The sequence below is a fragment of the Sciurus carolinensis genome, chromosome 4 (genome assembly GCF_902686445.1).
Source record: "Sciurus carolinensis chromosome 4, mSciCar1.2, whole genome shotgun sequence".
NCBI classification, from domain to species: domain Eukaryota; kingdom Metazoa; phylum Chordata; class Mammalia; order Rodentia; family Sciuridae; genus Sciurus; species Sciurus carolinensis.
Window position 1 is genome coordinate 74,958,730 of NC_062216.1, and position 55,434 is coordinate 75,014,163.

The 55,434-nt window shown below is 36.5% G+C and overlaps 1 protein-coding gene and 1 pseudogene across 1 annotated transcript; one reads left to right on the forward strand and one right to left on the reverse strand.

Moving 5' to 3' along the window:
- The first annotated feature begins 327 nt into the window (after positions 1-327).
- Positions 328-1,088, forward strand: LOC124982765 (phosphoglycerate mutase 1-like; annotated as a pseudogene).
- Positions 1,089-3,622: 2,534 nt separating this feature from the next.
- Positions 3,623-13,941, reverse strand: Clec6a (C-type lectin domain containing 6A). Its single transcript, XM_047551728.1, has 6 exons — positions 13,804-13,941; positions 13,335-13,424; positions 11,758-11,859; positions 6,997-7,148; positions 6,270-6,385; positions 3,623-5,237 (listed from the first exon to the last, which is right to left on the reverse strand). Exons 1-6 carry the CDS (start codon positions 13,832-13,834, stop codon positions 5,093-5,095), a joined length of 636 nt encoding a protein of 211 aa, XP_047407684.1. The 5' UTR covers positions 13,835-13,941; the 3' UTR covers positions 3,623-5,092.
- Between the last annotated feature and the right edge of the window lie 41,493 nt (positions 13,942-55,434).

Sequence of the window (55,434 nt, forward strand, 5' to 3'; positions counted from 1 at the left end):
ATAGATTCACATCAATTCATGGCCAGTGCCTGATGAGTTAACTGGGTGGTCGGGGACCTGGGAGGAGTAAGCTGGTAGAATTGATATCAGGGAAGTTTATGGAAGACATATAAGATTATGTCTCTCAGAATAGACTCAGTGCAAGGATGCTTGTTATGTTAATTCTCTCCACTGAAGAGCAAATGGTTTCTGGTTGTATAAAAAAAAACCAGAATGTAAGTTTTACACAAGACTAATGTATTATTATCCTCTCCAAATGTCTAACACGGTTTAGTTTTTTGTCTGGACTAATGCAAAGAAAATGTAATAAACTTGGAGAAATATGACATGGAGACCAGGTGCGGAGACAAGTGCCTGGTAAAGTAGGGCAGGAGACCAGCGGGGGCAGGTAGGGGTCAAGCAAGGGTCGGGGGGAGGCTGAGACTCCTGGAATCTCTGCAAGCACCTGTTGTGGCATCCTCACTTCACTGCCATGGCCGCCTGCAGGCTGGCGCTGATTCCCTGTTAGTGAGAGCACCTGGAACCTGGAGAACCCTTCAGTGGCTGGCACGACTGCAGACCTCAGCCCAGTTGGCCATGAGGATGCTGACCAGGCAGGCACTGAGAGATGCTAGTAGGCCATGAGTTCAACATCTGCTTTACCTGGGTGCAGAAAAGGGCACTCTGAACCCTCTGGACAGTGCTGGATGCCATTGACTAGATGTGGTTGCCAGCTGCGGGTGGTAAGGACTTGGCACCTCAACGAGTGGCACTATGGGGGTCTGAGTGACCTCAATAAAGCAGAAGCTACTGCCAACAAGGTGAGGCCCACCTCCAATGGAGCCTGATCATTCCTGCTATAGAAATTTCAATAAGTATTACAGATATGCAGGCCTTACTGAGAATCAGCTGCCTTCCTGTGAGAATCTGAAGAACGATATTGCCTGAGCTCTGCCCTCTGGAATGAAGAAATCACCCCCCTAATCAAGGAAGGGAAATGGGTTTTGGTTGCCTTCCATGGCAACAGCCTTAGGGGAATCATCAAGTATGTGGAGTGTCTCTCTGAAAAGGTCAGTATGGAGCTGAACTTGCCCATCAATCCCATGTAGTTCCTGGGGGATGAAGAGACCACTGTAGGAGCTGTGGCTGCTCAGAACAAAGTCTAGAAACAAAGGCAGAACAGTAGAATTTTGTACCAAGGAATGCCCTACCCATCCATTTTTTTGCACCTTTCTCCTACACCTGTCACACTGACCACATCTGTAGGCATCTTAAGTTGAAGCTGCTGATGGGAAATGTCAGCTCCCATTTTAATTTTAACATTTAGTCTCCCATACCCACTTCCTTCATAGAATGTAGTCAGAATAGCACCACTGGGGCACAGATTGTCAGTTCAAGCCCAGGGAGGTCTTGTCTTATCTGGGAGAGCTGAGGTAGTAATTCTGGCTTTTTCTTGTGGCCATTTAAAGATGTCTTGAGAAGGGAATAGAGAGAAAGTAATGAGAAGAAGCCAGAGAAAGAGCCGATCTGTGTTCCTAAGAGCCAGTTCTGCACTATTCTGCAGTCAGGTCATGGGGTTGGGACAAGAGGGGAGCCTCTAGTTATTACAGTGAAATATAAATGTAACCTACCTGGCAGTTGTTTTAATTAGCTTTTTCACTGCTGTGACTAAAAGATCTGAACAGAACAATTTTAAAGGAGGAAAAGTTTATTTGAGGGCTCACTATTTCAGAGGTCCTAGTCCACAGAAGGCTGGCTACATTTCTCAGAGTTCAAGGTGAGACTGAACATCATGTGGGAGAGTGTGGCAGAGGGAAGCTGCTCACAACATGGTGATCAGGAAGCAGAAAGAGACTCCACTCATCGGATACAAATATATATACCCCAAAGCCACGTCCCAATTTCCACCTCCTCCAGCCACACCCTACCTGCCTCCAGTTACCACTCTGTTAATCCTATCAGGGATTAATTCACTGATTAGGTTATAACTCTCAAAACCCAATCCTTTCTCCTCTGATCCTTCTTGCATTGTCTCACACGTGAACTTTTGACATAACAACCATTTTAAAAAAAAAAGTTATTTTCTCCCTGACCCCAGAGGAGCTGGCTCAGAAAGTAGATATCAATACTGAATTAAGATTGTGTTACATTTAATTTCATGAAAAGAAAAAAAAAGAAAGAAAAACATAAGCTTATACATAATACCACCCTTCTGGGCTTTCTGGTGGTGATTAAATAGTCCCACTTGTGGTCACCAGAAAGTAAGTCACCACTCCTCACATATATGATAAGCTCCTTGATCTCTAAGGTGTATATGAATTTCTACATATCTTAGAATTCCTCCTCTGCCTCGTTTTGTGGTAGTGAAATGCCTCTTGATCATGTCTAAGTGTGTCTTTCACGTGTCTGATTTCTGAATCAAGTTCCAGTTGCTTGGCCCTGCCACAAGGGGCCAGTACTCATTTTAAGTATAACAGTACTAAATCGTTTTTCCAGATCAGTATACTAAAGGAGTGATGTGCAATTAAAAAAAAAAGTAATTAAACTCTTAAAGTAGTATAGAATGCATGTCGCATTCCTTTTATTTTTACAAATACACATGCATTTTATTAATTACAGTCACCCATCAATATTCAAAGATCAACAGCTCACATGGGTTAGGAGGAGGTGGTGTTTCTTTTTTTTAATTTTTAATAATTTGTTCTAATTAGTTATACATGACTTTAGAATGCATTTATGCATTTTGTTAATCATCCATAAATGGAGGATAATTTCTCATTTTTCTAATTGTACATATATGATTGGTCATGCAATCATATATGAACATGAGGTAATAATATCTGTTTCACCCTACTATCCTTTCTACCCCCATACCCCTTCCCCCACTTCACTACCTTCTACCTAAAATAACTCTATTCTTCCCTAATGGTCACCCCCCACATTATTGTGAATTAGCATCTGCATATTAGAGAAAGCATTCCGCCTTTGGATTTTTGGGGTTTGACTTATTTAACTTAGCATAATATTCTCCAACTCCATCCATGTACCAGCAAATGCCATAATTTCATTCTTCTGTAAAGCTAAGTAACATCCCATTGTATATGTATGCCACATTTTCTTTATACATTCCTGTTGAATGACACCTATGTTGGTTCCATAGTTTAGCTATTGTGAGTTGAGCTGCTATAAACATTGATGTGGCTGCATCACTGTAGTATGCTGATTTTAAGTCCTTTGAGTATAAACCAAGGAGTGGGATAGCTGAGTCAAGTGGTGGTTCCATTCCACGTTTTCTGAGAAATTTCCATACTGCTTTCTGTAATGGTTGCACCAATTTGCAGTAAATGGGATGGATTCAAATTAAAAAGCTTCTTCTCAGCAAAAGGAACAATAACATGAAGAGAGCCTAAAGATTGAGAGAAAATCTTTTCCACATGCACCTCAGATGAAGCATTAATCTAGAGGATAAAGAACTCAAAAAACTTAACACCGAAAAAAAAAAAAAAAAAAACAAATAACCCAATCAATAAGTGGGCTAAGGAACTGAACAGACACTTCACAGAAGATATGCAATTGATCAGGAAATACATGAAAAAATGCTCAACATCTCTAGCATTTAAAGAAATGCAAATAAAAAATACTGTAAGATTTCATCTCACTCCAATCAGAATGGCAGTTATGAAGAATACAAGCATATGTCACATTCTTTAAATGAAATTAAATATGAAATTTTCAAAATAATAACCAACAAATCTAGACTATTAAAAAAACTCCTAGACTGAAAAGAAAATATTCATGCCATTACCACCATGTAAAAGGAAAAATAATGAGATTATCAAATTTTATAACCTGTTGGATTTAGCCATAATGATAACTAAAGTAAAGGTATAGCCTCTAATGTTTTGCTAATAACTAAAAAAAGGTCTAAAAAACTATGGGATTCTTTTATAGCTATTTATTTTAAGAAGCTAGAAAAATAAGATAAAAATACAAAAGAAAAATTAATAGAAGAAGGAAAGATGGTGGAATAGAGGAAGAGTATATTTTTGAGCAGCCTATGATTCAATTCAGGAGTACGGCTTCTCAGTGAAGTGGGGGAGGGAGGGGATTCGCTGAAATTCAATATTGGACAGTGAGACAATCTTAGAGACACAGAAACTCAGGTGCATTGAACATAGGACAAGAAAGAGTACTTTGAAGCCAGACTGGTTGCACCAGCAGTACCAGTTTATCTCAGAGGAGAGAAGTGATATAGGCAGGAAGAGAGAAAAACACAATGAATCAATTTGGCACAAAAGAACCTGTGTAACAGAGAGACAGTCTGATTTTAACTAAACCAGAGGCTGCATGGTAAGCTGTTGTTTGAAAAGTAATTCTTAGAGAGCTAAAGCAAAGGACCATCTTGAAACAGCCACATTGTGGTTTTCCGCTGCAGAGCCAAGGAGATCAAAGCAGACTGCTGTGTTTTTCTCACCTAACCAATGGAGTACAGCTGAAGTTATGGCATGTAACTGCTAAGGCTAGATGATTAACGACATTGCTGCTTTCATTTGTTTTGGGTCACTTGCTCTAGAGGAAGGTGGCTGCTGTCTGTGAGAACATGCAAGTAGCTTGAGAGAGATTTCCATGTGCTGAGGAGCTGAGGCCTCCTAATGGCCAAGCCAAGTTACCAGCCAAGTGAGTGAGCAATCTAAAGTAGATTCCTCAGCTCTTGTCAGGCCTTCAGAGGACTACAATTCTAATCACAATCTTCATTACAGGAATTTCTCCATGGCATTTTGAGGAATAGAGGTATAATTTTCAAATAATGCTGTCTTATAAATTTTCTAGCAGACAAAATAGTACAACCTCTGGAACAAGGAATGTATGTGGAAATAGGTATAATGAAAGGGGAAAAAAGAATAAATAGTAGATGAAAAAACAGAACAAAGGGAGGAAAGACTTATTCGATCATTGGTGGAAACTGAGAAACTAGAAGAAGATCAATTAAAGGGAAAAAGCCATCTGAATATGTCCATGAATCTCTGTGACACAAGAATTACATGTGCATTACAAGTAATTATCATTTCATGATGGGTCTGAATTTTCAAGGTGTCAATGAATACATTTCTACTCATAGGTAAATCTTTTTCATCTCACATATTGAATTTCTTTTAGTATCACAGAAAACATCATTCCAGCCCCATCCTCCAGATTTCCAGAAAACTACTGAAGCACACTGCTCTGCAGAAAAATTGGGCTCATTTTGGTGCCAGAATCTAAGGAGAAACAAAGGATAGATAGAATTTCTTCAATGAATGCATAGTGACTAATCAGAAAGTATGTAAGTTTGATGTTGAGCAGAACTGGGTTGAGAGTGAGAGGACATTCTAACAATTGCTACCTTTTCTCATACCACCCTTCCCCCAAACCTCAAGTAAGGAAGCACATGTTTCACGTGTTTCTCTAACATTCTCCATGATGTGGTGTATACTTGGACCTCAACATACAATCTAATGTTTATTTACCAGCACGTCATAGAAGCTGCCTCTTTATATTCGTTTATAAAGAGGCATTTATATGCCTCTTCCTAAGCTTCCCTGTTCTCAAAGAGTTGTCTTAAATGAACATCAGGTACCTGAGTCTAAACATTAAGATATTTCCCTGACTCCGAGGAATACACTATGGAGCAGGGCTTGGTCAATTCTTTTGTAATTAAGAGACTTGGTTTTAATTAAAAGACTTTTGTAATTAAAAGACTTGGTTTTACTGCTAATTTATCTTGATCTTAATCTTCTCAGGATTAGATTCCTCATCTATGAAAATAGATCACAATAAAAGTGTCTAACACACAGATTGTGTGAGACTAAAATAAGGTAGTACACAATTAAATTCCTTTTTAAATACTACAAAAGTACTATTATATAATTATTAAAATTACACATAGCTCTAACCCAGATGTTTTAAATATTACTTATTAGAGATTAATTTAAGTGGCTACTTATGTTTAGAGGTAGAAAATAATATAATGACTAAAAGCACCGTCTTTGGATAGACATGGGATTGAAACAGAGTTTCTCATTATATCCATTCAATAGTATTAAGCAAGCTTTTCAATTTTTCCTTTATAGAGTTTAAAACAGAGAAGTTTTCATAAAATTTAAGTGTGTTTACTTGTAAGAACTTAATGATTATTAGATTCTATTATAATCATAAAAATTATTAATATTAATAATCACTGCTAACAAAATTCCCTAGATTTTTATATGTATACAAAGTCCTAAGGTTCATTAATCTAGGTTTGCACTCACCTGACATTTTTCTCAAAAGGTGTATGATCAATCCACTGCCAATTATTATTACCTTGTGGATCAGAGAGCCCCAGAAAATAAGAAAAAGACTCATTCAGCTGCTGGACAATGAAATTCTGCTTGAAAAAAATAGGAGGAATTAGCAGAGTTTGGAATTTCCTTACTAAACAGAATAACTGTTCTTAATAACTTTAAAGTATACTAAGAAAAATCAAGATGCAAGAAACAGTTACATGATGACATGCTAACCAAAAAAAGGAAATCAAAACAAAAAAGAAAATATGAGCTATATATCTATCTACATATATATATATGTATAAATAGATATATATTATATATATAATTTTACCTTAAGAAGGAAAAAAATGTTGTCACAAGCAACAACATGGATGAAACTTTCAGACATCATGCTAAATGAAATAAGTCAGTCACAAAAAGAGAAATATGATATGATTCCAATTACACAAGGAATCTAAAGTAGTCAAACTACAGAAGCAAAAGATGGAAGAGTGATTGCCATGGACTTTGTAGAGTGAGAAATGGGTCGTTGTTCAGTGGGTACAGAGTTTCAGTTTTGCAAGATGAAAAATTCTAGAGATCAGATGAAGTACAATGTGAACATAATAAACATTACTAAACAATGCATTTGAAATGGCTAAGAGTAAATTTTGCTCTATATTTACCTACAATTTAAAAATGCTTGATAAAAATAAAGATGAAAAAGTACCTGCTCTGCTTCTGTATTGATCACCACCAAATGTGCCCCCATTTCAACACATTTCTGTTCACATGTACTCCAAACTTGGAATTCAGTAGAAATGAAGTAGCAGCTTGAACCAAATGACTTCCAAGTACTTGGGCAACATCCCCAGACTTTTTCTGTGTTACATGAAAGAGAGTGCAATATGAGACAAATAAGATGAAAGAGATATGCTCTATACACATAATACTTCCAGGATCTGTGGTTGTTTTGTAGAGTTGTTTTCTTAATTCAGGTATTTATTTTTTTCTGAATTATATAATTTGGGGCCATAGAATTGATGTTAAGTAAACATTATTAAATATTAAGTCCTAAATATTTACTAAGTTAGCCTACAAAATTCCTCTGGATTTTTTTTTCAAAAATTGACTACTAAGTTGTTGCTTTATATTTTTTTATAGTCCTGTTGTTCCATATCCCTTATACATTAAAAGTACAAATTGTCTTGGAGTTTGAAGTGACTAACGCAGATGAATCTGGAAATCCAGTTCTACTCAATGATTTTGAACAGCCACCAAGCTTTAGGTTTTCAAAATGGAAATTGTAACTATTAGAATTTTACCTCATTATATTTCTGGCTCTACCATTTATTTCATATATCTTTAAGCTAGTTACACTACCTCCTCCCCCTCCCTCACTCCCCCTTTTTTATTTTTTCACTTTTTGACATTGGGTATCCAACCTTGGACCTCAAACATGCCTAGGCAAGGTCTCTACTACTGAGCAACTCCAACAGCCCAACATAACCTCCTTGAGTCTTATTTCATCTGAAAAATAGAAATAATAAAAATCACAACTTTATGGGGGATTTAATTACACGAAAAGCACTATAAAAGATGCTTAACTCAGATTACTCAATAAATGTTACTTATTGCTAATTTTCACACAGTATTAAGCAATTTAAACAGTTTTAATGATCAGTTCTCTCCCTTTTCCCCTTAGAAGTACCAGTTTGCCACTTTCCTAGGATTGAAGAAATCTATAGCTAGCCGTATATAAATTCACTGCCATATTTTTGTTATACATATACTCAGCATGATTTATACTATATATATAATTTAAGCATAATATATATGTATGTTTAAATAGTGAGTTCTTTAGATTTGTTGAATTTTGAATTTTTACCAAGGTATTATAATACACGGCTGGAAATGTGACTCAGTAGAGCACCAGCAAAGCATGACAAGACACTGGGTTCAATGTTATGCACGGTAGAAAAGAAAATATAATATATGCAGTCTTCTCAAGATTTTTTTTATTCCACATTATGATTCATTCATATTATTTTACATAGACTTATTTTAATCATTTTTGTTGTTACATATTGTGATGAAAATCTATAGACTTATTATTCCTTCTATGATGCTATAAAACGAATAAAACAGACCACATCTTTATCAGTTTATTATTGTCAGCTTTTAGAATACTAATTATGCATCCCATTCACTAATAATTACTGTTTTTTATAATGTTCCTCAAAGTGTGTATTAATAAATTATTTGAAATTTAAGGATTTAATTATCTGTTTCGATGTGAGTTTTGACTTTGTCAATTAAGTTAGATATTGAAAACATATTTTGTATGTCAAATATACCAAATCTCAAGCTCCAAAGTTGATAAAAAAAAAAAAGTTGTGAGGCTAAGAGTGTAGCTCAGAGGCAGTGGTTGCCTAGAATTTTGAAGTCCTGGGTGTAATCTCCAACTGCAACAACAAAATAAATATCTATTTGTAACATTTATAAAATAAATATTTAAATTGATAAAAAAATTATAACTATATATATTTCTATATATAATACTGATTTTAAATCTTTTGTATGTATGCCAACAAGTAGGATAACTGCGCCAAATGGTGGTTTCATTTCTCATTTTATGAGGAATCTTCATTCTGCTTTCCAAAGTGGTTGTACCAATTTGCAGTCCCACCAACAATGTATGAGTGTACCTTTCTCCCCACATCCTCTCCAACATTTATTGTTGCTTGTATTCATGATAACTGCCATTCTGACTGTAATTTTAATTTTTGTTTCTTTAATTGCTAGAGATATTGAACATTTTTCATATATTTGTTAACCATTCTATTTTTAAATATATATTTATATGTACTTATATATTTATACATTTATAAATATATGTTTATATATAAATGTATATATTTATTCATAAATATATAAATATAAAATTTATAAAATAAATTTATAAAATATTTAATAAGTTGAAGGCTATTATCAAAAAAGTATTTGTCAAAAAATCATATAGGCATTAACAATATTTTATTTTCCCAAACTATTCTGAGACTAATGGGCTGATCAAAGTGCATTTTAAGTATAAAAATAACAGGTTTAATTAATAACTACTCAATAAGAATGATTAATTTTTTTTCTGATATATTCCCCAAGAACTGAGAAAGCAAATGACTGAGAAATAATGAAACTTTTGCAAGTTGTTCTATTTTTTTAATTTATTTTAAACATTAAAGAATAATTATCAAATTTTCAGTTAACAGTCTATTACAATTAATTTTTAATACTTCACTATATGATTTTAGACAGATAACTAAAAGAATTTTAAAAATTGGTTGACATTCTATCAAAGCTCTTTTCATTCCTATCTACTTATTTCAGTGACCAAGATTTGTCTGATTGTGTCATTAAATTGAAAAGCAGAAAAAGAATTGATGTGGAAACCAATCTCATTCTAGCAATAATATCATTCAATCATCAGTACATTGGACTGCATTTTTAAAGGTCCCATTCATCTTATTAAGAGATGGACTTTCAATTGAGTTTTACTTTATTGGTTAATAATTTTGAACATTTATACTAAATTTGTGATGTGATGTGTTCAGATAATAACTCTAACAATAAATCAATCATTTCTAAAAGAAATTTTATAACTCTTTAAACCTAATGGTTCACAGAAAATAAAAATATTATTTAAAATATCCTTACATATATATTTTGGTAGATGGGAAAGGTAAATAGGAATTCAAGGGTAAAAGAATGAGATAGATTGGAGTGCACTTCAGTAGTAGAGCACTCATCTAGCATGCACAAGGCTGTAGTTCAATCCCCAGTACAACTAATAATACACATTTAATTTTTAATAGATGACAGATAACACTTTGTTAATTTTTTTAGACATCAGCAGGTATATTTTAAAAGAAATATGAGCTTTTTAATGTCACTGTTCTATGTATCACATTCTATTTTAATGTCACTATTCTATATGTCACATTCTATTCTACAATGTTCTAGAAATTAAATATTTGCTTCTCAAATGGGACGAAAAGTTTAGATGTCAAATTAAATACTAGAGGATCATACATATTTTTTCAAAGTCCTTTTTAGGGATTGACAAGCTAAGCAATTCAAAGACCCTGATCGAGGCAGAGTGCAGGACTATTTATTGAAGATGCTCCAATTCTACAGATAAATCTGAACATCTCAGCTCTCTGAGACTAAGTGGGAAACAAATTGGAGAAGATACGATGTAGTTTTTTATTATCTTTTTAACTTTGGTCAAAATGAAAATTTTGTTTGGACTTTTACTTTTCTTTTTCATTGTAATAATTTGAAAGGACAATGTTAAAATTTTAGAATTTTTATTTGCTGATGTGGTATTATATTAAATAATTTTATCATGTAAGTTTATCTATAACTGGAATTAGTTGTATTGAACAATATAATTGTCCAAAATTTGAAGTTGAATATGTTTAGGGAATAAATTTATAGATGAATGAGGAACTCATTTAATTTATATTTATCTCTGTTTCATATCAGAGTCTTCTGAAGGCAAAGTCAAGATTGTCTATTTCTGCTTTTCAGAGAAATGTTCTTTAAAATTCTCTTTGTTATTGCAGGAGTGCCTCCAAAAGGTGGGAAGAAGACTGTTCTTCCAGAATTATCTTTTCCTCACCAAGAGTCAGCTCCACAGTTGTTTGACCAAAGAAATCCAATGTGCTAAGAAAACCATAAGTCAGGGAAAGCAAAGAAACCATACTTTGGATTCCCACGCAGCATATTCTTGCCAAATACCAAAAACAAGAAAATTACAACATCTCATAGAAATGCAAAGAAACTTATGCCTTCTCTTGATCTTTCAAAGGTTTTGCCATAGCAATAGGGTATTCATTACTCCTTGAATAACAAGAATCTGACACCTGCATAGATTTCTTTACTTGGAAGCATTAGGACCATAGACTTTCGCTTTGCCTCTCTTTGGTATTTTGCACTATAGTGTAAAGCAGACAATGATCCTGAATGCAATTTGCCAATATTTGATGGTACTAGGAGTTTAGTGTGATGATCTAAGCCTGAAACAATGTGACCAGTAATAAAGTTAGTGATAAAGATGAAGAAGGACATTATTAATTGGGAAATTTACATATCAAAAATAGGAATTTATTTCAATAAAGGGTGAAGATAATGTGGAAATTGTGAGAATTATTTCCAGAGTTGACTTGAGCAAACGTTTGTGGATGTTGACAGCATTTATCAAGAATCTGAATATATTTGGAGATACGTAACTAAAACCTGATATGAGCATACAAGTTTAGAGAAAACTTGAAGATATCAAAGCAGAAACCATTCCCCTCTCTCTCTCTCTCTCTCTCTCTCTCTCTCACACACACACACACACACACACACATGAATACATCAATCTTGAGCTCAACCCAGAGTTCTCTCTGAGAAAAGAAAAATATAGGTAAGTATTGTAAATCTTTACCTGTCACCCTTGTCCCTTCACTGAAGCAGGTTAGATTTGAATGATATATCTGTAGTTCAGACAGTCTTTTGTTGGATTTGTCACTTGCAAAATGGTAAGTCACTGTGAAGGAAGGAAAAGGATGAGAATCCACCCATTCTTTTGCTGTTGAGCCTTATGCCTCCTATCTGCACCAAGTCAGCTTACCTCCCACCCCACCACCCTCCTTCCCTATGCAAGCCCGTGAAGACCAGCCTGAATTATGCTTGCTTATATTCATTTATCTTACTTGTTTGTTTGTCTGCCAATTTATTTTTGTCTCTTCCCCCATTATAATTTAAACTCTACATTCTAGGGCAGAGACTCTATCTGTTTTCAGCATCACTTACTTGCAAACAAGTGATAATGAAATGACTGTCAAAAAACCATCCATAGATATTTATTGACTCCCTGGATGTCTGGTGTCCTTTATTTTAATAACCTTGAAGAAGTTGAATAGGTTATATGAATATTTTCTAAATACTTCTGATTGCATATAGCTATAGATAATGTGGCATAAATAACAACCAAAGGGATACTTTAAACATTCAGAAATCTTCTAAATATCTAAATGTCTCAAATAAAAACTACCTTTCTTGTTCATGGGTATGCTTGTTAAACTACATTAAACAAAACCTATTATCTCTCAGTCCTGATTTGACTTTTCAATATTATTTCTCTTCTTTCACATTTGCCTACTAGTAAAGCTCAATACTTTCACACCTTTCTACCTTTCATGGCCCAAGTTTGGCATCCTGAATCTCTTTTTCTTGACTAATGAAATAACTACTATTAACCCTCTTCTCTCTTGCACTTCACCAGGAGAATTAAATAGACTCTAACTTTGGTGATAATGATTTGTGTTTTACTAAATACTGATAGATTTATTTACTACTCAAAAAGAACTGCAGATATAGCGAGACTCTCTGACATAGCAAGTACCTTTCACTCCCTCCCAGACTATTCAAGAACTATTTGTATTCACTATCAGTGAAGAGAAAATCAAATTATAGTTTGGACAGAAAAAGACATCTTTGAGTTTTCTCACACAATGAACTTGAGATATGTATTAAGAGGCAAATGTAACAGGGAAAGAATATTTTATTCCTTACATTGTTATTATCTCATCTGAATTATTTTTCTCTCATATTGGAAGAGACATCCACATAAATCAAAGATCCCCATCTAAACTATCACTATTATAAAAGCAATCAGAGTTGTCCTCCCAGTACAAGGATTTTGTGACTAGAGAACACATGATCACTGGGGGACCCAATATTGAAAGACGATACCTTTGGCGATAACTACAAATAACACCCATGCAACTGGGAGTCATTCAGCAAATGTTAACAAAGCCAGATAAAGTAAATCTAGAAGACTCAATTGTTGAAAGATAGAGAAAGAGCAGGAAAGGGAGGAAGAGAAATCAAGATAAGCATGACATTCTAAGTCAGAGTTGACCTATTTGTAAAGTAAAATAGGATGGATTCCAGGGAATCTTTATAGAATCTGAAAGAGGAAAGAACTAAGAAAAAATGGCACCTCAGTGCCAAACTTACCCACACAGCTCACAATGAAACAAACACTGAGGACTATGATGGAAATCACAGCAATGGACCAGAGCTTCAGGAACCAGCAAACTCTCTTCTCTATGTGATCAACAAGATAAGAATAAATAGCATGGTAATAGCTCTGAAACACAAAACAATCTGGACAAAATTCATCAGGCAACAGTAAATTCCATTTCCATACACTTGATTCTTTAATGTTAGATTCTTCTATTGATCACCTTTCTTGAACTATTACTTTTGTCTCCCATGTCTCATATTTCTATATGCATGTTTGATTTCTTATAAGTGCTTCTGGCTCAGAGACATTATTCTTTCCTTCAAATTCCTAATTCTGCTGTCTTGACCCATCTGTATTGCTTCAATCTGTTCATTTGCTACCTCTTCTCCCCAAATGGCTCATATCATCTCATAATACACTTCTATCTTCCTCTCTGGAATGGAGAAAAGGAATACTCACCTCCACCTTGAGGTTGCCTTTCTTGCACCATTATGTGAGTCTCTGTGTGTTCGGAATTTTCTAGATCCTTTTATATTTCTCTCCCTGAAGATGTTACCCAGAGACCTGACTTCATTCAAAGAGGCCAAGTGCAGAGAATAACAGCTTCACACTCTGATATGACTCATAGATTTCCAATCCTATATAGACGAAGAGTTAAGGGGAAGACGAAAGAGGAAATTGAGAAACATTCAAAATTGTTCCTGAAAATCTTAACAAGAATATTCACACTATTTAACAGTTCCTAACATGAAGTTTCTCTCTGATTCCTATTCATTCAGGCATTTAAAACAAAAAATGTATATGCCCTAAAAAGAAATTTATTTGTACACCTTAATTAAATTGCTACCTAACAAAACTTTATATTGGGTACTTCTTTTATGTAAGGCTTAATCGCACATGTCCTAAAAAGTAAGCAAAAAGTCTGATTGAATCAATATGGCTTAAAGGTTAATAAAGTAAACAACAGAAAGATCCATGAACATTGTTCAAAAATGTGATTCAGGTTCCACAGCCCTTTTCAAGACCCAAACAACCACCAGCGGCTTTTCCCAGGATGATGATTGGTGTATATATTGCATCTTCTTCTGACTCTGTAGCAATTAAGAAAAAACAGCAAAATGCATTTGGTTTTTTAGAAGTAAAAAAAAATACAATTTGAAGAAAAATACATTGCAGCAGTGAATAGTATAAGAAGTGGATGAGAGAAAATGTACCTGAAAATAGTCAACCTGCCACCTCACATTCTCAGTGAAAACCAGTAATGTGGGGACCTGATGCCTTCTTTGGAACCTGAGAAAGTGATGCAGTGTATGCCTTTTTAGATTTGATGGTTCAAAGGAAGCAGAAAGCCAGGAAGGTAGCAAGCATGAACTTAATCATTTTGCCTCAGACATCTTGAAAAATGAGTCTCCATTGCTTATATCAAATAACAAAATTATCTTGGTTTCAAAGGAAATACATTTAATGTTGAAAGAAATAAATTAGTTGGTGTTCTTGCATGCAAACAATCGAAGTAAATACATAATTAAGTGAACTCTATGTTGAGGAAAATGGAAGATGAACATTAAATTTAAATAGATATCATGGAATAGTATTATAATCTGTCAAGGCATTTATGTACTTCAGTGCTTTTATAAGGAAAACACCCTTGTTTTCAAAACATTTTTATTGTAGCCTCAGGGTATCTGCAGCTCAACATCGAAGAATTTAAAAAGAAGAGAGAATCTGTCTCTTGTTCCCAAATGCCTCATTAATTTTTGTGAATGAGCATATTTTTAATGTGATATTACTATGATTAAAAGTACTTGCAGGTAATGTTTGTGATATGTTAAACATTATAATTTCCTGTGGCAATTATAACGTTCCCATTCTTTTGTAGAAGAAACTTCTATGTAATGAGCCACAAGTTTTCCAAGCTTCTAAATGCAGTTTTATTGTATATATGGGATAGGAATAGATGACTTCGCACAAAAAAAAAATAATAAATGCATTCAGTTGACGAGTTCCTTGTTTAACTCACTGTTATGGAAAAGTTTCTAAGTTGCTTGCATGTGAAATATTTATGTGCATGTCATAAATATGGGATTGCAAGTAAATTTAAAATGCCATCCTTTTACAGAGTTCAGTCTTAACTATTAGAAAATATGTTGGTAATCATACCCAGAATTTGATTGTTTGGATGTTTTTTTATTTATTTATTTATTTTTCACAGGCTGCATTTTTATTCATTGTACACAAATAAGGTACATCATTTTGTTTCTATGGTTGTACATGATGTAGATTCATACCATTCATATAATCATACGTGTACATGGGGTAATGATGTCTGTCTCATTCCACCATTTTTCATACCCCCCTCTCTCTCATTTCCTTCTACATAATCTAAAGTTCCTCCATTATTCTGTCACTCCCTACTCCCCGACCCCCATTATATATCATCCTCCACTTACCAGGGAAAAAATTCAACCTTTGGATTTTTGGGATTGACCTATTTCACTTAGCATGATATTCTCCAGTTTCATCCATTTATTATTATTCTTTATGGCTGAGTAATATTTCATTGTGTATATAAACCACAGTTTATCCATTCATCTGTTGAAGGGCATCTAGGTTGGATCACAATCTAGCTATTGGAATTGAGCTGCTATAAACATTGATGTGGCTGTGTTACTGTAGTATACTAATTTTAAGTCCTTTGAGTATAAACTGAAGAGTGGGATAACTGGGTCAAAAGTGGGTCCATTCCAAGTTTTCTGAGATTTCTCTATACTGGTTCCAGAGTGACTGCACCAATTTGCAACTCCACCAGCAATGTAAAAGTGTGCCTTTTTCCCCACATCCACGTCAACATCTATTATTGTTTGTGTTCTTAACAATAGCCATTCTAATTAGAGTAAGATGAAATCTTAGAGTTGCTTTAATTTGCATTTCTCTAATTACTAGAGATGTTGAACACTTTTTTCATATATTTATTAATTGCCTGTATATCTTCTTCTGTAAAATGTCTGTCCAGTTCCTTGGCCCATTTATCGATTGGGTTCTTTGTATTTTTGATGTAAACTTTTGTAAGTTCTTTATAAATTTTAAAGTTAGTGCTCTATTTGTAGTGCGTGTGGAAAAGATTTTCTCCCACTCTGTAGGCTCTCTTTTCACATTATTGATTGTATCATTTGTTGAGAAAAAGCTTTGTAGTTTGAGTCCATCCCATTTATTGATTCTTGCTTTGATTTCTTGTGCTTTGGGAACCTTGTTAAAGAAGTCTGATCCTAAGCCAACATGATGAAGATTCAGGCCTACTTTGTCTTCTATTTGGTGCGGGGTCTCTCATCTAATTCTTAAGTCCTTGATTCATTCTGAGCTGAATTTTGATTTCTTGAAATTTTAGTGGTTTTTCTCCTTTCAATAAAACTTGTGATCATGAATGTCACTATCTCTTGAGATGACCTTCATGCATCAATTTCAGCATACAGTGTGTGAATACATTAATCTAAGCAAAGAGAATTTTTTCCTATGGTTATATAAAATGCACAAATATCAAAATCAAATATATAGGGCAACTTTTACCATATTTCTGAACACTTAAAAAAATGAAAAACATGGTCTAAATAACATACCCAGAAGATATGCACATTGTGTGTTAGTTCCATACTACTTTATTTCTAAAAAACAAATACCTTTGAACTACTTTTACTTTAAACTACTTTATTGCACCTGTAGTTTGCAAGTCTGTACTCTTTGCAAAAATTAACATATAAAAAGATATGGCTTTGTTGACTGAGATTCAAACTTGATGTGATGCTTTAAAATAGGTTCAGTACTTTTAGAAACATAAAAATAATTGACTAACTATAAAATGGAAATTTCTAAGATCTATCCACAAAGGGGCTGTGATTTGTGTTTCACTGTATTATTGTTCTTGCAAATCTAAGTAAATTGGTATTTTAATTATGTTAATGTGGCTATGCTCTGATAGTATTAACTTCATCTTGATTTTTCTTTTGTAACACAAGCTGTAAATGACAGTCACTGCAACCAACTGACTAATAGCTACATTGACAATTGTGCACTAATATGCAAATGAGATAGTTGGTGTCTAGAATTTTTCCCTCCAAATTTAGCATCTGGAAACTGAGATAATACACCTGGGTTTACAAGTACAATGACTTCAGACTGCCATTTTGAGACACACTTCACTATGACAACGTTCTTTAATCACTCTGAATTGGCATCAGCTCTGGAGTCTCTATCAGAAGAAACAATTCCTTTACTTCATTGCTGATGTTTTGATAACAATAAGGACCCTTTCAATTCTCATCCTTGAAGGAAGTTGTCTCCTGGACCATGTATACACACAGTTCTTTCCATGGATGCATGATGTTTTGTTCATTGCCTCCTGTGCACATGTAATTTTCTTTTACCTATTTTCACCTGTTTTTATATATGTTAGTTGATGCAAAATAACCACTCTGCTTTAAAGGAAAATACAAAAAAGCAGTTTATTATGGGCTAAAGGGAATTGGGCCTGAGAGCAAAGATTCAAATTGCTTTAAGTGAAGAGTTCCAAAGAAAAAGAAGTTGTAACAATTTTTATAGATTGAAAACAAAGGTAATTGTAAATCATCACATTCAGGAACCACATTGTCACTGGAGGCATTATATAAGTGACTTATGATACAGAGAGAAAATTTTGACCATTAAACTGAGATGGTATCTTATTGCATTCTTAGTGAAAGAATGATGAAATCAATAGTCTCTTCTTTGTCAAGCAGTGGATAGTTAACCAGGTCAAACCTACAACACAGAAAGCTTAACAGATACAAGAAGGCTGTCAATTACAAAAGACAGGAAAAATGAATTGTTTTCTAAAGACCAAATTAGCCTTTTAAGAAAAGCCTCAGGACTACTACAAGTCTCAAATAAGCATGCCTGCGTTTATTTTACACCTCCTTGTTGGAAGAATATATTGTCTATCTAGTGTATACTTGAAAAAATTCTAATGGAATAGTGTCTGTGGAAATGTTTAATTTCACACTCCTTTTGTTTATTTTTCCTTATCATACTTTTATGTGGCTTATAATAAACTGACCATCTTTATTTCACTATACTTATCATTTAAAGAATACAGAGAGATATTGCTCCTCTTGGAAGAATTATAAATTGTTCCCAAGACTTGTGATACTGTGCCATCTTTGTGGGTTCAACATGACAAAAGATGATTAAACATTCTTACCAAATCAAGACCAATATTGGGTAGAGATCAATAAAATTTTACAATCTCCCTTGTTGGATAAAGGGAAGCCTGAAATGATATAAATTTAAAAAACAGGCTTCATGAATTCTATGACACTTCTCAAGGATTTGGAGATCCTTCCTCATTTATACGAAAACTCTAGAATGTAGACCTTTCTGTCTATTAATATTACATATATCTCCAGGTTATTAAGGAAACAAAATCTACTGTGGATATATGAATATTAAATTTATGATACTGGGATACAATAAGAAATATTATTTGATCTTCCTCCTCAGTTCTAGGCACAGAGCTTCTAAAACCCTTGAAATTGTCTGGGCTGTAGGAATGATAAGATTATCTTTTGTTACAGTATTTGGGTTTTTCCTGCCAATTCCCAAAATAGCTCCAGAGTAACAAAGATAAAAGGAGCCACTTTGGTTATTCATAGCAAGCCCCTTTCAACCATGCCCAAGTTATCTTTAATGTTCACCAAGATAGCTTCAGAGCAGGTGCTACTTGGGATTAGAATGTTGGAACTTCTAAAGCACTGGGGACTGCTCAATCCACTATGACCAATGGTTTAATTAAGTGTACCTATATAATGGAGTCTCCATAAAAATCATGGACCCAGTATTGAACTCAACAGGACTTTTTAAGTGACAGGACAGTTAGAGCTCTAGTTAATAATGAAATAAACTTTGAGAAACAGAATAAAAGCCAAAAAAATTCTCCATGATTGGCTTAAGATGCAATGAATCATAATGGGAGATGTGGTTATAACACATGACTGTCTGTTTTCAGTTCTCCTCCAAGATGAAGAAACATAAACTCCAGGACTTAGTCACCTAAATATTCAGGAAGATAATACGGTCTCTTCAGCTATCTATAGACAAAGCAATTTAAAGATCTTTTGCTTCCTAACCCTTCTCCAATTTATGCTCCTTTAATTGCCTTGACCATTAGCAACCCTATTGTATTCTTTTTGCTTGTTTCCATATCTTTGTCCTGCACAGGTTTCCAGATTACAGTGGTATGTCTTTGACTAAAGAGTACTGAGATGATAGAAACAAAGCCAAAAAGATGAAATATACCTAAATAAAAATCCAGGTGAGGTTGTGTACTCCTGTAATACTGGTCACTGGAGAGGTTGAGGAAAGAGTTTATGGAGAATGAAAAGTCAGAGCAAGAGAAGAATTGTGGGTAACTTTAAATTAAATTTGCAGATAAATGTAATATTTGAGCCTGTCCAGTGAATAATGCAAACACTAGCAATAAAGACAATAATAATGACTAGAGATTGAAAATAGAAGCATTCAATATACTATTGGAGATAAGGCAATTTTGGGGGGATTGGGGGTTGACCTCTTCTAAAGAAGTCATGCTATTTCCTATTACCACTGGCTAATAAGAAATTCTTTATAAACCATTCTTGGAACTATTCTCTATCCCTGGGATTATGTCAAAATTCTGCAAATTGCCAAATTGCAAATATTAAAAGATGAAAGTTTCTTATTACTCTTTACAGATCCTAACTGGTTATATCTTGACCCTCATGTACCCAAATCTTTGATACCATGATAACTCCCTAGTACTTTGAAACTAGATTAGTCCTCTGGTGTTCTTCATATAAGGATTGGTCTACAAAAATCTAGTTCAACATTCCTGGAAGTAGAACACTTAAACCTTGAATGATTTTATTTTCCTTATCCCTTTCAAAGATTTGGAGTAGGAGAGTTAAGATGTTGGGAATTTGAAGGCAATCTAGATAAGCAATGATTGAATTCTTATGAACCAATGACCCACTTCAGATTCTGATGAAAGCTTTGGGCTCATTTAACAAAATTTTTTCATAAATACATTAACACAAAGTTTATATGTAGCATCTTATTGAAATCAATTTCCTTCACACAAACAGTATAAGCAATATTCACCAAAAAGGTCTATTTTCTAATTTTTATGAAAATATTAAGATTCCTAAAGAAAAAAATAAGTAAATTAGTACTAGATGGTATTAACAAAATAATTATTTTGAACAAAAATACACCTTAATCATTATTGCTAATATCTGGATTAAATAAAACTGAACTGGATCCCTAAATCCTGAAAGTAATGATAAACCAGAAGTAGACTGACATTTCCAGATCCAGTCACTCAATTTTGAATGATCCAAATCATGAAAAATAGATTTAGGTGATTGAAGAGTAACAGAGTCCTCTCAGCTGCCTACAACAGCAATTTCTTCCTAAAAAAAATAAAATTAAATAAATATATATATATGTATATATATAAAACCTTTTTGTACAATTTATCTCCAGTATCTAGTATTCAATCAAAAGTAACCACACGTAAAAAATTGTATACACACACACACACACACCACATATAATTGAAAACCTATAAAACATTAGATCCTTGGGGTTCAAGATAAGAGATTTTTCAGGTTCAGACTTTAAAATAAGTATGCTTAATATGCCGTGAGATAAAAGAAAATGTTGACAATTTTTACAAAGAATTGAAAATTATTTTTAAAAGAAAGATCAACATGAAAATTTAGGATTGAATGATTTTCTTGATGGGATTCAAAAGCACAGGAGGCAAAAACCAAAATCAATAAATGGGATGTCATCAAACTAAAAAGTTTCTGCATAGCAAAGGAAACAACCAACAGAATGAAGAGACAGCCTACAGAATGGAAGAAGGTCTTTGCCATCTCTTCATCTCACAGAGGGTTAATATTCAGAATATATGAAGAACTCAAAATTCCTAACAACAAAAAGCAAGTCATCCAATTAAAATATTGGTGATGATCTGAAGACACTTCTAAAAAGAAATACAAATGGCCAAAAATACATGAAAAAATGCTTAGTCTCATTTGTCATTAAGGACATGCAAATAAAACTGCAATGAGATACAAGCTTATAACAGAATGACTAATCAATAAAACAAAAATTAAATGCTGGTGAGAATTAAATGCTGGTGATGAATGTGAATATAAATTAGAACAGAAACTATAAAAAACAGTATTGAGGTTCCTCAAAAAACTAAAAATAGAACTACCATATGAGTCATCTATTCCATTCCTGGGTATATATTCAAAGAAAATGAAATCAGCATACAAAAGGCAAACCCTAGTTTATTCACAACAGCCAAGAGATGGAATAAGCCTTGGTGCAGATCAACAGATGAACAGATAAAGAAAATGTGGTATACAAACACAATGAAATATTATTCAGTCTTAAAAAAGAATGATGTTGTCATTTGCAGCAAAAATGAATGGAACTGGAGAAAATTATGTTAAAGTAAAATAAATGAGGCACAGACAAGTGTCAGATGTTCTCTGTGATTTAAAAAAAAAAAATTATTGACCTGAAAGTAGAATTGCAATTACTAGAGAAATAGAAAGAGTATTATAGGGGAAGGGGGGAAATACTGAAGGATGAATGGTTATGATGAGTGCATACACTATGCATGTATAGAAATATCACAAGATGCATAATTATTGTGTTAATTAAAAACTGAAGTTTAAAAGAAAATTTAGGACTAAAAAACACAATATCTGAAATCGAGTCCTCAATTAAACAAATTGAACTATGAAAACAAACAAGTCAAGGAATCTGGAGACATAATAAACACAATAAAGATCCTGGGGATGCAGTTGGTAAGCTTGAAGTTGCCAGGACCTGAGGGTTCTCTGAGTGATTGTATGATAGAGTCCCCAAGTATCCACGTGAGTCAGCTTTGGACCCTCTGTCTTTGAAGGAGGAGGCTGCCCCTAGGCACAGGAGGAGCTGTGAAAGCAGCTCCATCCACCTTGCATGCAGTCACATCTCTGCACCCTGGGCCTGGGTGCAGAGGATGAGCATAGAGAAAACTGAACACACTCCCCACAGCTACCATACCAATTGCACAAAAGCACAGGTGCCCAGGGACTGGGCAGTAGCTTGGTCAGCTTGAAACCACTTCATCCACCCATCGGCTTTTTCCATTCTGCATCTTCTCAGACAGCAAGGACTCTGAACTCAGGGACGGGCTGGTGGTGGTGTGCCCCTCTCCACACAGCTTCACCACTCTTCCAGCTCCAGGGTCAGAATGCCTGGGGCCATAACATAGTTGTGACCCAGTCAAATTCATTTGCAGCAGATAAGGAGACCACTGGGAATCACTTCCAAAGTTGCGACTCCCCGAAGCTTGAGAAATCTGCAGATTGTTTGACAGAGAATGCATAATCAGGACTGGGAAAGGATTCATCACAGCATAAGCAATAACTGTTTTGCTCAGACACACTCTGACAACATGCTTCTTAATGCTTTCCATATTATGGAAACGAGGCTTTAAGTTTTACCCTGGGTGGAGATTTTAGTATTACAATAAAGTTTCCTCTCAGTCATTGGAGTGTGCTTCTGTGGGGTAGCATGTGGAACATTATTTCTAAAAAACAACTCTAAGATGGTTTGTTAGAAAAACTTTACCTTGGGGCTCAGGATACTGAATGGAAGACAGTATGCATACTGGCTGGAAGTCAACCCTATCCTCACTTCTCAGGCTGTCCCTTTCCTAACACCTGAAGAGGCAATGCCCATTTCTAACAGGCAGGCTCTGCTTGGAGCCCTGAAGTGCAGAGGTGACAGGCTCTGGCCCAGGTTGAAGTTTCCCCTCCCAGCCACCCAGGTCATGGTACTATACCTGCACCCAGTGGCACCCCTTCATGCAGGAGTCTGAGGAACTGCATGCAAGCAGCCTTTACCTTTTAAAGTGACATTAACACAAAAAACATGCAATATATAATGTTACATCTGGGCAAACATTTCCCAGGTCCCAGTTAAGAGACCCAGTCCCCACTCGTGTCAGGTGTCCTCTGAAAAATAAGTCTGGGAGCAAAGGCTCTAATCAAGCACCCTCACTTCCCCTTGAGGCGCTATGGCACAACACTATTCCTTTACTTGGGGGATTTCCAGCAAGCTTCAAGGACTAAAACAAGACTTCTAAAGTTAAACACAAATTCCAAGTTATCTCAATCTGAGTCCGGAGCTTTGTCTTAAATATAAAAAATTCTCAGAACCCTGAGTCCCAGAAAAGGGGAAGATAGGTATTCTAGGGTGAGACCAGGTTAACAGGTTCTTCCCTGATCGCAGCACTTGCCTTACAAATAGCACGTCCCTGATCCTTGGGAGATCTTGCAGGCCCTGGCATCATGGGAACCAGGCAAAGTGTAGATAGCAAACAGCTCAACCTTTGCTGGTGTTTCTTAAATTACTACAAGCCACATCACCCTCTTTTAACTACAAACCTGTGCCCCACATCAAGAGCCAAAAGTGCTTATTTAATTCAGTTCTATGAAGCCATTAAAAATAAAACATCACTTTTTCTTCCAATGGCTGTTCCTTTCACTCTTGACAGAGTACATATGATACAGATCACAATGATCCAAGTGACTCCTAGCCAGAAGACTGTAAAAGAAACTTGCAACTGCAACCGGGGCTCAGGTTTGTCCTGGATGTGTGCAGGAGGCCCTGAATTTTCACTTGTGTTAGCTATCATCATGATGAAAAATACCTGAGAAAATCAACTTCAAAGAGGAAAGATGTATTTTGGCTGACAGTATCTGAGGTTTCAGTCCATGGTTGGCTGGCTCCAAGACAGAAACATCATACCAAAAGACATGGTAAAGGAAAGCTGCTCAGCTACTGGCAGTTGAGAAGCAGAGAGAAAGAGGAAGGAGCCAGGGATAAGGCACACCCCTGTGACATACTTCCTCCAACTGGACCCCATTCGGCTATGAATTTTATCAGTGGATCAATCCATTGATGAGGTTATCATCCTTATGATCCAATCACTTCCCAAATCCCCATCTCTGAACATAGCCACATTGAACAACGCTTCAACACAAGAATCATCGTGGAAACTTCATTTCCAAACTATAATCATATCAAACACTGCAAAAGGAAAGGGAAGAAAGAAAGGAAAATAGGCAGACAGGCTGGCAGGTAGGCAAGCTAATTTAGAACAGAGTCAGGGAATAAAAACAGTTAATATACAAGACTATATAAAATATTTTTAAATGTTGTTCCAGAAATCAAAATTAGGGAAATTCATGAAATGATGTACTGAGTCACTAAAGCTCCAAAAATGTCATGAGCAAGAAGGCTGTTCTTTGTTCTGAGCTGACACACTGTTGAAAACAGGCTCAAGAACCACAACATTCCCAGGGAAGCTGTCACTTCCTGGGTCAGGGCAGAAGGAAGAACACAGTAGGTGAAGCCCACCAGAATGGAAATCACACTGCAAACCCAACAGAAGATGATTTCCCTGCCCCTGAGGTCAAGGTTCCTGAATAACAACAATCATGTTCCCAGTAGCTGCAGGAAGGCAAATTCTGCAGTATCCAGAGCTCATTAGCCCCAGAATCCTGCTTCAACTCCCTGGAGCAGAATCTGTTCTTTTCTATTTGGTCTTGGAAACTTGGTTGATAAGCCTAGAGCTTCTCCAGGAAATTTACAGAGAATTTACACAGACTAAATGATCTTCAGAGCTACTTCTAATCCATTCACCAGCTTGATATAAATCACTAGAATAACTATAAAGTGTACCTCAACATAAGATATGCACAAGTTATTAATGCATAGTTTAACAAAAAGATAAAGGAAACTTTTTGGATTACCTTAAAGCCACAAATATTCAAAACACCCAATTGTACAGTTGTCAGGTCTTAGAATATCTGAGAGAGTTTCTCTCTGCTCCACCTCAGCTGAACTGCCATTGAATTCCAGTGGTATTTGACCTTGTTTTCTGGTCCCTCAAATTGTGCATACAACATCACTATTGCTTTCTGGAAATCCACTTCAAATACTCACAAAGGGCTATCTTAATTTTGAGTGGGTATATTTTCTGACCAAATTATTTTCAAAAGCAACCTATTCATGCTAGATATGTAGTATTTTTCTCTTAGCCAGAGTTTTTAACCAAAAAGGACCCATTTCTACATGTAGCATAACAAAGTTTAGTACTTCAAGTCAAAGAAAAATAAATTTGCTTTGAAAGTTGCAATTTCATTCCCAGTAATCACTATACCATGAAAAAGTACTTCTACCTTGAACAATTTAAAACTCAAAATATAGTTTTGAAAATCAATAGCTATTTTATAAAAATAGAAATATGCTATTCATGCCTCAAAAAATCCATCTCCCCTTATCTATTTTGTTCTGAATTTCATGGGTTGCCATTTCAAAGCATATTAAAAAAGAGAATCTCTATTTTGATCATTATACTGAGCTCCTATTTTCATCCTCATTTAATTTTGAATAATCCAAAATGATACATTATTACCATAAAAACCAACATTTCTCAGACTGTTGTAGGCTATATACATTATTATTTTCAACTAAAATTTTTGTACAAATACATAAGAAAATTGACGTGTATTTATGTAAGATTTATTAAACAAGTGTATTTTTATTTACAAGTGATTTACATCATCAAAGATGATGTAAGATAATGCAGGAGTGTTCACAGGCGAATTTATTAGATTATGAGAGATTTAACATAATCAGTGGATTTATTTAGTAAATCAATAATTTGAAAGAACTACTGTGCTGGACATAACTGTGAGTAGGTTCAGCATGGCTGGAGGAGGTAGGTTTCCAGGGATGTGCCCTAGGTGATTGTAGCTTGTCCTCCTGGTTTCTTCCTCTGCCAAGAGGTGGAAAACTCCTCCTCTGCTGCCCTTCCTCATGGTGTTCCACCTCATCTTGGTTCCAAAGCAATGGAGTCAGGCAACCACGAACGGAACCTCTGAAACTATGAGACAAAATAAACTTTCATCCTGAGTTGTTCTTATCAATTATTTTCATGACAGTGACAAAAATCTGATAAAAACAATTCCGTTTTTTGATTAGAACTAGGAAGATTTTTCATTTTATATCACGCTTCAAACCCAAATCTTCCATAAACCCTGTTACACACACATTATTTTAAAGATGCTGTAGATAAAATTAAGGGGAAAGGCCCTAAAACATATACAATACAAGGTAGAGGGAAGAAAATAGTTCCAGCACTGGTGTTATGGATTAGAAGTGGTGTCCCCCCAAACCCAAATAAATACAATTTTCTCATACTAGACAAAGGGGCCAAAAATATGCAATGGAGAAAAGATAGCCTCTTCAACAAATGGTGCTGGGAGAATTGGAAATCCATATGCAACAGAATGAAACTAAACCCATATCTCTCACCATGCACGAAACTAAACTCAAAATGGATTAAGGACCTCAGAATCAGACCAGAGACCTTGCATCTTATAGAAGATAAAGTAGGTCCAGAGCTTCAACATGTCGGCTTAGGACCAGACTTCCTCAACAGGACTCCCATAGCACAAGAAATAAAAGCAAGAATTAATAACTGGGATAGATTCAAACTAAAAAGCTTTCTCTCAGCAAAGGAAACTATCAGCAATGCGAAGAAAGAGCCTACAGAGTGGGAGAAAATCTTTGCCAATCATACTTCAGATAGAGCACTAATCTCCAGAATCTATAAAGAACTCAAAAACTCTACACCAAGAATGCAAATAATCCAATCGACAAATGGGCTAAGGAAATGAATAGACACTTCACAGAAGAAGATCTACAAGCAATCAACAAACATTTGGAAAAATGTTCAACATCTCTAGTAATAAGAGAAATGCAAATCAAAACCACCCTAAGATTCCATCTCACCCCAATTAGAATGGCGATTATCAAGAATACAAGCAACAACAGGTGTTGGTGAGGATGTGGGGAGAAAGGTACACTCTTACATTGCTGGTGGGGCTGCAAATTAGCGTAGCCACTCTGGAAAGCAGTATGGAGACTCCTTAGAAAACTTGGAATGGAACCACCATTTGACCCAGCTATCCCACTCCTTGGCCTATACCCAGAGGACTTAAAATCAGCATATTACAGAGATACAGCCTCATCAATGTTCATAGCTGCTCAGTTCACAATAGCCAGATTGTGGAACCAACCTAGATGTCCTTCAATTGATGAATGGATAAAGAAACTGTGGTATATATATACAATGGAATATTACTCAGCCATAAAGAATGATAAAATTATGGCATTTGCAGGCAAATGGATGAAACTGGAGAATATCATGCTAAGTAAGATAAGCCAATCTCAAAAAACCAAAGGAAGAATGATATCGCTAATAAGTGGATGATGACACATAATGGGGGGTGGGAGGGGTTAGTGTTAGGGTTAGAGTTAGGTTTAGGGAGGGGGGCAAGAATGGAGGAAGGAAGGACTGTATAGAGGGAAAAGAGGGGTGGGAGGGGTGGGGGGGAAGGGAAAAAATAACAGAATGAATGAAACAGCATTACCCTATGTAAATTTATGATTACACAAATGGTATGCCTTTACGCCATGTACAAACAGGGAAACAACATATATCCCATTTGTTTACAATAAAAAAAAAAAAGTGGTGTCCCCCAAAAGCACATGTGTGAGACAACGCAAGGTGGTTGGGATGAGAAATGACTGGGTTATAGTGCTCACCTAATCAGTGAATTAATCCCTGATGGGATTAACTGAGTGGTAACTGGAGGCAGGTGGGGTGTGGCTGGAGGAAGTGGTTCATTGGAGTTGTGGCTATGGGGTATATATTTGTACCTGGAGAGTGGAGTCTCTCCGCTTTCTGATCACCATGGGAGCTGCTTTCCTCTGCCACACTCTTCCATGGTGATGTTCTGCCTCAACTCTAGCCCCTAGGAATGGATACAGCCTTCTATGGACTAAGATCTCTGAAACATGAGCCCTTCTCTACAATTGTTCTGGTTGGGTCCTTTCAGTCACAGTAGAAAAAAAAAAACTGACTAAAACAACTGGCTGATCATATGAAATGTTTCACTCTTGTACAAGTGTGCTCTTTATTGTGGCAGTCAATGGCAGTTTTAGTAAAATATATGTTTTTAAATTCATTCATTTCCATCCCCATGGTATAATAATAGTGATGGAGTGAGCTCAATTACATTAAGTAAAAGGTCTGCCAGCATAATTGTATGAGGTGCTTTATGGAAAGTAAACTAGTAAATTCTAGATGCAACATAAAAAAATCAAACCTGTACCCCCCCCAAAAAAAGTGTAAATATGGGCATCCTTGGGAAATTAATAGCAAATGGAAAGTCTCAGTTGCAGTTGCACAATCTCTGAAAGTCACATTGAGATGTCCATATCCACTGGTTATCATTATCCATAAAATGATCATATTAGATCAATGAATTATGGACTTTATTATAAGTATGATATATTTTGTATTATTTTACAAAGAATATGTAAGAACTTTAGTAAAAAGGAGAATATAAACCTACCAGGGGTCATTTTGACTGACAACCTATAGACAGAAATTATAAAACTGAACCCAAAAAATTATCATTATGCCCAAGGAAGATAAATCTATGTTAATTTACTAGTATTTATTACTGATTCTAATTTTTTAATTGAAATACATAATGCTAATTATCTGATTTATCTTTATTAAATGCTTTATTTTTAAATTTTAGCACTAGACCAAACAAAGAATGATAGTAAATTCAAAGAGTTTATGAGGTCAAAGCTGAAACTTACTGTTCATTAGTGTGTATTACATCTCCATGGGTACATAACATGCTTTCAGTTAAAATTAATACATCTCTCTGAGAGAAATGGAAAATAATGGCTGAGATTACCTTGCTTCTGATCAAGGTATACAGAGGAAAAATCCTGAAGAATGCAAGGAATGCACTAAGAAATTCAATAGAGAAACTTCACCAGAAGATATGATCAAGCAGAAGAATCGATAAACTAAAAGAAAGTTCATTTGAAATTATCTAGAGAAGCAGAATTTTAAAAAATAATGAGAAAAACCTGGGGGACTAATGGGAAACCAGTATGACAAATAATACAGGCATTATGAATATACAGGAAGATGAACAGAGAGAAGGTGACAGAATGAATGCCTACTTAAGGAAATAATGGTTGAAACTCTCCAAACTTTGGAAGAAATAGGTAAGTTCAAATTCATAAGGCCTAGAAGTCCAAAAGAGATTGAAGCTGAGAAGGTCTACACCAGATGCATTATCATTAAATTGTCAGAAGTCAAATATAGAAAGAAATTTGAAAGGAACAAGAGAAAAGCAACTCATAACATACAAGGGAGGCTACAAAAGACTGTAAACCAATTTCTCAATGGAAATCTTCCAGGTCAGGAGATAGTGCAATAATACATTCAAAATTCAAATGAGATGTAGGGTAATCTGGCCATGACATCTGTCACTCCATTGACTGCCAGGGTTGATTTGACTGATCTGGCTGATTCAGAGCTTTCCTCCCTCACCACTCTATATGCAGCCCTTGGAAGTGAGGACCTTCCCCAATAGGGGACAGATAGAAGATAACCATTCTTTGGTTAAGGCTTATGTGAGTAGCTGCACTACCCTTCTAGAACCTCCAAACAAGTTCTCAAAATACTCAAAGGAAAAATAAATGACTAATAAAGAACTCTATATCTGGCAAGGCTGTCCTGAAAAAAAAAAAAAAAAAAAAAGGAAACAAACAACAATAACAAACAAACAAACAAACAAACAAAACCTGAGAGAGTTTATCACTTATCTTACAAAACCATGAGCAGGATTTCTTCAAATGGAAATTGAGAAACATTAACTAAAACATAATAATATAAATGTATAAAATTCATGGGTAAAGATAAATATATAGTCAAATACTTACATTTCTAATATTGTGGTGATGGTACACACACCCTAACTTAAAAGTTAAAAATTTCAACCCTGACATAATAGTTAAAAATTAAACATATTAAAAATAACTATACCTATAGTAATTTAGTGATAGCTATAGAGTGAAAAGTTAAATCCCAGCCTGTGCAACTCAAAATAGCTGGGAATGTAGCTCAGTGCACAAGATGCAGGGCTCAATGAACTCTACAGAAAACTAATAAATAAGAAGATGTTAACAGTAACATCAGTCATGTAAAATGTGAGATAAGAGAGAAACTATTCGATAGATCTTTATGATAGAAGTTAAGTTTTATCAGCATAAAATATAATATTATAGCTAAAAAATATTTATGTAAGTCTCCTAGTAGGCATGCAGGATGACAAAGAAAATATCAATAGTAAGTCCTTACTTATCATTTTTTTGCACTAAATACAAATAAATTTCTCAATCAAAACATACACAAATAAAAAACAGCATCCAAATATTTCATGAAAAAAAGAACACAATAGCTTTAAGGACACACATAGGCTGAAACTGCAAAGATAGAAAAGACATTCTACACAAATTACCACCAAAAGAGAATAGGGTTGGCTATACATATATTTATAAATAGTCAAAAAGTGTAAGAAGAAACAAAAAAGACCATTATATAACAATAAATGTGTCATTTAACAAGATGATAAAACAATTGTAAATATTAATGCATCCAATATCAGAGCATCTAAATACATAAAGCAAATCCTAACAGAACTGAAAAAAGAAATGAACAACAAAACAGTAATAGTAGGAGACTTTATATTCCATTGTGAACAATGGATCTAGGACCCAAGATTCCTTTATCTAACTCTATACTCACTTGATACTTTGGTTGTATGGTGTCTGATCAACCCATTGCCAATGTCCCTAACCCCCTGGATCTGACAGTCCCACATAAAAAGCAGTCATTTTATCCAAATTCCAGTTGATTAAATCCTAAAATAAAAGAAAGAAGTCATACCTGTAGAGTACTCAAACTCAACTGTTTTATTTCATTTCTTGTTAAATTAAGCTATATGCAGTATGAATATATCACAATCAACTTTAATGCTATGAACAAATATATTCACTAATAAATTGCTTTTATTTTGGTAGTTTTTAATTATTTTAATTGTACAAAATAATGAAGTACAGTGTCATAATGTGATACATACATACTGTGTGTAATAATCAAATCTGGGTAGTTAACATTACTGTGTTCTTTACATTTTTTTAAACTTCTTATTAACAAATAACTTTCCTATATAACAACAATGAATTTTCTGAAAAAGAAATGAAGGAAATTATTCAATTCACAGTAGCCTTAAAAAAAAAAAAAAAAAAGCTATAAATCTAACCAAGGAGGTAAAAGACCTCTGTAATGAAACCTATAGAACATTGAGGACACTGAAGATCTCAAGATGGAAAGACTGCTCATGTTGATGGATATGATGAACTAATATTGTCAAAATGACCATACTATCAAAAGCAATATACAAATTCAAGGCAATTCCCATCAAAATACTAATGACATATTTCACAGAACAAGAAAAAAAAAAAAACAGTCCTAGAATTTATTTGGATGAATTAAACACACAAAATAGCCAAACAAATTCTAAGTAAAAAAAAAAAAAATAATAATAAATAAATAATGAGCAGACACTTCACAGAAGTAGATCTGCAAGCAATCAACAGATAGATGAAAAAAATGTTCAACATCTCTAGTAATAAGAGAAATGCAAATCAAAACTACCCTAAGATTTCATCTCACCCAATTAGAATGTCTGTTATCAAGAATACAAGCAACAGGACTAGGGATAGTTGGTAGAGTGCCTGCCTTGCAAGCACAAGGCCCTAGGTTCAATCCCCAGCACCCCCCCCCCCCAAAAAAAAAAAAAGAATACAAGCAACAATAGGTGTCAGTGAGGATGTGAGGGAAAAAGGTACACTCATACATTGCTGATGGGGTTACAAGTTGGTGCAGCCCTGCTGGAAAGCAGTATGGAGATTTCTTAGAAAACTTGGAATGGAACCACCATTTGACCCAGCTATCCCAAACCTTGGCCTATACCCAAAGGATTTAAAATCAGCATACTACAGTGATGCAGCAATATCAGTGTTCATAGCTGCTCAATTCACAATAGCTAGATTGTGAAACCAACCTAGATGTCCTTCATTAGATGAATGGAGAGAGAGATCCAAGATGGCGGACTAGAGGGTAACTGCATCTCCTGTCGCTCCAGAACTCAGGATTCAAGAAGGGGGGGGTATTGAGAGACTCAGACCAACATAGAGCTGCAGGGTGAGTCTGTCCCACCTGGTGAAGTTCAGCCTGGGCAGCAGGCCCAGACAGGGGGCCGCCTCTCAGAGTAAGGCAGGGGAGTGAGAGACTTCCCCAAGAAGCCCTGCTCCCTCCGGCTGCAGGTGGGGTCCACAGCCAGCATCTTGGAGCAGGCCCACCCAGTGAAAACTTTTCCACACAGAGCCAACCCCAAGACCCGGACCCAGCAGCGGGCCCCAGCCCACAGGCGGCTTCTGGGACCAAGGCAGGATAAGGAGAGGCTTTCCCGGAGCAGCCCAGTTCCCTCAGGTGGGGACAGGCTCTGTATATAGCCAGCTTCTAGGAGCAGGACCACCCAGTGAGAGAATTTCCACACAGAACCAGCTCCCAGCCCTGGACACAGTAGCAGGTTAGGGGCAGCTTTCTTTGGAAGCACTGCATTATCAAGTTCCTTCAAGACTTCAGGCTATTAAAGGCTAGGAGGTGATATACTGGAAATCTACAGGGACACTATAAGCCAATAGAGGAAATCTGCAATATCTCAGAGTCTCACTGATATCTGACCAATATGAGAAAACAAGGGAAGAAAATGTCCCAAACAAACCTAGATACTATATCGATAAAACCCAATGACAGCACAGAAGAAGAAATGTCAGAAAGGGAGTTCAGAATGTACATAATTAAAACAATCAGGGAAGCAAACAAGGAGATGAAAGAGCAAATGCAGGCATTAAATGATTGCACCAATCAAGAGTTAAAAGAGCAAATACAGGAAACAAGAGATCATTTCAAAGAAGAGTTAGAGATACTGAAAAAAAAAAAAAAAACACACAGATCCTTAAAAGAAGGAAACAATAAACCAAGTTAAAAACCCCATAGAAAGCAAAACCAATAGGATAGAACACCTGGAAGACAGAACCTCAGACATTGAAGACAAAATAATTAATCGTGACAACAAAATTGACCAAACAGAGAAGATGGTAAGAAATCATGAACAGAATCTAAAAGAATTATGGGATATCATGAAAAGGTCAAATTTAAGAATTATTGGGATTGAGGAAGGCTTAGAGAAACAAACAAAAGGAATGAACAATCTATTCAATGAAATAATATCAGAAAATTTCCCAAATCTGAAGAATGAAATGGAAAATAAAATACAAGAGGTTTGTAGGACTCCAAATATAAAAAATTACAACAGACCCACACCAAGGCACATTATTATGAAAATACCTAACATACAAAATAAAGACAGTATTTTAAAGGCTGCGAGAGGAAAGAATCAAATTACATTCAGGGGGAACCAATACAGATATCAGCAGATTTTTCAATCCAGACCCTAAAAGCTACAAGGGCCTGGAACAACATTTACCAAGCCCTGAGGAAAACAGATGCCAACCAAGAATCTTATACCCAGCAAAACTTACTTTCAGATTGGACAATGAAATAAAATCCTTCCATGATAAACAAAAGTTAAAAGAATTTACAAAAAGAAAGCCAGCATTACAGAACATTCTCAGCAATATATTCCATGAGGAAGAGATGTAAAACAATGATGCAAATCAGAAATGGGAGGAACTAGCCTAAAGGAATAGCCAAGTAAAGGAGAAACCAAATCATGCCAAAAAACAAAAATGAGTCAAATCACTGGGAATACAAATCATATCACAAAAATAGCCCTGAATATTAATGGCCTGAACTCATCAATCAAAAGACATAGACTGGCAGATTGGATTAAAAAGAAAAATCCAACAATATGCTGCCTGCAAGAGACTCATCTCATAGAAAGAGATAACCACACACTAAAGATGAAAGGATGGGGAAAAAACATACCACGCTCATGGACACAGCAAAAAAGCTGGAGTATCCATACTCATTTCAGATAATGTGGATTTCAAACAAAAACTAATAAGAAGGGATAAAGAAGGACATTACGTACTGCTTAAGGGAAGCATAAATCAGAAAGACATAACAATCATAAATATCTATGCCCCGAACATTGGCTCATCCACATACGTCAAACAAATCCTTCTCAATTCCAGAAATCAAATAGACCACAACACAATAATACTAGGTGATTTTAACACATCTCTCTCACCACTGGATAGAGCTTCCAAACAAAAATTGAATAAAAAAACCATAGATCTCAATAACACAATCATCAATTTAGACTTAACCAACATATATAGAATATACCATGCAACAAAGAACGAATACACTTTCTTCTCAGTAGCACACAGATCCTTCTCTAAAATAGACCATATTTTATGCCACAAAGCTACTGTTAGCAAATACAAGAAGATAGAGATACTACCTTGTACTCTATCAGATCATAATAGATTGAAATTAGAAATAAATGACAGATTAAAAAAAAAGAAATTTCTCCAATACCTCGAGATTAAATAATACACCATTATATGATGAATGGATAATAGAAGACATCAGGAGGGAAATAAAAAAATTCTTAGAAGTAAATGAGAGCAAAGACACATCATATCAAAATCTCTGGGACACTATGAAAGCAGTATTTAGAGGAAGATTTATTTCATGGAGCGCATTCAACAAAAGAAGTAAAAATCAACAAATAAATGACCTAACATTACAGCTCAAAGCCCTAGAAAAAGAAGAGCAGACCAACACCAAAAGTAGTAGAAGACAGGAAATAGTTAAAATCAGAGTCGAAATCAACGAAATTGAAGCAAAAGAAACATCAAAAAAATTAACAAAATAAAGAGTTGGTTCTTTGAAAAAATAAACAAAATTGATAAACCCTTAGCCACACTACAAAGAGAAAGAGGGAGAAAACTCAAATTACTAAAATTCAGAATGAACAAGGAAATATCACTACAGACACGAGTGAAATACAAAACATAATTAGAAACTATTTTGAAAATCTGTACTCCAACAAAACAGAAAACCTCAAAGACATCAACAAGTTTCTAGAGACATATGAACTACCTAAACTGAACCAGGAGGACATACACAACTTAAATAAATCAATTTCAAGCAATGAAATAGAAGAGGTCATCAAAAGCCTACCAACAAAGAAAAGTCCAGGAACAGATGGGTTCTCAGCCGAGTTCTACAAAACCTTTAAAGAAGAGCTCATTCCAATACTCCTCAAAGTATTCCATGAAATAGAAGAGGAGGGAACCCTCCCAAACTCATTCTATGAAGCCAATATCACCCTGATACCTAAACCAGACAGAGACACATCAAGGAAAGAAAATTTCAGACCAATATCCTTAATGAACATTGACACAAAAATTCTCAACAAAATTTTAGCAAATTGCATACAAAAATATATTTAAAAGATAGTGCACCACGATCAAGTGGGTTTTATCCCAGGGATGCAAGGTTGATTCAACGTCTGGAAATCAATAAATGTCATTCACCATATCAGCAGACTTAAAGTTAAGAATAACATGATTATTTCGATAGATGCAGAAAAAGCAGTCGATAAAATAAGCACTCCTTCATGCTCAAAACACTAGAAAAAATAGGGATAGTGGGAACATTCCTTAACATTGTAAAGGCCATCTACGCTAAGCCCATGGCTAATATTATTCTAAATGGTGAAGAACTGAAAGCATTTCCCCTAAAAACTGGAACAAGGCAGGGATGCCCTCTTTCACCACTTGTATTCAACATAATCCTTGAAACTCTAGCCAGAGCAATTAGACAAACCAAAGAAATTAAAGGGATATGAATAGGAAAAGAAGAACTCAAACTATCCCTGTTCACTGATGACATGATTATATATTTAGAGGAACCTGGAAATTCCACCAGAAAGCTTTTAGAACTCATAAATGAATTCAGTGAAGTAGCAGGTTACAAGATCAATGCTCATAAATCCAATGCATTTTTACATGAGAGACATATTACATATTCTATATAGTCATATGAGGAAGTAGTTCGAAGATGGTAGCTGGCAAGGAGCCAAGAGGTGGTTCATGTGTGGCCTTAGTAGGGCATACTTATATGTGATCTCTACTCTGATTGGTCAAGTTTCCTTCCGTACTCACGGACAACTCAGGCTCCCTGTTCCTTCTTATACAGTGCCTGTGCTCGAGCACTGATCATACATGGGCTATTCTAAGATGATTGACTGTTAGATTGTAGATAAGACCCTCCTTCCCTGGTGCAAGGGTAGGAAGTAAGGTAGAAAATTAAAGATACTGCTCATTCTCAGTCTGCCTCCGATTATCAGTCTCGTGGGGTTGTTGCTGCGAGCAGCGACAAGTGGTGGCCCATTCGGGGAATTTCAGCGCAGCAGGTAAGTACTGAGGAACCTCCCGGGAGTCTCTGGCCAGAATGATATAGGGCAAGGGAAGGAAAAGAATTCATAATGGGGTCGGAAATCTCAAAGAATGAGATGACCAAAGTCATAAAAGATTTATTAAAGAGTAATGGTACAGCAGTAAAAGAATCTACTATAAAGTCATATGTTCAAACCTTAGCAAGAGTGAGCCCATGGTTTATAGAGGAAGGCTTAATATAGCACAATGGGATCTACATAAACAGGACTTAATAGCAACAGAAAAACAAGGAGGTCCCCTTCCTAAGGGGACGTTTCCTATGTGGCAACTAATTAGAGAGTGTCTAATATCATCTAAACCTAAAGTGAAGGAGTGTGTCTCTGAGAGTGCTGAAGCATTAGGACAAGTAAATAAGCGGGAGTCAGTCAAATTAAGTGAGCAAAGTGAAAGTGAAGGTGAATTAAGCGGTAGTGATCTTGAAAGTACTTTCTCAGAAAAATTAAAAGAAGCAAAAGAAAAAGAGCAAAAAAAAGGGTAAGTTCAGTTGTACCTTCCACACTGCCATGGGAGGATCCTGTGACTAAGGTCATTCAAGGTCTCTCGAGGCGTCTGGACGCCCTTGAATGCAGAGAGTCACAGAAGTCATGGGATATGACTGTATTTGAAAATCAAAATAGACAAAGATACCATCAATCATTAGATTTTAAAATTGTGAAACATTTTAAAGAAGCAGTAATGACATGTGGGCCTCAAGCGCCTTTTACATTGAGTATGCTCGAGTCCTTAAGTAATTTAAATTTGACTCTTGCAGATTGGAAAAACTTGTGTAAAGCAGTGTTAAATGGAGGACAATATCTTATCTGGAAAGCTCAGTTTCAAGAACTCTCAGTCGAGACTGCTCACAGAAATGCAGCGGCAGGATTTCCTGGCTGGAATGTTGATATGTTAACTGGGGAAGGACAGTATGCCCCCTTAGATGCACAAATTCAATATGATCCTGGAGTCTATGCCTAGATATATGCAGCAGCAACTAAGGCCTGGAAAACCATACAAGGATCCAGTGATTTACACGGCAGTCTGTCAAAAGTTATACAGGGACCCAATGAACCATACGCTGAGTTTGTTGACTGTCTCTTACAGATGGCCAGCAGAGTTTGTGGAGATGTTGAAACAGTTATGCCACTAGTTGTTCAATTAGCATATGAGAATGCCAATAGATTTTGTCAAGATGCCATCTGACCCTGGAAGGCCAAGAAAGATCTTTCTGTCTATATAAAACTCTGCAAAGATATCAATGATGCAGTAGTTACAGGGAGCATAATTGTAGCAGCTATGAGAGGTGTCTCTCCTTTAAACACCTCTGGAGGGACTCGCACTAAAGGTTGCTTCCTATGTGGACAGCCAGGCCATATCAAAAGATGATGCCCTAACAAAAGACAAGAGATGACTGCAGTAAAACCTGTTACACCTCATGCTCCAGGTCTTTGCCAAAGTGCAGAAAAGGAAGTCATTGGGCCAATGAGTGTAGATCACGCACAGATATTGAGGGGAATGCACTTCCTAGTAATTCAAAAAATGGGGCACGGGGCCCATTGCCTCAGGACCCAAAAATGTACAGGGCATTAGAGAAGGACAATCTCCAGACACATATTCAGATGGTTCCTCATCACAATCCCTTCTACCCATTGACTCTCTTGTCAGAGGAACGAAGGAAAGTGCAGGATTGGACCTCTGTTCCACCACCTGAAATGGGGATTCAGTTGATTTCTACCAGAATCCGAGGACCCCTCCCACCTGATACGGTGGGGCTTCTCTTAGGGCAGAGTTCAACTACTAGAGCAGGGCTTCAAGTATTTCCAGGAGTTATAGATCCTGATTACCAGGGGGAAATTTAAATAATGCTTAGTTTCACTCGCAGCATTATCTCTGTGAATCCAGGTGACAGAATTGCTAAATTACTCCTCCTCCCTAGTTTTCATGAATCCTTTAACTGTTTAACACAAGAAAAAGGAAAAAGAAGTTTTGGTTCCATGGGTACAGGAACTATGGTCTACTGGGTTCAGGACTGTTCTAAAAGACCTATGTGTACACTCAAAGTACAAGTAATCAAATTAGAAAGATTATTAGACACAGGGGCTGATACTTCTATTATTACTGCTCAACAATGGCCAAACATTGGCCTTTACAAAAGGCAGCATGTACTCTATGTGATCTAGGATATTCTAATAGCCCTGAGCAAAGTGCTCAAGTTTTGTCTTGGGAAGATGATTAGGGACATCAAGGAATCTTCCAGCCTTATTTTTTGTCTTGTTTACCAGTTACCTTATGGGGAAGGGATGTATTACAGCAATTGGGAGTATGTCTTACCACTGAGCCTATAGGCTCTAGAGACAAAGGTTGGATGTTAGTGAAAAAACAAGGGTATGTTCTAGGCAAAGGATTAGGCAAAAATTTACAAGGAAACCTTGAACCCATTAAGGCTAGGGAAAATCAGGCTTGGGCAGGGTTAGGGTATTTTCCTTAGGGGCCACTGAGATTAATATTTTAAAAATGCCATGGCTTTCTAATATACCAGTTCGGGTCCCTCAGTGGCCCCTATCTAAAGAAAAATTACAGGCGGCCCAATAATTAATACAAGAACAATTGGAAGTGGGACATATAGAGTTTTCCACTTCCCCCTGGAATTCACTGATATTTGTCATTAAAAAGAAATCAGGGAAATAGAGACTTTCACATGACATTAGAGAGATTAATAAAACTATGCAAATTATGGGTCCTACTCAGCCTGGACTTCCTAACCCTATAGTCATTCCCAAGAGTTTTCATCTTATAGCTATTGACATAAAGGATTGCTTTTTCTCTATTCCTTTACATCCTGAAGATGCTCCCAGATTTGCTTTTACAGTTCCTTCTATTAATCATGACGGACCAGATCAAAGATATCATTGGAAAGTTTTGCCTCAAGGCATGGCAAACAGCCCAACTATATGTCAGGTCTTTGTAGATCAAGCTATTCAGCCCATGAGAAAAAAATATCCAGAGCTCATATGTCTTCATTATATGGACGATATCCTGCTAGCTCATCCAAGTCACTCAGACCTTTTTCAGATATTTGGAGATATGACTGTCAATTTAAAACAATATGGATTCGTTATAGCAGAAGAAAAGGTTCAAACTAGATCTCCCATTTTATATCTAGGGTTTCAAATTATGGACACATTCATCAAGCCTCAAAAAATTCAGCTCAGCAAAGATCAGTTGGTCACCTTAAATGATTTCCAAAAATTATTGGGAGACATCAATTGGCTTCGATCAACCTTAGGTATCACCACAGGACAATTAAAACCTTTATTTGAATACTTCATGGAGATACTGATCCATCCTCTCCACGATCCCTAACAACTGAAGCTAGAGAGGCTTTAAAACTTGTAGAAAAAGCTATTGAATGTGCTCACTGTGATAGAATTGATTTCACAAAACCACTTATGTTGATCATTATACCTTCTTCATATACACCCACTGGTGTTTTCTGGCAAGAGGGACCTTTGATGTGGATACATTTGTCTGTCTCTCCAAAAAATGTAATTGAACCCTATATTTCCATGGTAGCACAACTCATTCTTCAAGGACTTAAATCTGCAATTAGAGTATTTGGAATTCATCCTACTACTATTATCACTCCTTACTCAGCCCAACAAGTTGAGTATTTATGTGCCAATGATAATGATTGGGCTGTAGCTAAATGCTCTACTTCTGCAAATTTTGATAACCATACTCCTAAATCTCCCTTATTATTCTTTTCTTTAAACCATCCTGTTATATTTCCTCAGGTAGTTAAAAAACAACCTATTCTTAGAGCATTAAATGTTTTTACTGATGGATCCTCTAATGGTAGTGCTGCAGTGGTCACTTGCCAAAATACTATCACTCATATTACTTCTCATAAGTCTGCTCAATTGGTAGAAATGGAAGCTGTGGTCATAGCCCTTATAGAATTCAAGGAGCAGCCCATAAATCTTTTTACAGACAGTAATTATATTGCTCAAGCAATTCCTAAATTAGAATTGGCTGGACCTATAGCTCCTCATACTCCAGCTTTTAGGTTATTTCTTCAAATACAAAAGCTCTTATGGAAACATAAAGAATCTATGTTTGTTGGACATATAAGAGCTCATACCAATTTGCCTGGTCCTCTACATGAGGGTAATCATAAAGCTGATCTTACAACTCAAACTATTTTCAAATTTTCTTCAGTAATACAGGCCACTCAATTTCATGCTCAATTTCATGTTAACAGTAAGACATTACAATGTAGATTTAAAATAACTAAAGAACAAGCTAGAACAATTGTTAAAGGATGCTAGTCCTGTGTAACTCACTCTCCAGTCCCTTATGTTGGTATCAACCCTAGAGGGCTTTTGCCTAATCATTTATGGCAAATGGATGTTACACATGACCCCAGTTTCGGTAAACTAAAATTTATTCACGTGTCTATTGACACATGCTCAGGATTGATTTTTGCTTCACTCCATTCTGGGAAAAAAGTTAAAATGTTATCTCTCATTGCTTATAAGCTTTAGCAGCTATGGGCATTCCTAAAATGCTTAAGACAGATAATGGTCCTGCTTATACTTCATCATCTTTTACTCGGTTTTGTCTTAAGTTTCAGATTACTCATAAAACTGGAATTCCTTATAATCCTCAAGGCCAAGGCATAGTGGAGCATGCTAATCAAATGCTCAAGCTCATGCTTTTAAAACAAAAAGGGGGAGATTGGGTTACCCCCAGAGATAGATTGGCTATAGCTCTTTTTACTTTAAATTTTTTAACTATGGATTCAGAGGGTTATTCTGCTGGAGACAGACATTGGAATCCTCCAGCAACACAAACCACTAGCCTGCTGGAAAGATGTCCTTACAGGGATGTGGAAGGGTCCGGACCTGGTGTTAATATGGGGGCAAGAATCTGTTTGTATCTTTCCACAGGATGCAACCTCTCCGGTGTGGGTGCTGACAAGACTCGTCAGACAAGTCAATGATCACTCAGCCATTGATAAACACCAAGATGCTGCTGCTGTTGGGTCTCCTGCTGATCCCAATGAATAATGGAGAAAATTTACCACTCTGGTCTATAGTTACAGGATGGCCTTGGCCCTTACCATTGACTAATACTTCATCTGTTTATCCTCCTATCTTTACTACTAATTCTACTATTGGCCTACCTGCTGTACATTTTGATCCAGAAATTGCGCCTTTTCTCAATTACTCTTTTCTGCTTAATGGCAGTTTATGCTTTTCCATTATGTCCTCTAAGGAGTCTATTGAAGATAATCCCTGTATTTCACGCAGTAATCAAACTTTAGGTAAGTTCTGGCCCCTTAATGCTACTGTCGCTTCTAGGAGTAATGTCTCTATAATTTCTGGTGTTATGCCTCACTTCGTCCCTAAGGGTAATCATACCTCGCCTCTTCAACCTAGATGGGGTCCACATTGCTGGGAGTCCCCTCCTACGTGGCCTCCTTTGCGGTCCAGATGTCAAGGTTCCTCTCGTGCTATCTTTGTGGGGGAATCTAAGTCCTTTTCCTTCGCTCCTACAATTAGTACTTATTCTAATAACTCTTTTGCAGGATATAATTTCTCTTTCCAAAATCCTACTATGGTGGAGACAGCCAATCCCTTTGATATTTGGTCCCTGTGTGGGGATAAGGCTTGCACGGATATCAGTACCTTCTCCATGCTCCTAGGGGTTTTTATAGGTAATGGATCTTATGACTATAATTTGACACAGACTTTTGAAACAGCTGTTAAAATTAATGTATCTACTCAAAAGATATAATTTAAGCCTACCCCTATCCGTGTCCACTCACCATTCATATTTATAGTTTCTAATGATTCTATTAATAATCATACTCGAAACTATACCCCTTCTACATGCTTCTTAACTCAATGTTGGAATAGTTTAGTACTACTTTTCCTCTAATGATTGTTGCTCAAGTTCCTAGATACCTCCCAATGCCAGTCTCAGCTAGGACAGAAGATCTTCCTGTGATCTTGTCTCAACAAAAATGAGATTTTGGGATATCCCTAGCCATGGCTATGGCCTCTGCTGCCTCTGCTGCTGCTGCTACTGCTGCTGGAGTTGCATTAGCTACAAGTATTCCCACCGCTCAGGCATTAAACAATCTCACTGGCAGCATGACCACAGCTCTTCAAACACAAGATGCCATCAATCAACATCTTTGTACTGGCATACTCATGCTCAATCAACGTGTTGACCTTCTTCAGGAACAAGTGGACATTTTAGCTGACCTCTCCTCGACAGGATGCCTCAGACATTATTCAGGACTATGTCTCACAGGAGTCTGATATCAAAATTATAGCACAGCCACCAACCTGTCAAGACAACTCGGAGTTATGCTTAATGGGACTTGGAATTACCAATTTGATAATCTTACTAAAACATTGAGAGCTCAAATCATTTTAATCAATGCTACTAAAGTTGATGTGCCCTCTATGTCATATATGTTGTCCTTCTTACAAGATGTTGTTAATTGGGATCAAAAATGGGCTGGCATTGTAGGATTCTGTTTTTGCTTCTATTTTGTATTGTGCTAGCTTTTGACTACATGTGTAAGATGCACCTACACCACCAAGAGATAAGGTCATTATAAAAAATGCACTTGCCGCATTAGAAAGTGGAACTTTGGGGTTGGGAGGATAGCTCAGTCGGTAGAGTGCTTGCCCTGTAAGCACAAGGCCCTGGGTTCAGTCCGAAGCACCCCCCCAAAAAAAAGAAAGTGGAGCTTCTCCTCAGGGATGGTTGTCTCAGATGGATGGCTGGTAGTCAAGACGGGAAAGTCTCATGTGGTTAACATATCGATCTAAGAGAGGAACCAAGACAGTTATATCAAGCTTCTTGGTAATCCCATGATGGGTAAGAATGCTAACTGCACATGTGGACGCCTAAGACAGACAGAGTCAATCCAGGTGTGGTGGTAGTAGCCCCATATCTTGTAAGCCTTCTGTCTTTTAAAACCAAAAGGGGGAGATGTGAGAGACATATTACATATTCTATATAGTCATATGAGGAAGTAGTTCTAAGATGGCGCCTGGCAAAGAGCCAAGAGGGGTGCATGTGTGGCCTTAGTAGGGTGTGCTTATATGTAATCTCTACTCTGATTGGTCAGGTTTCCTTCTGTACTCATGGACAACTCAGGTTCCCTATTCCTTCTTATATAGTGCCTGTGCTCATGCACTGACCATGCACGGGCTATTCTAAGATGATTGGCTGTTCGATTGTAGGTAAGACCCTCCTTCCTGGTGCAAGGGTAGGAAGTAACATTGAAAATAAAGATACTGCTCATTCCCAGTCTGCCTCTGATTTTCAGTCTCGCGGGGTTGTTGCTGCAGGCAGCGACATTTTTATACACAAGTGATGAATCTTCACAAAGAGAAGTTTGGAAAACTACCCCATTCACAATAGCAACGAAAAAATAAGATACTTGGGAATCAATCTCACAAAAGAGGTGAAAAACCTCTACCATGAGAACTACAGAACACTAAAGAAAGAAATTAAAGAAAATCTTAGAAGATGGAAAGATCTCCCATGTTCTTGGATAGGCAGAATTAATATTGTCAAAGTGGCCATACTACCAAAAAGGCTATACAGATTCAATGCAATTCCAATTAAAATCCCAATGACATACATTACAAAAATAGAGCAAGCAATTATGAAATTCATCTGGAAGAATGAATAGCTAAAGCAATCTGTAGCAGAAAGAGCAAAGCAGGGGTTATCGCAATACCAGCACTTCAACTATACTACAAAGCAATAGTAACAAAAACGGTATGGTATTGGTACCAAAATAGACAGTAGACAGGTAGATCGATGGTACAGAATAAAGGACATGGACACAAACCCAAATAAATACAATTTTATCATAATAGACAAAGTGCCAAAAATATGCAATGGAGAAAAGATAGTCTCTTCACAAATGGTGATGGGAAAACTGGAAATCCATATGCAACAGAATAAAATTAAACCCCTATCTCTCACCCTGCACAAAACTGAACTCAAAATGGATCAGGGACCTCGGAATCAGACCAGAGACCCTTCATCTTATAGAAGAAAAAATAGGTCCAAATCTTCAACATGTCGCCCTAGGATCAGACTTCCTTAACAGGACTCCCATAGCACAAGAAATAAGAGCAAGAATCAACAACTGGGATAGATTAAAAGTAAAAAACTTACTCTCAACAAAGGAAACTATCAGCAATGTGAAGAGAGAACCTACAGAGTGGAAGAAAATCTTTGTCACTTATACTTCAGATAGAGCACTAATTTCCAGAATATATAAAGAACTCAAAAAACACTACACCAAGAATACAAATAACCCAATCAACAAGTGGGCTAAGGAACTGAACAGAAGCTTCACAGAAGAAGATCTACAAGCAATCATCAGACATATGAAAAAATGTTCAACATCTCTAGTAATAAGGGAAATGCAAATCAAAACTACCCTAAGATTCCATCTCACCCCAATTAGAATGGCGATTATGAAAAATACAAGCAACGATAGGTGTTGGGTAGGATGTGGGGAAAAAGGTGCACTCATACATTGTTGGTGGGGTTGCAAATGAGTGCATCTACTCTGGAAAGCAGTATGGAGATTTCTCAGAAAGCTTGGAATGGAACCACCATTTGACGTAGCTAACCCACTCCTTGGCCTATACCCAAAGGACTTAAAATCAGCATACTACAGAGATACAGCCACATCAATGTTCATAGCTGCTCAATTCACAATAGCCAGATTGTGGAACCAACCTAGATGTCCTTCAATTGATGAATGGATAAAGAAACATTGTATATATATATATATATATATATATATATATATATATATATACAATATATATATGCACAATGTAGTATTACTCAGCCATAAAGAATGATAAAATTATGGCATTTGTAGGCAAATGGATGAAATTAGAGAATATCATGCTAAGTGAGATAAGCCAATCTCAAAAAACCAAAGGAAGAATGATCTCGCTGATAAGCGGATGATGACACATAATGGGGGGTGGGAGGGGTTAGTGTTAGGGTTAGGGTTAGGGAGGGGGGCAAGAATGGAGGAAGAAAGGACGGTATAGAGGGAATAGAGGGGTGGGAGGGGTGGGGGGAAGGGAAAAAATAATAGAATGAATCAAACGACTTTATCCTATGTAAATTTATGATTACACAAATGGTATGCCTTTACTCCATGTACAAACAGAGAAACAAGATATATCCCATTTGTTTACAATAAAAAAAATAGATGAATGGATAAAGCAACTGTGGTATATATACACAATGGAATATTAGTCATAAAGAAGAATAAAATTGTGGCATTTACTGGTAAATGGATGCAGTTGGAGAATATCATGCTAAGTGAAATAAGCCAATCCCATAAAAAAAAGTCTGAGTGATTTCTCTGATAAATAGATGATGACACATAACTGGAGGGGGAGGCAAAAAAGGAGGAAGGATGAATTGTATAGAGAAAAATGAGGGGTGGGGTAGGCACAGGGGGAAGGAAATAGAATGAGACAAACATCATTACACTATTTACATGTATGATTATACAAAGGGTGTTACTCTACTTTGTGTACAACCAGGGAAATGATAGTTGCACCCAATTTGTGTACAATGAATCAAATTTTTAAAAAGAAATAATGATGGAGGATTCACTATACCTGACTTCAAACTATACACAACTATATTAACAATAACTGCATGGTACCAGCATAAAAACTGACACATAGACCCATGGTACAGAATATAAGACACAGAGAAAAACCCACACATCTACAGTAATCTGCACCTTGACAAAGTGCCAAAAATACACATTGAAGAAACAACAGCCTTTTTAACAAATGGTGCTAGTATAACTGGTTTTCCTTATGTAGAAGAATAAAAGTAGACCCTTATCCCTCATCCTGCAAAAAAATCAACTCAAAATGGATCAAAGACCTACACACTAGAACTAAAACTGTGCAACTCCTGGGAGAAAGTGTAGGGTGAACACTCCAGTATATAGGCACAGGTGACAATTTTCACAATAGGACCCCTAAGGCTCAGAAAATAAAGAGATAATAAATGTGATGATATCAAATTAATAAGCTTCTGCCCAGCAAAGGAAACAATTAGGAATGTAAACAGAGAACTACAGAATGGGAGAAATCATTGCTAGTTATTCTTTTATTTATGGGATTGGCTTATTTCACTTAGCATGTTAGAATATACAAAGAGCTCAAAAAACTTTATGCCAAAAAAATCAAATAGCTCAGTTTTTTGCAAATATATGGAAAAAGTTTTTCACATCATTAGCAATTAGGGAAACGACAATCAAAACTACACTGAGATTTCATCACATACCAGTCTGAATGCTAGTTATCAAGAATACAAATAATAAATACTGAAGAAGATGTGGAGAAAAAGGAACACTTTTACACTGTTGGCAGGATTGTAAATTAGTATATTCACTATGGAAATCACTTTGCAGGTTCCTCAAAAGACTAGGCATGAAACCACCATATGAACCAGCTATACCCTTTCTGGTAGTCATCATACTACAGGGATACAGCCATACCATGTAAGGAATCCCACAAAAACCATGCCAGACATGGGAAATCACATAAGGGAGTTTATTCAGCAAACAGAGTGTCTCCCTGCAGGGTAAGAGAGAAAATGAGAGGAAAAGAAAGGGAAAGAGAAAGGGTGTGCACAAGAAGGAGTGTGAAAAGCAAGGAGGAGAAAGTAAGCAAGTGTGTAGGAGAGAAAAGCAAGAGAAAAGATGGCAGGGTAGCTACCATGAAGCAGTTGAATTCTGCCAGGCTAACAGGGGACCAATAACGGAGAAGAATACTTGCAAGCTGACTGATGAACCAATAGCTAGCTAGGATGTTCACAGACGGACAGTAGTTGGGAGGCGGGAAAATGGCTGCAACGGAAAGGGCAGGGAGAGCAGCTTTTTACATTATATTCCCCCGTTTCTGTTTTTATAAGAAACTCTTTTGCTCTCCAGTTCTTTTGGTAGCCTTCTCTCTCCTTCCTGCCTAAGTGACTGGGGCTGGTTTTGCAGGTGAGATGTAAGAAGTTCATTCTCCTTCCAGACTTCCAAAGGTAGATGGTTTTCATGGACTTCATTTCCTCAATTTTACTGATCCCCTATTTCTACACTAATTGCCTGTCCCCAATTCTGACTTCATTTTACCCTCTAATTTTAGGAACTCCTTCACTGCAGTAGGGAAAGGGGGTGATGACCGATCTGGCTTCTTTGAGCTGGAAGGGGGCAGCATGGGGCAAGCAGTTTGGAGCTCCCTTTTTAGAAACCGTGTTAATCAAGGGGTCCATGGTAGAAATGTGGTTGGGGAAGAGCAGGTTGTAAAGGCATCTGGGGGTGGGCACTTCTATGAGAGAAGAACAAAAAGGCATGAGTACTGAAATGAGATTAATACAATATAAATGTTGCAGAATCTGGAACATGCCAATGAATATCATAAAGATGACAGAAGTCAATAATTCCTCAGCAGGGGGTGGAAGAACTGAAAAGTTTATCCCATAACAAGGCCCAGCAAAGGCTGGAGAGGACAAGACCTTTATTTGGGAAATTTAACATTGTCCAGGTTATCATGAATGTAACCTGTGTTTAGTAGAGATCTCTATACTTCTGTTACTTAGGGCTAGACAATCATACTAGAAAACATAGATCAAGCCTACCTGTGTAGCTTAGGAAGGTCTGTAGGCCTTAAACTGACTAAAAAACTTCTGACTCTGGCAGTTTCTCATGATAGTTATCAGGCACATTTGCCTAAGAATCTCTCTTTTGTAGCTTTTAGTCTTCATTCTAGTGGGCTAACACAAGTATACATCTTAAGTTACATTTAAGTAATATTTCTTTTAAATGCCCAAAAATGGCTATATTTTGGTTTTAACTGTTCTACTAGGTATTTAAGATCAAGCTGGTCAAAATGACCTGTTTCTGTCTGTTAAAGAGTCAGCTGAGTTCCCACAGGGGTCACTCATAGAGAACTTAAGAGCAGCTTCTTAGCTCCATTAGTGCCATTGGTTAGGCAGGGTCTCCTCGATGAGATGGCTTTCCTTGAAAGCATTAGCGGTGTCTCCCTTTTTTCATGACCCTCCTCTGCAGCAGGTGCACTGAGTGGCTTTTCATTCTCTAGTGGCCTCATCAATCTCCTTGATCAGGAGATTGTGTGACCCACCCAGAATTGCAAGCTCCTTAGAGAAGTCCTCTTGTTCCCTGGGTTCAGGCTGACTTTGAGGACAAGACCCAAATATGGACTTTTCTTGACCTCTGTATTTAATCTCAATCTCTAAGTTTGATCTTAACCATCAAGCAAACCAGTCTCACCAGTCATAAAGTAAGACTGGGCTTTAACTTCAATGTCTATAACTTTACATTTATTTACCCCCTTTTATCTAATTGGGGTCTACATTATCTGTCCTATAGGAGATGACTTTTCAAGTTAATCTACTGTGTACTTCTGCAAAATATCAGGCAACAATTTGAGTTACAAGGAAAATGCAAAATGGAATCACCAAAAGTAAAACATTCAGTTCGTGCAATAGCTATCTTGAATTTTGACTGAGTTATGCATTATATCCCCTGTTTGAGATCACAGTAATCTTTACAACAAACAGCAAACTTTTTAACACAACTTTAATGAGTTAAATGAGTTTAAATGGCTTACTTTGGAGCCATTCTAATGTGCAATAGGGTTGTGAGGCAGAGCCTCATCTCAGGTAAGGCGGGGTTTTTCACAAATCTTAGGTAAAATGTTCTAATCCTGAAGCTAATATTTTCCTCTTTTGCCATGACCAGCATGACCAAATTCTCAAGCTCAATGAGGGGTAAAGGAGTATTAGAAAATAAAAGTTTATAAACACAGATTTTGAAGATTAAGCTGAGATCAGATGGAGCTCTGTTCTCTGATGGAAATGCAGATCTAAAGAGTTATGTCAGCAATCTTTATATATGTATGTAAGCTTTATTCTTGTTTTCAGGAAAGTTACAGAGATTAGGACATTAATGTAACTTTTTTCAGAATTGCAAGGTGCAATGTTAGGAGCTCTGTGTAGCTCTCAAGAAAGTCCACTGTCCAAAGTTACTGTAAGGTGGGCAGGAATCAGAGAAGGGAGCTAATGAAACACTGGTTATCTAACAAAAGAATTCCTTTCTGCCCAAGAGCTGTGTGCCTGAGATCAAAGTCAGAGCCGACAGGACTCCTGTATAGAGCCTCCCAAGGAGGGTACTGCCACAGCAGTTAGGCATCTTGTGCCCCTGCACAGGAACATTCCCAGACACCAGGCATGCACAGTCATGAGGTCAGACCCCAATCTCAGTCACTGTTGTCCCATTTTTTGCTATGGCACATTACACTCTTTCTTAAATGTCATTTAAGAAGTTTACATATATTGACTCCTGAGTCTATATGAACATTTGTTAACACAATTTAACATTATATCTAAAACATGAGTTAAAGAAAAACTGAGAGAGCTTTTAACTGTCCTTTTGTGTGGCAAAGTGACAAAATGCTTTCATGCTTAACCTTTAAAAATATCAGGCTCTCAATAACTTTTAAAATTACATTTAACAAATTTTACATATACCCTATTGATGACAGTTCCTATAATAGAACATTAAATGATAGGTTTACCATTACAGACAAGTTTAATTTGGAGAATAGCAGCTTGATAAATTTTCTGCTTTAAAGGCTTGTACACCTGGAAAATATGAACACATTTAATACACAAAGAATAATGTTTTTAAGTATGTTACTCCATGGAATAACTTTGTAAATTAATCAGATGTCTCTAACAAACAGATTTGAGTAATCCCATACATGTTTACTCTAATTCACTCATCTTATTGTAAAAAAATCAAGATATCAGACATGTGAAAAAAAAAAAACCCAAGATATCAGACAAGTGTACCAACAGTATTGCCATCTCTTTCCTGTGGAAGAAAAGTCCTAGAAAAATTGATGTTAGACATTTTATAAACATCACATTTAATGAGTTTGACCACCTAGAGACTTGTGAGTTAATTTTAAAGACATTTTACTTCTATTAGTTTACCCAATTTAAATTGAACCTTTTACATCACATAAATTAAAAGTATTTGGATCCATTTTTAAATTTTAATTTTTATGCATGCTTATATGTAACACAAAAGTAAAGGCTGTAATGTTTATCTCCATTGCAATGTACCAGATGTTCAAAAATAACTCTAGAGTTGGATAAAAAGAACTGATCAAAAATCATTAACCTAGGTATGTAGGATCAAAGTTGTGAGCTCAAAATATAGCATTTAAGAAAAACAAAAGTTCTAGAAGAAAAATGATAATGGCCATTAATTATAGCATGAGAAAATGAGAAAGAGAGAAGAGGTGAAAGGGGAGAAAAAGTATTCTGAGTTGCAGCCCCAGGAGAAATTTAAAATGGACACTTTTTTCCCTTGGGTTTGAGACTGGTCTCCCACTGAGCTTTCCTCCATTTACATTCAATGTAAGCCTTGATTGATATCTGAAAGCAGCTAACAGGTTCTAGCAAAAACTAATGCCTAGGGCATTTTAACCCTTTTTTCCTGGTTAGTAATCATTCAGGTTTGGATGTAAAAAATTGTTAAACATTATCTCCCACTACTTTGGGGAATGGGGCTGCTATATCATACTCCTTACTGGGACATGCCACTGATGGTTGGGCTTGTTACTCCCTCCACACCTGCATAAGCAGGACCTCGTGGCAGGGGGACTAGGTGGGCTGAGCAGTGGAATGGAAGCAGAAACAGAACAGAGTAAAAGAGATTGAGAAGCAGGGGAAGATGGAGAAGCAGGGGCCAGAGCCAAGAAGCAAGAAAGAAGAGACTTGAAGATAAGGAATCCCTTTCCATCTCCCTGCTCACTCATGGAAGCTGTGTGCCATTACGTGGCAATTTTGGATTGATTATCTAAAGGGTACTGTGGTCAAATATAAGCTGGGAGTCAGGCAAAGGGTTGAATCTGCCAGAATTGAGGACCCAGATCCCATGGAGACTGATACAGCCGAGTCTGTGCCCTGGCGTCCGGAGGCCACAGAATAGTCGGCTGGAGAGGAGAAGGCAGTACATAGATGGTGTCGTCACACAAACATCAATGTGGGGCCAGGCGAAAGCCAAGAAGAGTTGAGGACCTGATATCAGGAGTTGTGAGTGCGAATGTGAGTGCAAACATGAGATGAGCCTCAACCCTGAGAGAGAATCTCCACCATAAAATCAGGAATCCACCCAGCAGATAAGACCGACTATAGGGGCCAGCCTTAACTATAAAAGTTGTCACTGGGGGTACCCCCACCCCTCAGCCGCCTCGAGGGTCCCGGATAAACCGGCCTAGGGGAACCTGCCTGGAGGACTCACCAATTTGAAGTCCGGTGATGGGTGAAGAGCAGAGCGTCCAGGCAGAATGACAGATGAGGCTGTGTCCGGGGGACACTGGGGCCCAGATGGGGTTCCACTTGCTTAAAGACAGTGGAAGGACCCATCCCGAGTCACAGCACCAATGTAGGGATCCCAGGAAAACCACACCAGACACGGGAAATCACATAAGGGAGTTTATTAAGCAAACAGAGTGTCTCCCTGCAGGGTAAGAGGAGAAATGAGGGAAAAAAAGGGAAAGAGAAAGGGCACATGCAAGAAAGAGTGTGAAAAGGGAGGAGGAGAAAGTAAGCAAGTGTGTAGGAGAGAAAAGCAAGAGAAAAGATGGCGGGATAGCTACCATGAAGCAGTTGAATTCTGCCAGGCTAACAGGGGACCAATAATGGAGAAGAATACTTGCAAGCTGACTGATGAACCAATAGCTAGCTAGGATATTCACAGACTGACAGTAGTTGGGAGGCGGGAAAATGGCTGCAACGGAAAGGGCAGGGAGAGCAGATTTGTACGTTGCAATACCCATGTTTATGGCAGCACAATTCACACTAACCAAACTCTGAAACCAGCCTAGGTGCCCTCAATAGACAAATGGATAAACACACACACACACAATGGAGTTTATTCAGGCATAAAAAAAATGAAATTACATCATTTTTGGGAAAATGAATGAAACTGAGACCATATGTTAAGCAAATAAGTCAAATCCAGATGGTAAAGGGAAACATGTTTTCTCTCATATGTAGAAACTAGAGACAAAAAAGGAAACAAAGGTGGGGGAGAATCTCATGGAAATCAATGGAGATCACTAGAGGATAGGAACCAGGGATGAGAAGTGGGAAGGAGCAGGGAAGTGCTGGGGGATGACCATTGATCAAATTACACTGTTATTTTGTGTGTATGTACAAATACGTAACAACAAATTCCATCATTATGCACAACTGTAATGGATCAATTTTTTTAAGTGGCAAAAATTTTTTGATTAAAACATAAATATATACACATTAAAGGTTATAGTGTGATATTTCCACTGAGTCCTTTATATAGAAATGAGGGAAAAAGAAGATCCATGAATAGCCAGATGGGTCTCCCAGAAGTGCAGATTTTTCAGTTGAGCAAGGAAGGATCATATTTCATTAAATATGAAAGCAATTTCTATCTGCATTCATAATGAATTCCCATCTCAGACTCACTCTCCACGTTTCATCACCACAAGAGCATTCCCCAAAGTTGTGCACAAGAAAATTCTACAAATTTAATTATTTGTCTTTTATAACTTCACAGATTCTTATATTTCATTCCTGATTGCTGATTGTGACTCTTGATTTCACCTTATTTCCCTATTCAAATTAATACCCATCTCTGTTAAGCAGTTAATATTTATAAAACATTACATATCAAAAGAACAAGCTATTCTTTTCATCCTTCCACTAAATCCCAGGTCTCACATTTTGAATGCCACAATTTCTTTGGGGTAGGTTAGCTATACTAAAGAAGGTACAGGTGTGGAATGTGAAGGCTGAGAGAGGGAGCCCCTCCTGTCTGTCTTATTGAAAGTCTTCTGCCACAGCATTAATATCGCTTCTTGGCAAAGATGTGTACAAAAATCAGGCAGGCTCATGACTCCATTGTCTCCTAGAAAGTACCTGCTCTTCCTTGCTGTTTATCACCACAGATGAGACTCCATTCTAGAGCAGTTCTCCTGACTCTCATTCCAAGATTTTGCATCAGTAGAAATAAAGTAACAGCTGGAACTAAATGACTTCCAATTCTTTGGGCAACAGCTCCAGACTTTTCCTTTATCAGGAAGAAGGTCATATAAATGGCAACATAAGAAAATCTCTTTTAAAGTGTGTATATCATTAAAATTAAGGTCCAGTGGAGACCACAGGAAACCCTGTAACTTCCATCATCTCCAGATGTAACAAGAGCCCCTTCCCCTTAGGTGTCAAGGAGCCAAGTCTGCATCTACCCAGGAGTAACTGTCATGGTCCCTTTCTTCTGCTGAAGTGGTAAAAACCAGCTAAAACCCAATATTTAAATAAGCCCATAACTCTGAAACTCAATACAAAATGTCAAAGGTTCAGCAAAAGATAATTCATGATATCAAAAACCAGGAAGTTCTCAAATCTAATAAAAACTGATGTCGACTGATGTCGAAAATCATAACAAGAATGTTAGAATTATATGATAATGCTTTTTTTTCTTTTAACACATTTTTATCGGTGCATTGTTTTGTACTTAATGATGAGATTTATCATACATTTGTACATGCAAACAATACACAATATAATTTGGTCAGTATCACACCACAGCACATCCCTGTTCCTCCCAACTTTCCACCTTAGTCTCTTTCCTCAACAGATTCCTCCATTGATTCTCATGAGATCTGAGACCTCCACCTTTCTGTTCCATATTTCCTTTTTACTCCCTAGCTTCCACATGAGAGAAATACAGGACCCCTCACCTTCTGAGTTCCTCTCATTTCACCTAACATAATGGTCTCTAGTACCAATCTATTTTACTTTTCTTAGTCATATTTCAAATTAAAGTTTGTACCTAACAAAGATGTCACTATTTTTTCACTTTATCTTTTATAATTTATTTAAATTTTATTTAAAATGTTTATTTAAAATTATTTTAAATTTTATTTAAAAATAAAATGCCTTTCATTTCATGATTTTTTTTCAATACAACATTATTTTGCATTATTTCTAACAATACCTTGTCCTTTTCTTTAGATGTTTTCATTCTGGCCCTACAAAAAATTATACACACATAAAATCCTTTCAGAAAATGCTATATATTTAAAATAAATAATATCTATGACTATTATATTTTTACATAAAATTTCTACATTTGTATTCTACTCTCCTATTCATAAATTTTACAGTCATTTTGTCACAAGGACAATTCAATTATAACAGAAGAATAACATTAAATAATAAGAATACTACTAATAATAGAATCAAAGCAAAGAATTAAATTTGGAGCACACTCATGATATTCCAAGCCCCCCAAAAAAGTTACTTACATTTTTTGAGAGAAATATGGCAGTGCTTTGTTATCCTTTTCAAAAAACAAAACTTCTGTGAGGTCCTAAA

Coding starts and splice junctions, on each gene's coding strand:
- Clec6a (XM_047551728.1), bottom strand. CDS start 13,834: ATGGTGCAAGAAAGGCAACCTCAAGGTGGAG. Junction 6,386..6,996: donor TCAATACAGAAGCAGAGCAG/GTACTTTTTCAT, acceptor TTTTTCAAGCAG/AATTTCATTGTCCAGCAGCT. Junction 5,238..6,269: donor CCTTTTGAGAAAAATGTCAG/GTGAGTGCAAAC, acceptor GTTTCTCCTTAG/ATTCTGGCACCAAAATGAGC.